This window comes from Benincasa hispida, chromosome 11 (assembly GCF_027475165.1).
Source record: "Benincasa hispida cultivar pf3 chromosome 11, pf3_genome.v1.1, whole genome shotgun sequence".
Classification (NCBI taxonomy): Eukaryota; Viridiplantae; Streptophyta; class Magnoliopsida; order Cucurbitales; family Cucurbitaceae; genus Benincasa; species Benincasa hispida.
In genome coordinates this window covers 69,610,105-69,681,526 of record NC_143488.1, presented here as the reverse complement: position 1 = coordinate 69,681,526, position 71,422 = coordinate 69,610,105, and the positions used below count along the sequence as shown (strand labels likewise).

General features: G+C 34.0%; 5 protein-coding genes across 16 annotated transcripts; 2 read left to right on the top strand and 3 right to left on the bottom strand.

Annotated features, from left to right (window-relative positions):
- Positions 1-21,970: 21,970 nt before the first annotated feature.
- Positions 21,971-35,015, top strand: PRT6 (proteolysis 6). Of its 6 annotated transcripts, none has more exons than XR_016524726.1 (19): positions 21,971-22,524; positions 22,804-23,916; positions 24,254-25,476; positions 25,567-25,707; positions 26,653-26,896; positions 26,980-27,702; positions 28,040-28,234; positions 28,367-29,028; positions 29,915-29,966; positions 30,643-31,276; positions 31,634-31,839; positions 31,921-31,956; positions 32,057-32,447; positions 32,575-32,679; positions 32,815-32,881; positions 32,986-33,063; positions 33,254-33,322; positions 33,743-33,835; positions 34,419-35,015. XR_016524726.1 is itself a non-coding variant. In XM_039047855.2 (18 exons), the coding sequence occupies exons 1-17, from the start codon at positions 22,456-22,458 to the stop codon at positions 33,815-33,817; spliced, it is 6,183 nt and encodes a 2,060-aa protein (XP_038903783.1). In that variant the 5' UTR covers positions 21,971-22,455; the 3' UTR covers positions 33,818-33,835; positions 34,527-35,015. The 6 variants fall into 6 exon arrangements, 2 of the variants coding, with proteins under 2 accessions (XP_038903783.1, XP_038903782.1); XR_016524725.1 differs by having other exon boundaries at positions 33,743-33,969; XR_005485499.2 differs by having other exon boundaries at positions 31,921-32,447; positions 33,743-33,969; positions 34,527-35,015.
- Positions 35,016-35,713: 698 nt separating this feature from the next.
- Positions 35,714-41,306, bottom strand: LOC120091756 (transcription factor MYB3R-3-like). 6 transcript variants are annotated; one of them, XR_016524874.1, is made up of 10 exons: positions 41,095-41,302; positions 40,551-40,764; positions 40,328-40,379; positions 40,076-40,133; positions 39,427-39,521; positions 39,237-39,340; positions 38,837-38,965; positions 37,016-38,123; positions 36,498-36,583; positions 35,714-36,027 (listed from the first exon to the last, which is right to left on the bottom strand). XR_016524874.1 is itself a non-coding variant. In XM_039049875.2 (9 exons), exons 2-8 carry the CDS (start codon positions 40,694-40,696, stop codon positions 37,058-37,060), a joined length of 1,650 nt encoding a protein of 549 aa, XP_038905803.1. In that variant the 5' UTR covers positions 40,697-40,729; positions 41,095-41,306; the 3' UTR covers positions 36,307-36,583; positions 37,016-37,057. The 6 variants fall into 6 exon arrangements, 3 of the variants coding, with proteins under 3 accessions (XP_038905803.1, XP_038905804.1, XP_038905805.1); XR_016524873.1 differs by having other exon boundaries at positions 40,551-40,729; positions 41,095-41,261; XR_016524875.1 differs by having other exon boundaries at positions 40,551-40,696; positions 41,095-41,260.
- Positions 41,307-43,009: 1,703 nt separating this feature from the next.
- On the bottom strand, positions 43,010-45,257 carry LOC120089697 (mitochondrial import inner membrane translocase subunit Tim9). The gene is made up of 2 exons (XM_039047062.2): positions 45,019-45,257; positions 43,010-43,482 (listed from the first exon to the last, which is right to left on the bottom strand). The coding sequence occupies exons 1-2, from the start codon at positions 45,111-45,113 to the stop codon at positions 43,296-43,298; spliced, it is 282 nt and encodes a 93-aa protein (XP_038902990.1). The 5' UTR covers positions 45,114-45,257; the 3' UTR covers positions 43,010-43,295.
- A 7,366-nt stretch (positions 45,258-52,623) lies between these two features.
- On the top strand, positions 52,624-56,940 carry LOC120090254 (ATP binding microtubule motor family protein). Of its 2 annotated transcripts, XM_039047813.2 has the most exons (12): positions 52,624-52,970; positions 53,069-53,237; positions 53,377-53,770; positions 53,935-54,140; positions 54,218-54,531; positions 54,626-54,699; positions 54,805-55,013; positions 55,241-55,287; positions 55,432-55,453; positions 55,559-55,621; positions 56,469-56,507; positions 56,606-56,940. In XM_039047813.2, the coding sequence occupies exons 1-12, from the start codon at positions 52,714-52,716 to the stop codon at positions 56,702-56,704; spliced, it is 1,893 nt and encodes a 630-aa protein (XP_038903741.1). In that variant the 5' UTR covers positions 52,624-52,713; the 3' UTR covers positions 56,705-56,940. The 2 variants fall into 2 exon arrangements, with proteins under 2 accessions (XP_038903741.1, XP_038903742.1); XM_039047814.2 differs by lacking the exons at positions 55,432-55,453; positions 55,559-55,621; positions 56,469-56,507; positions 56,606-56,940 and having other exon boundaries at positions 52,630-52,970; positions 55,170-55,287.
- A 2,553-nt stretch (positions 56,941-59,493) lies between these two features.
- Positions 59,494-60,595, bottom strand: LOC120091944 (metallothionein-like protein type 2). Its single transcript, XM_039050116.2, has 3 exons — positions 60,454-60,595; positions 60,035-60,118; positions 59,494-59,942 (listed from the first exon to the last, which is right to left on the bottom strand). The coding sequence occupies exons 1-3, from the start codon at positions 60,516-60,518 to the stop codon at positions 59,858-59,860; spliced, it is 234 nt and encodes a 77-aa protein (XP_038906044.1). The 5' UTR covers positions 60,519-60,595; the 3' UTR covers positions 59,494-59,857.
- Between the last annotated feature and the right edge of the window lie 10,827 nt (positions 60,596-71,422).

Below are 71,422 nucleotides of genomic sequence, written 5' to 3'. Positions count from 1 at the left end.
GGATTTGAGAAAAGATCGATTATGCGGTAGATACACTGAGTATGCGAAGGAACGGGTTGAGAAGGTCTTTAGCTAGCGTTTCGTGGGAATGCGTCAAACTATGTGATCATGCTACACTCATGCGACGGCAAATCATTTTCCAATGCAAATGCGGTGCTCCTAGTTCTAGGACGTACGTGTTGAATGCAATAATGTTCATAGAGCTTATTCCTAAGTCTCTACTCTTTTCCTATGCGAAGATGCAAGATGTACACAAAGACAAGGTGACCACACACAATCATATCCTATCTCTAGGATGCATGCGATGCGTTAATAGCAAACAACGCTTATTCCTAAGCTCCTATATTTTGATTATGAGTTCTAATCTGACTCTCCCGAGCCTAGATTCTAACCTGACTTTTCCAAGCCTAGATTCTGCTCTTAGACTACCCTCTCGAGTATCTCTAATGGACGAATGATACATAATACAAGATAATCGCATAAAGTGAAGATCCCCAATTATGCTAGCTAAGTGCTTCTCGACCCATTCGACAAATTTAGCTACTCATGCGTAATAAACAGAGAGTGAACAGATATAAAGAAGTAAATTCCATTTCTATACATAAGTTTAAGTACAAAATGACAATGGAAGATAAGGATAGAGAGCCTGGTAGCAATCCCTTGCTTCCCAAGGCTTTTACACTATCAACTTTATTTTGTTCAAAAGATATTCCTGCTTCCATAGAAGCTGACCCTCTCTCTGATCTCGACGCTTACAGCACTCTTCCAAGTTCACCGGAACGATCTTTCGGCACAATCCCGCTTCTCTCGCTTCCACCTTAAATAAAAGAAAAACTAAGACAAGGTTATTCTATCTAAAGGAAAATTCTCTAACTATCTGAACTCCTTAACTGTTGGTTGCCCTTGATATTTATAGAGCTTCGGGGTGAAAGGCGTCTTCTCTCTTATGATTGCACTGATGGGATGGCATTAATTCTCTGTCTGATGCGCCGAATATTTGTCACCGAAATGTTGATTGTTCTTGCTATAATAGTTCGTTAGCGGTTTGTCAACTTAATTCGGACTTGATCGTCATCAGCTTTATGTCCCATCGTGATTTATTATGTTTTTCACCCAGATGTGCCCACCAAGTTGTGGCGGCTCTATCCACTCCTTCCCCGATGCAGAGGCAAATAGATAAATTCCTCGCTTAAGGGCTGATTCCGGGTCTTGAATATAGTGGCCACACCCTCTTCTGGCCTGAGAGGGACTTAGTCATAGTTGGACTATGACTTTTTGTTCATTAGAGGAATCAGTGGTACTTAAAGAGTTAGATGTAACTATAGGGCAAAACGGTATTTTGGCCAAGTTGTACTTACGAAAAATTTCTGAAGGTCATCGCGTTGTTGATTGATTATATCCAATAGACACAGAAATTTATCTGTAGTACGAAAAGTACAACTATTGGTCTTTAGTGGAGTGATCGGCAGTTAATGAATGTTGGGTAATTTAATTAAAGAGTTTAATTAATTATCCGAGTACCACTGGAGCTTCAATCTACAGGTCCATAAGGTCCACTCTGTAGCTCAACAGGGATTTATTTGAGAATTAATTTTGGATTAATTTGAAGTGTTCAATTTAATTGAGGGAATTAATTATATATGATATAATTAATTAAATTGGTTATATATATGACATAATTAATATAATATATTTGATACATTATAATTTAAGGTAATATGAGAGGAATTTGAATATGATTCAAATATCAATTATATGAATGAGATTCATGTAATTAAATATAAATACGATTTATATTGAGAGGAATTAAATATTTGGATATAATCCAAATATCAATTATATGGATGAGATTTATATAAGTCAATTTAATATAAATGTGATTTATATTAAATGTCATGGTTGAGAGAATATAAAATCTATAGTTTATGTTATATTTGATGCAATATAAACTATAGGCTATATGTTATATTTGATATAACATATAGTGTATATATATAATAAAGTAGTTATTTTATATATATATTATTAATATTAATTTAATTGAAATTAATTAAAGGGAAGGAGTTACAACTCCCTTCCTTTATTCTCTCAATGTTTTTAGGTAGGTTGTGATAAAAGTTGGTTGGAGATTTTTCATCTTCTTTCTCAATTGGCTCTGAGAGAAGAGTTCTCTGCAAGAAAAAGTTTACAGAGAAGAAAAGTTCTTCTCTTCCCTCTCCTCCTCTCCATCTCTTTCCCTCTTCCAAGGATTCAAGAAAAGCCCACAATTCTTGTTTGAATCCTTTATCCCAAGAGAATACAGAGGGTTCTCAAATGGTGGTGTTCGTTCTTAAAGAAGAAGATCTGTATGGAGAATGAGTTTTGTTCATGGCTCGTACGAAGGAGTCCTTGAAGAAAGGGTTCTTCAAAGGTAAAGGTTTCTAAAACCTTAGGTATTTTATTTAAAGCATGCTATAATTTTAGGAAAATGCATATCTTGTTGTTATACTGTAAAAATTATATTCAATAAAAATGGAATTTTGGAAGATATTTGCTTCCGCTCAAATTATCTTTTTCTAATATTTCCTTCAATGTGGTTATCATATATATATTAAATTTTATTACATCAATTTTGAATTTAATTAAGGAGGGAGTTATAACTCTCTTCCCTTGTTTCTCTCTTATCATGGACATGAGAGATTGGCAAGTTACGATGATGATCGTCTTCTTCCTCCCAAAAGACACAAAGTATTAGAAAGGTTTTGGCTCTCCCAAGAATGATCTCTAGAATAATTTTCTCTCAAAATCCTTTCTCTCCTTCACTACTAAATTAATACACATAGCCCACAAACTCCTGTGATTTTTAGCCCAAAAGAGAATACAGAAGGTGAAGAAAATCTAAACATAGATATCCAATGAGCGGAAGCGGATCGTTCCAAATTCCATTTAGAATGAACAGAAATACATTACAGTCTACAAGAAACAGATTATGCATAAACAGTAAATTACAAGCATGCTTCTTAAAAGATGAACAAGGGATAGAGTATGCATATCTTTGAAGAACCTTTCTTCAAGTATCCCTCGATCAATGTCCAATGCGTCCAAAGAACCACTTGAATGCAATGAACAGAACTTGATCTCAACGAACGCCTGAATGAACCTCGATACTAATCGAGTCCAACTCGATCCTTGAACGGAACTAGAACACCACTACAATGGTTACCTTGGTATTCTCAGTGTGAGAATCCAGGAGTTGTGGGCTCTGAGTGAATTTGGATAAAGGAATGAAGGAGGAAGACGATCGAGTAAGTGGGAGATGTATGAAGTCTATTGTATAGACTTTATCACTCGATCGTTTAGTAAACAGAAGCCTATTGTATAGACTTTGCTACTTGATCGTTTAACAACGAGTAAACAAATAACTACCGTATAATCAACTCAATCGTGTAGACCTTGAGACACTATCGTTTAGTAAAACGCTTTTACACGATAGTTTTCATTTTTGTCAAATGACACAAAATGAATCATCAATAATGAATCAACCCTTGATTTTGGAAAACGATTTTCCTTTTATCTCACAAGTACCATAACTTCTAATAACCTCTTACTCGATTCGGTTATAGAGAAAAAGAATAATTAATTATCATATAATTAATATGTTATAAATAAATATAATAACCAATTTATCATATTATATTTATAACCTATAGTTTTAATATTTCATCATATGAAACATATAAACCATAGTTCTTTTTCTATGTTATGGTATTTAATATAAATCAAATTTATATGAATTCCTCCAATTAATGTATCCAATACATCATATCAATTATATCACATATAAAACTTCCTCTTGTTAATTTGAGCACTTCAAATTAACCCAAAATCTTATTCTCAACTTGAACCCACTGAGCTACCAAGGGGACCTTATGGATCTCTAGCTTGAAGCTCCAACAGTACGTGAATAACTAACTAAACTCTTTAATCAGAGATCCACCATCCGTTAACTATTGGTCGCTCCACTAAAGACTGACAACTGCACTCCTTGCACTACAGATATATTTCTGTGTCCATTGGATATAACTAGTCAACAGTGCGATGACCCTTCACAAATCGCTCGTAAGTACAGCTGGGCCAATTTACCGTTTTGTCCCTGTAATTACATCTAACTCCTTAAGTACCACTGATTCCTCTAATGAAAAATAAGTCATAGTCCTACTATGACTGAGTCTTCTTTTTCATAGAGAAGGTATGGCCACTATGTTCAAGACCCGAAATCGGCCCTTAAGAGAACAATCTATCTACTTATCCCTGCTTCTGGGAAGGAGTGAATTCCGTTTTGTGTAGCTGAGTTCCCAGCTCCCCAATCAGACGAATCCCCAAAATGGTAGTCTTATTGAGTTGGCAATCTGGCTGCTCTCACCCATACAAATCAAAGGACCGCCCTCATGAGCAGGAGTTCCCAACTCACTCGAGATTAAGACCATGTCACCTATGGTCATCCTAGTGAGATGTAAGTCTCAATTATCAATGGCGTTATATAAAGAGTCTAATCATCTCGTGGGTCTGGTCTTATACAAACTCTTTGTATAGGATACCCCCGCCCACATGTCTCCACATGAATAGTCAAGATCAGACCGTTTATAGCACTTTACAACACTTATAACGTCTACAAAGCGGGTCGTATCCGTAGTGTCATCAGGATAAGATATCCCTCCTTTATCCATCTACTGCATACCATTTAGGTTATTACTTAAGGCATGATCCACTTATATATCTCCACATACATGCTTAAGTTATATGAAATAACTATGGATCTTAGTTTATTAGATTTGAGTAAATGCTTATAAAATAAAATTTATTTTATAAATAAAAATATGATTACAAAATGTTTACAAACTACGAGACTACCAAGAGAATTAGGACACCAATCCCAACAGAAGGCTCTTTTGTAGTGATGTCCATATTAGATATTACTGTTTTCTTGTTCGTTGAGATCAAGTTTTAAGAGAAGAATTCCTGATCATTGGAGAGGATTTCATGAAGGCTTTGTGACTTCAAGAGTCGGTAATCTAAATCCTATTTTCTCTTCTTTTTTTTTTTTTTTTTTTTTGGTTAAGCATGCTGTAATTTTTGTCAGAATTCATATCTTTTGTTTCTGAATTTTAATTCCCTGTGAAATTGTAAATTAGGATTGATCCTTGCTTCTGCATCAAATCTCACAGTCCTTCAATTGATATCAGAGTGGCGTTTTTTGTTCATAGTTTTAAATTTCTAGAATTATTTTTCAGCTTGTGGTAGGTACTGTATTTTTTTATGCGTTTCATGTTGATGAATGTTGATTTTGCAATTGTGGATGTTTCATGATTGGTCTTTAGATTTACTGCTTTCTTTACAAATTGGTTTGTAAGGACTCGGTGTTTTGGGCATACTTATGCAATCAAGTCTGTATATTCATAGTCCGGGTCGATTTTGATTTTTTCCGACCAAGTTCTGGAGAAAACAAGATCCGAATTGGAGCAAAATTGGAAAAGATCGCCATTGTATAGTAGGTGACTGTACAATAGTGTTACAATGTTGTGCTCAAAGAGACGAACAGAAGAATTTTTCCATAGCGTTGCAACGTTCCGAGAATGTGGTCACCTTGCTTTCATGCATTTTGCATCATTTCATAGGACAAGAGTAAAGACTTAGGAATAAGCTCTATGGACACTTTGCATTCAACACATGCATCCTAGAATTAGGAGCATCGCATTTCCATTGGAAAATGACTTACCGTTTATGGTTGTAACATGATTGCATAGTCTGACGCTGACTAAGGTTCACTTGCGGTCACTCTTAAGGGTTGCAATAAAAACATCTTCGCATTTTATCCATTTTCCCATTCATTTATTTCATGTCAAGGTTTGTCGCATCTCTACCTTTCATGCATATTCTCATTGCGTTGTCTGTTAGAAAGGAGTAGGAGTGGGATTAACTTAGCAACATCCCTTTTATTCTTTTATTCAACCACCGCATGCACAATCACCGCAAACATATAGTTACAAGTCCCTGTGTTCGACCTCAGATTACCTGAGAAACTTGCGTTCATGTTATACTTGGCGTGAACGCAAGAAAACTTGTGGCAGGACGCATGGTCATCGCATACATTCGTTAACGCAATTTTCATTCTAATGCATGACTATCAACGCATATTTTAGGAACATGCATCGCATAATTCGACCACGGGATTTGGTTGTCGAGTAAAATTGACTTCCAATTTCCGCACATCAAGTTTTTTTTTTTCAAATGATCACAATATAATGAATGCAATTCTCCGAGACCGCTGCCACCCCCAAACTTAGAGGTTGGCAGCGTTCTCACTGCAAAGCTAAAAACAAAATTACAAGAATGCGATAATAAATGTTTGAACACAGGTTTGCACAAAATAAAACTTAAGACTTTAAAAATTTGAAGAAGCTAATAAAAGTAAAGAATGCCTTGCATTGATTAGTTAGAAAATGTGGTGAACTATACGTACCATTATAGAAACATCGCAAAACAACACAATCGGGAAAAAGAGAATTTCAAAAGGATAAGATATACAAGATAACAAGAAAAGACCTTAGGCGGAACAACGCATGCGCTCATGCGTTGGAATCCACGTGATTGAAGCCTTGCGTTGAAGGATGAAATGAATTCTTCCGTTGAACTACGAACCGAGGAGACTTATTGTTGCACCTACAAGAGCAAACGTACCTAAAACCAAGGAAGCAGCCATATATCCAAAATAAAATAAAAATAACCTATACTAAGAAAACAAAGTAAAGATAGGGTAGAAGACGTCCCTGGAAAAAAATAGGCGTGTTGTCACCGCAAGGAGTCTTCCATGCAGGAGATGGCTCTCAACTGCTTGGGTCAAGTTTCCTTGACCATTGGAACTTTCGGAAATTGTTGGGTGCATGTTGGCCACCATGAGCTTAGAACTGCCTTTGGCTCTTTTGCAACTAATTGCCCTCCTACCTTGGGGTCAATACTGACTTTCAGCACATTGCCCACACTTCAATATTGTTTACAACCTGGTCGCACAAGCTGCAATACACTCAAGATAAAAAGTTTGCTCACAGAGACACAAAACTTAACAAATATTTAGTTGCCAAATCCCCGGCAACGACACCAAAAAATTTATGTGCGGAAATTGGAAGTCAATTTTACTCGACAACTACCGTGGTCGCATTATGCGATGCATGTTCCTAAGATATGCGTTGATAGTCATGCGTCAATGGTCATGCGTTGGAATGAAAATTGCGTTAACGAATGTATGTGATGACCATGCATCCTGCCACACGTTTTCTTACGTTCATGCCAAGTATAACATGAATGCAAGTTTCTCAGGTAATCTGAGGTCGAACACAGGGACTTGTAACTATATGTTTGTAATGATTGTGCATGCAGCGGTTGAATAAAAGAATAAAGGGGATGTTGCTAAGTTAATCCTACTCCTACTCCTATCTAACAGACAACACAATGAGAATATGCATGAAAGATAGAGATGCGACAAACCTTAACATGAAATAAATGAAATGGAAAATGTATAAAATGCGAAGATGTTTTCATTGCAACCCTTAAGAGTGACCACAAGGGAACCTTAGTCAGCGCCAGACTATGCGATCATGTTACAACCATACACGGAAAGTCATTTTCCAATGGAAATGCGATGCTCCTAATTCTAGGATGCATGTGTTGAACGCAAAGTGTCCATAGAGCTTATTCCTAAGTCTCTACTCTTGTCCTATGCGATGATGCAAAATGCATGAAAGCAAGGTAACCACATTCAATCCTATCCTATCTCAAGGATGCATGTGATGCGTTAATAACAAATACTGCTCATTCCTAAGCGCCTATCTCTGGTATTATGTGTTCTATTCATGCTCTCCCAAGCCTAGATTCTGACCTGACCTTCCCAAGCCTAGATCCTGTTCTTAGACTACCCTCCCGAGTATCCCTAATGGACGAATGAAGCATACATAATACAAGACAATCGCATAAACTTTGCTGACCTATGGTTGTTACTATCCCTAGTGAACAACGCATACCTTGCTTAATGCATTCAACCACTTACCCTCTCGGGCAGTTGATTATTGCTGACTTCACTCATAGACAAGCAATGTGTTAGCCCATAGACAGGCGTTGCAGTAGCTTCACACTAAGAAAATAAGATTACTCACATACTTGAACAACACACACCTCTCAGTGGGTTGCTACATGCTTCATATCCCTAATCCACATGACTAAGTATGCAATACCCAAGCAATCTCACTAAGTGTTGCAATCAAAGTAAAGATGCTAAGCAAGAAGATAGAGATGGAGTCGAAGGAATAGAGAAATGCATTGAAAACACATTGTTTTAATTTCTTAATTCAAAATATCATACAATACAATATAGAAAAAGAAAGGAAAAGAAATGATCGGCTGGAAGTAAAACTTTGCTTCCAGCGATATGCGTCAAGGCTGCCGGTAGTGCCATGGATGGATGGAGGAGCTGACTCTATCGAGATCTAGCTCCGATCAAAGGCTCCGGTCGTCACTCGAAATGGATAAAGAAGGTGAAGAACTCTCAGCGTCTTCTCACGCAGTTTTTCTGGATCACAAGGATCCGCCATAGGCGAACCTCAGGCGAAAACCTTGGATAAAATGAATTTGAGCTCATCGGCTTCTATTTATAGAGTTTGGCCGCCGACAGCATTAATTAGACTACTCTGAGTCTGATGCTCAACACGTTCGTCTGTTCTGAACCTTGCCACTAATGGCGTGGTAGGTTAAATGTTAGCATCAGCTTCGGATTTTCTCGAGGTAGCTGCATTGATGCGTTCATTCCACCAACCTTGCGTTGATCCCATTAGAATGCATTGTCGCGTAGCCGTAATCATTTAATAGTCGTATTCGCTTAACACCGCAACTCTACATGATGACCAAAATCGCTTGACGAGCGCAACTCCCATGCGATGGACGCATACGGCTGATTACGCAACATCCATGAGTTGATCGATGTGTTTTCCTTTTGATGGAGTGTTTCTCCGCATGCGGTTGTCTATGCGATGGTCCGATTTTCGCGTTTGCGTTCATTTCCTACATTGGCTACAAAAATAGAACATTGAACACATAATTAACGCAAAGTAATGCTGAGATTCATCATGTTGATCAACGCAAACTCCTTTTCTCATGAATTCCTAGCACAATCGACACATTTCTGCCTAACAACCTTCATAATTCTAAGTAAAATGACTAAGATGACATGCATTTCTGCATGTCATCAGTATGCCATATAGAAAATCTCACCTTAGGTTATGCATTTTTTCATGCACCATAAATATTATAACTATTTCAATATAATTGCATAATTTATTTTATAGCATGTGCATGGATCATATAATATAAATGTTACAATATATAGTGCATGCATTAATGACATCATCATGCATCGTTATATGATAATTATTATAATATATAGTATGCATGTTTTGATGAATATCATTATCAATTTCTTTACTTTATTATATAAATGTTATGTATGTTGAATAATGAAATGGAAATTGCATGAAGCATGTCATTACTTTAAGTAATTTTATAATTGTTATAACTTTTCCTAAGTATGATTTCAAACGCAATGTATGGGATTAATTTATTTCATTTGTTTTATAATTGTTATAATTAAATGAAACTAGAAATTAAAATCAATAATAAATAATTGCATGCAAATTTAGGTTAAAATCATTTATTTTAAATAGTTTAAAATATGATTCATATAGACCTAAGTTCACAATATTTCTAATATGATTAGAAATTAGTTTAATCTTTTTAATAAGTTTGATAGGATTAAAATGATTTTAATAAAATATTAAAGTTGTAGCAAATGTGTCTCTAAGGGACCTTTGTCTAAGGCTAGTTCTGTCTAGGCTGTGGTATTTAATCTGACGAAAACGGAACACTCCTATCTGGGAACTGACCGGAAAGGTGAATTAGATAGATTTGCTACAAGCATGCAATTATTTATTAAAGTTTATTAAAATATTTAATGAACATTAATCAAAATTGTTTAACTATCCAAAGCAGATGTTATTATTGGGCAGACTTAAATAATCACTTAGTGAAAATCAGTAGCCGTATTTTTCCTAAGTTAAATTATCCCTAGGTAAAACACTCAGTGAGAGGAAAATGGAGTATATGATACTTCATTGTTCTTTTCACATTTCTCCCTCATATTTTACATTGTGAGACCTATACTCTCAAGGCACCTTTGTTTGTGTCTCCCTATAGGTTGTGTTTGTATAGGTCAATACCAAGGTGAATGGAGAGAGTCCTATGGTCTCTCTCATTAATTTGTAGTAAATTTTCATACTTGGCCTCCAGGCACCTCTGATTGTGCCCTCCTACAGATGGCATTTGCATGACTCTTTACTCAAACTCCAGAAATGGATAGGGTTGCTTTAGTTTTTGCCCCAATATATTTTTCCCTGCAGTTGACTCATTGGGATAGAACTCTCGAATCTAAAATGAGGGGTTACACTTATAAGAAAATGTTAAGCTAGTTAACAATTTTTTGATCGAACAATGGTGACTAATATTTACAGGAACAAAGAGTTGTTCTGTATATTGGTTGAGATTGTCTCATTTCAGTGAAGGGGTACCTGATTACCCTACGGTGGCTTTTGCCCTACCTCACTGTAACATCATTGCAAAATAGATTTCATATAGGGTGCATGAAATTATTTTTCTAAATTTAATTCATTTTTAAAAAATGGTTAGTGCATGGATTACTAATATAAATAAATTATATGTTTTAGCAATATTATATATATGACTTCTGCGACTCTAAAGATGCTCAACGCTGAAAAATTAACTGGTGACAATTACATCCCATGGAAAAACACAATCAATATAGTTCTGATCATCGATAACTTACGATTTGTCCTGTTGGAGGAATGCCCTCCAGCCCAGCTCAAAATGCCACTTGAAACGTTGGGAGGCATATGAGCGTTGGGTACGGGAAAATGAAAAGGTCTGAGCGTATATATTGACAAGCCTTTCTGAAGTCTTGGCCAAGAAGCATGAGTCCATGCTCACTGCCCATGGGATCATGAGATCTTCAATACCTGTATGCAAAAAGGGGCCTTTGTTCGAGAACAAGTTCTGAATATGATGGTCCACTTCAATGTGGCTGAGATGAACGCTTTGTCATTGATGAGGCCAGTCAGGTTAGCCTCATTCTAGAAAATTTACCTGAAAGTTTCCTACAATTCCATAGTAATGCTGTTATGAATAGGATTGACTACAACTTGGTCACCTTACTCAACGAGCTATAGACTTTCCAATCCTTGATGAAAGTCACGGAACAAAAGGGTGAGGTAAATGTTGCCTCGTCCTCCAAAAAGTTCTACAAAGCTTTGACCTCTGGAACTAAGTTTGTACCTTCCTCTTCTGGCACTAAAAAATGGAAGAAGAAGAAAGGTGGAAAGGAGAAAGCTAATATACCAGTTGCTGCCTAAAAGGACAAGAAGGCTGAGGCTGTAAAGGGAATGTGTTTCCATTGCAACCAGGAGGGATATTAGAGAAGGAATTGTCCCAAGTACTTGGCAGAAAATAAGAAGGCCAAGCAAGGTAAATGCGATTTACTTGTATCGGAGACTTGTTTAGTGGAGAATGATAATTCGACCTAGATAATAAATTTATGGCCACTAACCATATTTTTTTTTCATATTAGGAAATTGGTTCCTGGCAGCAGCTGACACCTAGTGAGATGACGATGCGTCGATGCATGTAGGAATTGGACACGTTGTCTCTGTGAGGGCAGTGGGAGGACTCCGGTTTACTCTACAGAAAATATATATTTGGTTAGAAAATGTATATATAGTTCCTGATCTAAAGAGGAACTTAATTTCTATAAAGTGTCTTCATGAACAAAAATATACTTTATCTTTTAATATAAATAAAGTGTTTATTTACAAAAATGGTATTAAAATTTGTTCTGTTAAACTGAAGGATAAACGATATGTGCTAAGACTATTAGCAACTAAAGCTCTCTTAAAGACAGAATAAAATTGCGGTAACTCAGAATAAAAGACAGAAAATTTCTCCTAAAGAAAATGCCCATCTTTGGCACTTAATATTAGGACACATAAATCTCAATTGGATTGAGAGACTGGTTAAGAATAGACTTCTAATCAAGTTAGAAGAAAATTCTTTACATGTATGTGAGTCATGCTTTATAGGTAAAATGACTAAAAGATCTTTTACTAGAAAAGGTCACAGGGCCAAAAAACCCTTAGAGCTTGTACATTCAGACCTTTGTGGTCCAATGAATGTTAAGACAAGAGAAGGGTTTGAATATTTAATCACTTTTATTGATGAATATTCTAGATATGGGTATGTTTATTTAATGCAACATAAGTCTGAAGCCCTTGAAAAGTTCAAGGAGTACAAGGTTATGCCGTAGTCGCAGAAGTTGGATCAACATCATGAAATTCCAAGGCTATTTGATAGAGCATGGAATTGTATCCCAATTATCAGCACCCGGTATACCTCAACAGAATGGTGTATAAAAAAAGAGAAATCGAACCCTGTTGGAGGAATTAATGTTATCCAAACTGATTCTCAACATGAATCCATTGAGCTACCAAGGAGACCTTATGAACCTGTAGCTTGAAGCTCCAACGTTACGTGAATAACTAACTAAACTCTTTAATCACAATATCCACTATCTGTTAACTGTCGAGCACTCCACTAAAGATCGACAATTGCACTTTTCGCGCTACAGATATATTTCTATGTCCATTGGATATAACCAATCAACAATACGATGACCCTTCATAAATTACTCGTAAATACAGTTAGACCAATTTACCGTTTTTCCTCTGTAATCACATCTAACTCCTTAAGTACCACTGATTCCTCCAATGAACAATACATCATAGTCCTACTATGAGTAAACACTTCTCGGGCAAAGAGAAGGTGTGACCCCACAATGTACAAACCCTGGAATCAGCCTTTAAAGGAGCAATTTATCTACTTACCCCTACGTCAGGGAAGGAGTGAATTTCGTCTTGTATAGCTGAGTTCCCATCTCCTAATTAAACGAATCCCCAAAGTGGTAGGTTTGAGACGGCGATCTGGCCACTCGTATGCAAATCAAAGGATCGCCCTCATAGGAAGGAGTTCCCAACTCACTTAGGATTAAGGTCATATTACCTATGGTCATTCTAGTGAAATGAAAGTCTTTGTCATGTACGATGTTATATAACAAGGCTAAACATTTTGTGGTCCTATTTTATACAAACTCCTTTGTATAGAGCATCCCTGCTCGCATGTCTAATACATGAATGGTCAGGATCAAACCATTTGTAGCACTTTACAACACTTGTAATATCTACAAAGCAGGCCACACTCGTAGCGTCACCAGGATAAGGTTTCCCTCTTTTATCTATATACTACAGACCATTTAGGTTAACACTTAAAGCATGATCCACTTGTATGTCTCCATGTACATCCTTAAGTTACAACGATAACCAGGGATCTTAGTTTATTTGTTTGTGGTTAATGCAACTAAAATATCTCATATTTCATAGACCGTAGTGAATAAAATATCTCATATTATTACTTCACAAATAGTTTGTTCATATAAGTGTTTACAAACTACAGGACTCTACGAGATTTAGGGCATTAACCCCAACAGTTGAAGAGCCCAATACCTCAACAAGAGTGTTGAAGTTGGTTCATCTAGTAAGTTACATCGACCTCAAACGTTGAGGGAGGCTCGATGTAGTGGGAGGGTTGCGAACCCGCCTATTCGTATTATGGGTTTAATGGAAACCCTAGCTGTCATAGTTGATGGTAATGTTGAGGATCCACTGTCTTACAAGAAAGCAATGAAGGATGTTGACAAAAATGAGTGGATCAAAGCTATGAATCTCGAAATGGAGTCTATGTACTTCAATTCAATTTGGGATCTTGTAGATCAACTTGATGGGGTTACATCTATAGGTTGAAAATGGATTTACAAGAGAAAAGGAGGTACTGATAGAAAGATGCAAACCTTCAAGAATAGACTTATGGCAAAGGGTTATACCCAAGTCGAGGGAGTCAACTATGGGAAAACTTTATCACCTATTGCCATGTTGAAGTCTATCTAGATACTTCTGTCCATCGCCTCATATTATGACTATGAGATTTGATAAATGAACGTCAAGACTGCTTTTCTAAATGGCAATCTTGAGGAGATCATATATATGAAACAGCCTGAGGGATTTATAACCCAAGGTTAAAAGCAAAAGGTTTCCAAGCTTAATCGGTCCATTTATGAATTGAAGCAAGCTTCTCGATCTTGGAATACAATATTTGATATTGCGATCAATTCTTATTGCTTTGATCAGAATGTCGATGAGCCTTGTGTTTACATGAGAATCATCAACGATTCAGTAGCTTTTCTTGTGTTGTATGTGAACGATATCCTACTCATTGAGAATGATGTAGGTCTACTGACTGAAATTAAAAATTGGCTAGCATCCAAATGAAAGAATTGGGAGAAGCACAGTTTGTTCTGGGCGTTTAGATCTTTAGATATCGAAAGAACAAAACGCTGGCCTTATCTCAGGCATCATATATTGAGAAGATGTTTGTCAAGTTTTTTATGCATAACTCCAAGAGAGGTTTGCTCTTTTTCAGACATGGAGTTATTTTGTCTAAGGAACAGTGTCCTAAGACACCTCAAAAGGTTGAGGAAATGAGATGGGTCCCTTATGCATCGGTTGTTGGTTGCCTGATGTATGCAATGTTATATACTAAACCTGACATCTACTATGTAATGGGGATAGTAAGTAGATATCAATCTAATCTAAGATTTGATCACTGGACCATCGTTAAGAACATCCTGAAGTATCTTCGGAGAACGAGAGACTACATGCTCGTGTATGGTTCAAAGTATTTGATCCTTACAGGATACACAGATTTTAATTTCCAAATTGATAAGAATTCAAGGAAATATACTTGTGAAGCTTCCAAGGAAATCAAGGAAATCTACATGCTCGTGTAAGGTGAGTATGTAGCAGCTTGTGAAGCTTCCAAGGAAGCTAAGGAAACTGTGTGGCTCAGGAAATTTCTGACTGATCTGGAAGTGATTTCAGACATGTCAAAGTTCATCACCTTTTATTGTGATAATAGTGGTGTCGTGGTCAATTTCCAAGAGCCTAGGAGTCACAAACATGGGAAGCATATAGAGCGAAAGTATCATCTCCTTCGAGAGATTGTGCATCGAGGGAACGTGATCGTCACGCAAATAGCTTCAGCGCACAGCGTTGCTGATCCATTTACGAAGGCCTTCATGGCTAAGGTATTTGAGGGTCACCTGCAGAGTATGAGTCTACTGGACATGCCACATCTAGTCTAGGGCAAGTGGAAGATTTTGTACTGGGTGCATATCATACACTAGTTCTTGTTTTGTGTACTTTTGTAATAGTATAATCTAGTATATTTTGTTTCTACTTTAATCGTATTGATCTATCCTATGGTCTAACTACACTTCTTTTTCTTCCATGTAGGGCCCAAACTAATCGAACATACCTTTAGTAACTAGTTTGAGATTTATAAATTTTACATTTGGAATGATCTTTGTCATAGTCTATTGTTTGTTGCTTGAATTGGTGAACATTTGTAATGTATTATGGTTTTGTTTTCACTTGTATATTGACATTGTTTGGGACTATTTAGTTATGGATTTTGATTTATTATAAATAGTTTGAGGTTTATTTTAATTTTCAATCTCTAAATTTCAATTTAGAATTCTATTTATAATTTTAGTTTGGTTCATTCCATATTTATTTTATTTTATCTGACAACTTTTTGCTAAATTAAAAAGTACATTTCAAATCTGTATAGAATAAAAAATTTATTTATATAAAAAATAGCTATAGATACATGAAATTAATCTTCATTAAAATATTTGTAAATATAAAAAAAACATGAATGAATGGAGACCAATTCTGACAATTCTGAAGGAAAGTTACATGTATTCTAATATGGCATAAATTCCATGGTAAAGAAAGTATAAGCATAGGAATAAGCATTAGGGGTGTACATCGGTTAGTCCCAAAATCGGCACCAAAATTCGACCAAAAAAGTGTGAAATTCAATCGACCATCGGTCCGGTTGGTCGGTTTGGCCTTTTTTTTTTTTTTTTTTAACAAAGCCAAAGGTGAATGAAAAGAAAAGATGAATGATGAAGTGTTATCATTAGGTTAATATAATCTCCAACTTTTAAAATTTTAAATCAATCATTTTCTTATGAAAAACTAAATCAATCATGTAGTAGATTTTGAAAATTAGGCAACATAAAAAAATAATAATAAATCAATATTAAAATAGTAGGTTTGAGCTTGAGTTGATGGTAGTGAGTATGCTTTTATATTTATTTAAAAAAAATGTCTAATATATATATATGTCGGTTGGTCAGACGATTTTCTTTTTTCTTTTTTGTTAGGAAAACCGACAACCGACCGACCTTAATTCAATCTGTTTTGATCGGTCCAAGGTGCTTTTATGTACATCCCTGATAAGCATAGTAGTACCTTTTCAATATCATAAGCATAGGAATAAAATTTAAAAATTCTTAAAATTGCTTTTTAACAGGGCTTGAAATTGCTTTTAACCGGAATCAAAGTTTCAAATTTTCCATCATTATTTTCTAATATGAGAAAAAAAGTTTTCAACAATCAATTTTTTTTTTTTTTTTGGTGTGAGATACAAGGGACTTTCTAGAATTTATTTTGGCTAGTTATAAATTTTCGTATATATTAAATTTTCATTCTATAACTTTTTCCAAAATTTTATCCCTCAAATTTTGACTAAAACCACATTGTGTGGCAAACCGAGAAATATGAAATCATTGACTAAAACCACATTGTGTGGCAACCACTGATATGTAGTCAACGCATATGGGCAGACTCGTTGTGTGGCAAACTGAGATATATGAGTTGGAATTTGGACATCGAAAGGAGATAATTTAGGCCATATTTGGTATTGAATGGCTGACTTAGGATGATAGATGCGACCTAATTGATATAATTGGCACAGACATACAAAAGACGGACCTCTTCCTCACTGTACTGGAAGAGAAACGGCTACGGTACTACACACGCCTACTTGTTTGGACCCACTAGATTGACCGACTAATATTTCAACCCAAAAACATATATTTTGTCGATTTGTTTTTTGGAACGGCCATATGTTCAGTCATTTGGTATAATTTTTGTGATGTTCAGAAGAATGTAACTGTACTACACTATCACATTCTCATCATCATTAAAGTAATTATTCTATGTACAATTTCAGTTAGACATATACGATCCATATTATATAAACATAAACTAAGTTATCCAGTTATTCAATGTTTATGTTTATAACATGTCAATTTTTTATAATAATGTTAAGTTAGCAAGATTCAATATATGTACATACAATAAACCAATTCATAAGTAATTGAGTTGCAATTTGACATGTTTTTTATGGTAACCGATTGAAGAGAATTAGAGTTTTTACAATTTTTCTTAAAAGAATGTCGAAAAAAATCTGTTATGTTTTACAAATTTAAAAAAATAGAGTTTTTCCAGTTTATGTCATAAAAGGGTTGATAAAATAGGTATATAGTTGAAAATTAATCAACAATGTCAAAGAGAAAAAAACAAAAAACAATCTCATTTACAAAAATTGCATTAGATACCCTAATTCAACTTTACATCTAAATACAGACTTTCAAATTCAATGTACACCAAACATAGATAATAATTACCAATTCAACTCACTTTGCACAACAAACACATACAATTTAAGATTATATTATTTTTCTTCAATAAAATCATAAAACCATATGTTTTTTAGTGTACATTTTTTCAAGTTCAGTAATCATAACTGTAAGAGGTTTTGTTTTTCTGAAATTTTTTAAGCATCGTATGCTTAATGCCATTCTTTTTAAATAGGCGTCTTCATCTTCAGGGGGAGACGCTAAAAAAAAAAGAAAAATAAAAGGAAAAATTGGTTTAAAATCGAATCAACGGTTCACAAATCGAAATCGAGGTATACCATTTTTTCACGGTTCTTCCCTCTTATAAATCGAGTACCTTGATTTGATCTATAGTTTTGTCCAAAATTCGATCGAGTCAAACCATGCACATTCTTGGTCATAATATGAACTACGACCACGTTTACCAATTCGTAACGAAAATTAGTGCAATCGTAATGAAATTTCATTAATATCTATTGTAACAGACCACAATCACAAATGTAATTAGATTTATTATGATGGCGTTTACTTAAAATTATGAATTTTGTCAAATTTACTGCTATCGCTATCTTACAATTGAATTGAACACACTTCGCTTATCAATCATTTTGTGTTTTTCTATTACAAATTTGGAAGTGGGCTCACAGATGCAGAACACAAGTAAATAATCAAATGAGGTCCACTTTTCAAATTATCATTGATTTATTAACGTGACCTAAGTGTAATGACATTTTCCAAATGTAGGTCATAGTTATATTCATGTTTGAGATTAAATTACACATTTGGTCTCACTAAATTACAAAAATTAGAATTTAGTATTTATGATTTGGTAAAACCCTTATAAATAGTCTCTACGATATGAATTATTTTGTTGGATCTTATGAAACCAGACAAACTAAAATTTGATTATAAACAACTGGGACGGAATTCTAGTTTTATCTCTAAAGCATAAGAACTAAATTTATAATTTAACTTTTCGAGTATAAGTAATTTATTAAATAAAATATTTAAAGCAATTCAAGAGCATCCACCAAGATGATAGCGAGTAGGGTCGGTTGGTTTTCGATTTTATATATATAATTAATTCGATTCGATTCGATTTTAAATAGCATAAACGGTTCAGTTTTATAATATACGTAATAATGATTTGGTTCAATTTAGATTTATATTTTGTGTGTATGTGTTATATAAATAGTTGGATCTTCAATTGGTTTCGTCGGTTTTGATGAACACCCTACTAGCGAGAGTCAAAAGTCGTAAAATTCATTCGTATTAACGTGGGAATAAAAATATTCTATTATCAAAATCTTGAACTTTTTATCTACGCTACAATATATAATTGTTTTTAAAGAAATTATTTAAAGAAATTTCAGAATTTGACTGCTAAGATATAATGAGATACATTATAGGAAATTTCATTCGTATTAATGTGAACAAATTAATAGTCATGGTCTTAAGGAATTAAAATATTCTCATAATCTTGAACTTTTACTTCTCTTTAGTAATTAAATTCGATCATATCATAAAGCCATTTATCTCTCAAATTAAAATAAGTCCTTTTTAATATCATGAGTGTGACATGAAGATTTAAATCTCCAATTTCAAGAGAAAGAGTATACATCAACTCTTCTTGAGCTATATTCATTTTAACAATTAAAAATAGTTATATTTCAAATCATCTTATGTTACACCGTATTAGTACATATGTTTGAGAGTGATTTTGAAACATTTAAAGTTATTTTGGTTATGTTTTTAATCACTCTAAAATACACTTTTAATCTCTCAAAATTAATTTAATATTAATTTTTATATTTTTAAATATACTTTTCACGGTGTTAAAATTGGTTTGAAATTATTAAAGACATATTTTAAAATAATTTCAAAAATGAAAAAAATGATCTTACCATTCTAGAATTACTCTCAAACATATCCTTAAAATATTTTAAATAGCTAAATTAAGCATACCTTAGTGGTAATTAGTATATACCCATTCCTTGAAGCTAAAGGTTTAAATTTTCATACCTATAAATGTCCAAAATATGATAATAATAATAATAAATTATAAAAAAAAGGATTATAATAATAAAAGTTTGAATAAGCCCATAAAATATCAATGTGTATGAACACCAATAATTAACTAACTTTCCAACCACTTTCATGATGTAATATAAAATTTGTTGGGGGTGGTTTGTCATATTGCATAGCATTCAATTACCTATTTTTGAAATAGATAATGTTTTCAACTTCTCATGCTATTGGATGCATAATTTATTCCGTGCCTAATATTTTTTATAATAACATATTTAAATATTACTAATACTAAACACAAAATATCACGCTAAAGACAATAGTTCTAATGTCCTATCTAAGAAAATGTATAATGTATATGAAACCATATTGTTGACTACACATTTAATACTTTTTTTCTAATAAATTTATTGAGTAAATTTTAATCGGTTATGAAAATAAACTTATTAGCAATTGTTATGTATATGAAGATTATCCTTATAAAATTTCTTATACATAATATTTTGTTCTTTTTGTTGCGTATAAAAATTTTGTCAGGATGATTTTCATATATAATCGATTATCTTAACTACTACTTGTCACCTAAAATAAATAAACTTTAATTTAGTTTTTAAGTGATTAAGATATTGACAACTATTGTAATGTTAGATGTTCACTCTAGTTTTCCATGTTATTGAATTATTAATAATAATAATAATAATAACAATAATAGAGCAAAACCAAATTATTATTAATTTGCGTTCATATTCTCCTAACAATTAGTTTGCATCTAGAGTTTCAATTGGTCAAAAGTTGACAATTCTATCGTCAAAACATCCAAACAAATTAAGAAAGTAGAAGTACATTATAAAAAACTACATTGAAAGAAATAGTTTTCGTGAAACAAATTTGGTTAAGTTACAAGTTGACAAGCAAATTAAAAAGAAAAAGGAAAATTGAGGCGGGTAACGTGCTAACCTTTCTACATTATTATTACGATTATTTATATTGTTTTTCCTTTTAGGGACATTCCATTACAAAGTTACAAGTACAAAGGGGTGAAATTATTAGCAAGGAAGAGTTTATGTTAATGTTATTAGCTTTACGAGCTTGTATCATATTTGTTTTGATGATAATAAATATTCATGTTATATTGGGACAATGTTCTTTATATATGTCTCATATCATTATAAATAGTTATCATCCTTTTGTATATCCATAATCACCTATTTATCTAGCAAATGTTGGACTTTAAAATTGATCATATTCCTAACAATCATCCCCTCGAACAGAGGGACCGCTGAACCTCCTCTCGAGTAGTCATCTATATCTATCTAACTTTTATTTAGGCAAACTCATTTTCTTTGGAGCACACCGTTAATCCAATAAAGCTCAACCACGAATCTCCACAATTGACCATAACTTTCGTGGCTCACCACTTACTGTTTGACACTCGATAATTTTATTGACATAACTACATAGGGATACGACTCTGATACCACTTGTTATGGACAAATGAGTAATTAGATATCTCATAATGACAAAACTTGTAATTTATTCAAATTATTATTAATATTTAAGATGAATTGAGATACATGAAAAGTGACTCATACAACAAAGAAAAACATTGTCACTTCGATGGTAGTTCATTCTAATTCTTGACAAGTAAACAAAGCAATCGACTTGAGCATAGTTTTAACACATGCTTCTTTCCCCAAGGGCAGATCTAAAATCTCCATGTCAATAGTTATAGTAATGAAAAAAAAGAGAAAAGAAAAAATAAAGGAAGGTTACAAAAATCACTATGACCAACACGAGCATAACTCGGTTAGCATAAAATTTACATTATCGACTAAAAAATGAGGACTTTAAATATCACACCCGACGTATGGTTGAATTAAAAAAAAAGCATACTACTCATTACTTTCACTTTATTTAAATTTCAACGTTATTACCAACATGATCATAGCTCAACTAATATGAACATTTATTATTAATCATCAAGTCTAAGTTCATCTCAAAAGATAAAAGTAAAAATAAAAATAAAATCAACATGGTTTAATATTGTAAGGAGAGAGATAGAAAGAATGAGGTGGGCCAGGCAGGCGAACATGAGAAATGGGCCTGGGCTGTTGCAGACAAGAGTCATTTTATTACAATTCACCGACTCAAAGCATTGCGTGAGACAAAATATGAACTTTATAAAATTAAAATGAAAAAAAAGAAAAAAAGGAATAATAGTTACGCAACCGAAGAAGATACGATCAGGATCAACTACTTCCCTTCGAAGGGTTTTTGCATTTTCTTTTGTAATTTCAACGACTTTGGACGCAATTTTCCTACTTATACTTACCTTCCCCGATGAACTTTTATGTGGATGACGTTCATTTCTCTTTACGCTGATCGTGGTTCTGAAATTTGGTGAATAGACCCAACTTTTGGGAGGCCGGAGGGGCAAAGAGGACAATCTCAGTGTTGAAATTCACCGTTCCAGGAGGATTGAATGATCGAGACGGCACGAATTGGAGGATTCAATCTTAGGGTTTCGGATTTCTTGTGGAGTAGTTGTTGGCTGGAGTTGAAACCTGGGGAGTGCAACCTCTCGGCTACGGCGCTGTTTCTGTTGCGCTGACTGGCTGGTGCCATATTGGCGCTCCCGGAGAATGGACGATATGGATATTGGTTCCCCTTCTGAATCTGCGCCACTTAAGCCGCGTGATCGAATTCTGCGGGTAATGCGAGATTTTCTTTTCGCGTTTCTTATTTTTACATTGCATTTCAAATTTAGTGTTGATTTAGATGGGGTTGTTCGTTTTTAATCCCTTGTACTTTGCTGCCATCCTGCTACCAATCGTGTATGTTGTTGTCTTACTTTATAAACGCGTTTATCCTTTTCTGTTTTTGGATTTTTGGTTCCATTTCTACTTGGAATTGAGATCGTGTAGTGCCTTGATCAAATGATGGTTATCATCAATTCACTTGTTTATAATTCTGATTCTATTGTTTGTCAGCGGCTTGCTGTACTTGGAGTTCCTGATGAGCTATTGGATCAACTTTTTCGTGGTTTAGTTTCTTTTGTCAAGGACAACAAGTTTCTTATACCGCAGCTGGTAACTGCAATTTTGCCTGCCGATGTCGAAGTGGTAGAAGTTATACGTGATGCTAAAGCAGGGTCCAAAAAGTCTCTGACAGGCCCAACCATGAAAGCTCAATTCCGTGAAAGCATGATGTGGTTACAGTGGTTGATGTTTGAAGGCGAACCAGCATATGCTCTGAAGAATCTGTCAAAAATGAGTGTTGGCCAGCGTGGTGTATGTGGCGCTGTTTGGGGACATAACGATATAGCTTATAGGTGCCGAACTTGTGAACACGATCCAACTTGTGCAATTTGCGTCCCTTGCTTTCAGAGTGGAAACCACCAGGACCACGATTACTCCATAATTTATACTGGAGGTGGTTGCTGCGATTGTGGTGATGCGACGGCGTGGAAGCGGGAGGGGTTTTGCTCAAAGCATAAAGGTGCAGAACAGATACAACCACTTCCAGAAGAACTTGTTAAATCTGTAGGGCCTATACTTGATGCACTCTTCACTTCTTGGAAAAACAAACTCTTATCTGCAGAAGATATTAGCGTGGAAGACCCTAAATTGAGTGACCGTGTTACAGAGCATAAAAAGGTTGCAAACGAGTTAACATTTGCTGTGGTTGAGATGCTTTTAGATTTCTGCAAGTACAGTGAAAGCTTACTCAGCTTTGTTTCAAAAAGGGTGATTTCTTCAGCTGGCTTATTGGATATTTTGGTGAGGTTAGAGAGGCTGTTAACTGATAGCGTAGTGAAGAAAGTCCATGAGTTACTTCTTAAGTTGCTGGGAGAACCTATATTTAAATATGAATTTGCAAAAGTTTTTTTGAATTATTATCCTACTGTTATCAACGAAGCGATAGAAGACAGTAGTGACCATGTGCTTAAAAAGTATCCACTATTGCCAACTTTCTCAGTGCAAATATTCACTGTTCCAACACTTACTCCTCGTTTGGTAGTGGAAATGAACTTATTGTCCATCCTCTTGGGATGTTTAGAAGATATTTTCATTTCTTGCGTAAGCGAAGATGGTCGCTTGCAGGTAAAGCATCCTTATTTTCAGCTCTGAGCACTCAGTCAATTGTTATGTTGTTCGACTCCACATTCATATGATTTTTTTTTTGTAGAGGATAGATGTGTAATCTTCACTTATGTAGACACAGGCAATTAAATACTATGACCTTTGTAATGTTATGATGACATTGAAAAATATCCTCCCCCTTAAAGACTTTATATGTTAACAACAACAATAATAATAGTAATAATAATTTTCAATTAGTAGTCTTTTTGGTATAGTTCTGTTTTTTGCTGTCTTATGATTTTTCTTTTCTCTTTTCCTTTCTTATCCAGAAAAATGATTTTTCGTTTCCCATATATAGGTTGTAAAGTGGAGTAATTTGTATGAAACCACCATCCGTGTAGTTGAAGATGTTAGATTTGTCATGAGCCATGCTGTAGTGCCCAGATATGTAATCTATGAGCAGCAGGATATCCTAAGAACTTGGTTGAGACTGCTGACTTTTGTGCAAGGAATGGATCCCCAGAAGAGAGAAACAGGCCTCCACATAGAAGAAGAAAATGAAAATGTTCATTTGCCTTTTGGTTTAGATCATTCCGTTGCTAACATTCATTCCTTATTGGTGAAGGAAGCATTTTCTGCTGCTAGTAGTAGTTGTGAAGATGCAGCTGATGCAATGTATTTCCAAACGTACAAGCAGAACGTAGATGATATAGATAGTGTTAGACATGCTAAAGTAGGACGTCTATCACAGGAAAGTGCTGCGTGTAATGTATTGGGAAAGAATAGTACATCCACATCTGCATCAAGAGTTGATGAAGTTTGTTCAGATGCAATTTCATCAACTATTATGTGGCTGACTTACGAGTGCTTGAAGATTATTGATAGTTGGTTGGGAACTGAAAATGTATCTGGAAGCATTCCAAACATGCTTGATGAGAGCATTAGTCTGACACCTAGTTGCAAATTTTATTCATCAAGAAAAATGTCTGCCCTGGAATCGAAGAAAATTCCATACAAGATGGAAAAGGGTAAATTTGTTTTTGAGAAGCTTCCTAGAAGAAGCAAATACCATAATAGGCAATATTCCTCACGTATGTACGGTGGCCTTCAAATGAGTATTGACAATGAGCATGGTATAGGTCTTGGAGAAGACCACCAGTTGATGGATGTGACCAATGATACAGTGACTGATGAAGATTATGCCATGGAGATTGATGCTCTCCATTTTCTAAGCTTATCTGCTTGGCCAAACATTGTTTATGATGTTAGTTCACAGGACATATCTATTCACATTCCATTACATCGGCTGCTTTCCTTGCTTTTACAGAAGGCATTGGGAAGCTGTTTTAATGAATCTGTGCTGCCAAGTGCAACAGGTGCTAGTTCCTCAAATTTGTCATCTGAATATGTGGACTTCTTTAAAAGTATTCTTACAGACTGTCATCCATACGGTTTTTCTTCATTTGTTATGGAGCATCCTCTACGCATTAAAGTTTTTTGTGCTGAGGTTAATGCTGGAATGTGGCGGAGGAACGGAGATGCTGCCCTATTGTCATGTGAGTTGTATCGATCAATCCGGTGGTAAGTTAACTTTTGGGGAACAAAGCACTTATGTTCTATCTTCTCATTTTCGCACGTAAGGAAACTTGCTTTTTGATGGCTTTGTAACAGGTCAGAACAATGTCTGGAGCTTGATCTCTTTCTGTTGCAGTGTTGTGCGGCAATGGCTCCACCTGATCTTTATGTCAGTAGAATTATAGAACGTTTCCGGCTATCAGACTATCTTTCCCTAAATGTTGAACGCCCTAGTGAGTATGTACTCATCTATTACTTCGACTTGGAACATATTGTTCTTCTAAATTCGGGTGCAACTTAGACCCTTGTTTAATCACCAGCTAGGAACCATTCATTTTAATATCTATCCATCTATATTTTGTAAAGAAACCTAAAGTTTCATTGGATCATCAAGTTACAATAATACAGGAATTAGAATGAAACCTTAGTATCTTCTTCAAGGATACAAAAATAGAGACCCTCCTTTACCAAATTTCCGCACAACCTACACTAACACTCCACGTATATCATTTATTTGGATTCAATTTTATGAGCTTGGTATTTTGGATTGAAGTCCTTTCTTGTAGTTGAGGTCTCCCTGGATGGGCTTGGTTTTTTGTATGGCCTTGGACATTCTTTCAGTTTTCTCAATAAAAGCTAGGTTTTGTATTAAAATAATAATAATAACACTCCCTTTATATTAAGCTGACGTTGATACATTCCTTCAAGTATAGAGATGTTGAGGATACTCCTTGTAAGGTTATAATACATTTCACAATAATAACTTATCATAGAAGTTCAATTAACATTTATCACCCTTTTTTGGTATTTAAACTAGTCCTTATAAAAAGTTGGTTTTTAAATCCATGGGATATTTATCATTGGCTGAACACTGCTCTCTTGCTTCTGTAGCATTGTACTAAAGTGTGGCAATTGTATGCGATTGAAGGGACAAGTTCTATAGACGTGATAGTTATTTGAGACACCACAACACATCACGGAAGTGTTGAGAAAAAGATGGGGCAATTTTTACTATTTCTCAAATTATGTGGGTGTTGATAATTATACTTGAAATGAATATATAAAATGGTTGGGAGCGAAATAGCAATCACGTTTAACTATATATACTTTATTATTATCCCTTTCAGTAAAAAATGATGTTCTTAAAATTTTCACTTTAAGTATAAAATAACTGTTCTTCAGGTACGAGCCTATTTTAGTGCAAGAGATGCTCACATTAATCATACAAGTAGTCAATGAAAGGAGATTTTGTGGACTTACAATAGCCGAAAGCTTGAAAAGAGAGTTGATTTACAAGTTGGCAATTGGAGATGCTACTCATAGTCAATTGGTAAAAGCACTCCCTCGTGATCTTTGCAAGTGTCATCAGCTGCAGGAAATTTTAGATACAATTGCTGTCTATTCCAATCCCTCTGGATTTAATCAGGTTATGCCCTTCGCCAGTTTGGGATTTCTGTTGCATACATATTTTTGTTCATTATTATTTCTTAAGATATAAATTCATTTCAGGGGATGTATTCTTTGCATTGGAAGTATTGGAAAGAATTGGATCTGTACCACCCTCGTTGGAGTTTACGAGATCTGCAGGTTGCTGAAGAACGATATTTGAGGTCATGTGGTGTCTCTGCTTTGACCTCACAGCTACCTAAATGGACAAATATCTATCCTCCTTTTAGGGGATTGGCAAGAATAGCTACTTGTAAAACAGTCCTTCAGTTCATTCGTGCTGTGCTGTTTTATTCTGTTTTTGCTGAGATATCAACTAAATCGCGGGCCCCAGATAGTGTCCTGTTAAGTGCTCTGCACTTGCTAGCGTTGGCATTGGACATTTGCCTTCAGCAAAAGGAATCAAGTGATCAATCATTTTATGCTCAAGATTCTATTCCTTTGCTTCTTTTTGCTGCCGAAGAAATTGATGAGGGTTTAGCATATGGTTTCGGCAGACAAAGCTTGTTATCTCTTCTTGTTTTATTAATGAAAATGCACAGGAAGGAAGGACGAGAGAACTTGTTGGAGGCTGGAAGTTGCAACCTATCCTCTCTGGTTGAAAGCTTGTTGAAGAAATTTTCAGAGATTGATTCTCATTGCATGGGCAAAGTCCAGCAACTTGCTCCTGAAATCCTTGGTTACTTGTCTCAATCTGTGCCTACTAGTAATACTAATAGACCGAGTGGAACTTCTGATAGTGAGAAGCGGAAGGCAAAGGCTCGAGAGAGACAAGCTGCTATATTGGTAAGATGTCTTTTCGTTTTTTTAGTAAGTACCTTTCTTTTTTTTTTTAAAAAAAAAGGATCTTACTATTTTCTTCCAAGGAAAAATATTGCTTGCCATTTGATAGATAAATAATTCTCTTGTATTTGCAAGGCCTTCTTTTCGTTCTGGTCTTGTAAAGGTTAAGTTGAAGTTAAAGTTCCTTCGTAGATTATAAATTCATTGGCCTTTTATGGTATAACCCTGTCTACGTTGGTAAACCCTAAACCCGGGCTGTGCTTACACTTGGGGATGATGTTTATTCTACTTTTGCTACTAAATGTACTTTGTTTGGAACTTCTTGTGTGGTTGTCTCCAGGAAAAAATGAGAGCCGAGCAATCAAAATTTTTGGCCAGTGTCGATGCCTCTGTGAATGATGATGATGATAGAGAAATTGGGCAAGAATCTGAGAATCCCAATGTTAGTGACATTGCCGAACAGTCTGAAACTGTTTGCTCACTTTGCCATGATTCTAGTTCCAGTGTTCCCATATCTTTTCTGATTCTTTTGCAGGTATGCAATTTGCTGTTCTTATATTCTATTAACTTTATCTTATTTCCCCATTTCAGTTTCTTTTTTATAATTTGATTCATCCTTTACAGATTTCTATTACTGATCTTAAAATTTATATCTTTCTCAAACAAGAAATCAAAGCTCGTGAGTTTAATTGATCGAGGTCCCGTGTCATGGGATCAACCTTACTGGAGAGATGAACATGCCTCAACGGTGTCAAAAAGGGACCTTGATCAATCAGGACTAAGCCCCTCCTCTGCAGGTTCAGGAGTGATTTCATCGCCGCAGTTAGCAGAGCTCATTCAGAATGCAGTAAAAGAATATTCCAATCATGGACTACCTGGGGAAGTTGGCGCTTTCCTGGAATTTGTCAAGTCTCATTTTCCTCCCTTACGAGACATTCAAGTGCCTGGTACATCAAATGTTAGAGGAGAAAAGATAATATTCAGCTTTGATAAGCTGGAAGAGGATATTTATTTATCTGTTCGAAAAGAAATGCATGATACTCTGCATTCTAAATTCAACGAGGATGATAAAGCTTCTGAAGTTGCAAGTGGAGAAGATTCCAAGTCTGTGCTGCATGTAAAATATATAGCTGCTCTATCAAGAGAGCTGGCAGAAAATCATTCAACTTCTGAAAGCTCTCATAACATTCACACGCCAGTAGAATCTTTGCAGCCTACCACATTTAATGAAATTGGTCCTACAGATTGTGATGGAATTTATCTTTCTTCTTGTGGGCATGCTGTGCATCAAGGATGTCTTGATCGATACTTATCTTCATTGAAGGAAAGGTATCCTTCTCAAAATCTGTCCATTTTTGCTCAAAACATATGGGTTTTATATATGTATATATATAATATTGATTTTATCTTTTGTTGCAGTTTATAGATTTAGAAAATCACTTTATTTATGTGTGACCAGCCTCAATATTATACAGTCTGATGTTTCTTAATTATTTGTTTACTCTATCCCAGGATTTTATGCTTTGGAACTTTTAACAATTTGTAAATCTGAGTTTTGTGGCATTATAGAGAGCAGAGGGGAAAAGGCAGGAAAAACTAGTTGTAGGAAAAGGGAACTTGTTGTGGCAGTTTGTGAATTCCTTTCTGTGGGAAGATGAAAGTGATGGCCATATTTGGCTCTTCAATGGATTGAGGATTGAAGTATCCCTGAAGTAGACCGTGGGGAGTTTGTTAGCACGTCTGTTAGAGCCAAGCTATTAATAGTAAATGTTGGCTGTCTCTGTTTCCTTTTCTTTTATCATATATTTTCAATAGACCTGTAGTTCTAGGGCTTGGGATTGAACTTGCTGGGTGTTATTGTTCTCATTTTGATATTGTAATCGTGATACCGGAACTTTTTGTGAATCAAATCGAATGTATGGAAACATCCTTGTTTACTAGTACTCCAGAGTTTCTAAGGTGAGGCTTGAAGGAGGACTTTGTCGTTCCCTTCCACTGATATATAGTTAGAAATAGGACATTGTAATGACCTTACTTGAACAGGATCCATTAGATTGGACTACTATATCCTTGAGTTCTTAGAAATAAGACATCGTTAGCTGTATGTGGAAGTGCAAGATGAACCTATTTTCTTAGACTGCTTGTTGGTACTTTTGCTTATTTCTGTTCCAATATATTTTAATGCCAAACATATGTTCTCTCATTGTACTTTCAGGTTTGCTCGAAGAATAGTATTTGAAGGAGGGCATATTGTTGATCCTGAGCAGGTATATGCACCTCTCATTTAGTTCTTCATTCTGCATTTTCTACGAATAAAGAGCCAGAAAATTTTAATTAACATAATCATAGTATCAATCATCTTAATCGAAAGCTCAATATCCCAGCTTAATCCAAAACTTAATGCTTTAATTACCTGATCAGAGTATCATCTCAATCCAAACCCAGAAATTTTACATCCAGAAATTAATATCACGTCTTTTGTCTAGTTTTTCAGTCTCTATTCTAAAATATTATCTCTTGACCTTATGTATATGACAAGATCTAGATGTTTCATGATAGCAGGCATCTACGTGGTTCTTGTTAAATTGAGTTATGTTTCTCTTCAAATAGTAATCTTCATAAGTCTTTATTATAATGCAGATGTAGTGGTTAGAATTGTAGGTTTTTCAGAGATGAAGGGGATGCTTAATAAGCATCAAGCAACTTCAAACCTTTGGTTTCTGACCAGTTGTCAGGTCTCATATACTTGGACTAAGATATAATCTATTTGATGTTTGGATTAACCTAGCCTGGTGCTAATCAACCCTACTTCTGTTCACACTTTCTTTTTGCTTGACCATGTATTAAAATAATACTTTATTTTTAATTTAGGAATAAGATGACGATGTGGTTTGTGGTTTTATACATATTCATATATATATATATATGGGTTTTATGTAACAGGGAGAATTCTTGTGCCCGGTGTGCAGACGTCTTGCAAATTCCACTTTGCCTGCATTTCCTAGGGAACTTCAAAAGATTTGGAACCCGGCGACGAGTTCAGTTGGTAGTTCATCACATGTTTCAGGTCATCTTAACAAATCAAGTGAAAAAGTGAATCCACTTTATATTCAGCAAGCAGTGGCTCTCCTGCAATATGCAGCTAATGCTGTTGGGAAGAATAAAGTTCTTAAAGATATTTCTGTACATAGACATAGGAAAGTGAGTCGCAATCTCGAAGCTGTGTCCCTTGTTCTGTCTAAGTTGTATTTTTCTGGGAAACAGGATAAGTTAATAAGCTCCTCCAGGGTTAATCCATCGATTCTTATGTGGGACACTCTCAAGTATTCCCTCATATCAATGGAAATTGCTGCTCGTAGTAAGACTGATATGAATCCCAATATTGGCATTAATACATTGTATAAGGAGCTAAAAATTTCTGGTGGTTTTGTATTGTCTTTATTGCTAAAAGTGATACAAAGCGTTAAGTGTGAGGATTCTCTCCTTTTGCTTCAAAGATTTTGTGGTATTCAAAGGTTTGCAGATTCCATCTGCTCTGGAACGTCCAATGAAAATGCTAGTGACTCATGTGGACGAGGTACAACTCTGGGGCCTAGAAGCATCTCTATCTTTTTGGGTTATTTTTGGTGCTCCCATCAATTTAATTTGTTTTGCTGTCTTTCACTCCATTCATTGGAGTGTGCATCTTAGGGACTGAGCTGAATGGATACTTAGAATCTTGTTGAATGTGTTTCTAAATGTCCATTCATTTTCTGTTTAGGGAAAGTCCTATATGAATTAATGTTGAGGATATTAGATATGATGGCTCATTACTCGTGCACATGAACTTTCAATTAATGCTAAGATATATTCCCATCTGGAATACTTTGTAGGAGTTTTTCTACATATATCTTCAACTGTTCCATTTATAGTTTGCTGATTGATGCTACTGCAGGTATCCTCCACATCTTGACCAGCCTTCATGTGGAATTGCCACAATTTGATATCCAGTTCTTGAGCCGAGGATCCGATCCTGTTCTTGCTCATGACCCATTCGCATCATTGATGTGGGTTATGTTTTGCCTTCCTTTCCCCTTTTTATCATGCAGGGAATCCCTGCTTTCCCTTGTGCATATCTTCTACCTAGTTTCTGTGGCCCAGGTATGTTTGAGGGATTTAAAGTTCCAATGTTGAGTATGTTTTGCCTAATCTAGATTTGTAATTTTTAAGTATTTATTACAGGCTATAATCACATCTTTCATCAAGTCTCAATGCAAGGTAGATGGGTTGGGTTCTAGTGATTGCTTGATCGCTGATATTTGCAAAATTATGGGAGAATCTGAATGTGCTCGACTGTATTTTGTTTCAAATTACACAGAGCCGTCTTGTAATGTTAAGGATATGATACGTAGCTTGACTTTCCCTTATCTTCGGAGATGTGCACTACTTCTAAAACTACTAAGTTCTTCTGCACGAGTGCCAATTTTTTATGGAGAGACTGCTTTGGAAACATATCTTGCGGGTAACAATATAATTGACAACATCACAGTGGAACTCAACGAAATTGAGAAGCTTGAGAAAATGTTCGAGATTCCTCCATTGGATACTGTTCTTAAGGATGGAACCTCGCGGTTATTTGTTTCGAAATGGTTTTGTCATTTTGATAAAGAATTTGAATTTCAGAGGTCTAAAATTATAAAGCACTGCACACCTGCCGTTCCTTTTCAATTAATTCGTTTACCTCATGTCTACCACGATCTATTGCAGAGGTATGTTCAACTTCTATTCAATTTCTTTCTTACCTTTTCTTTTGTTTGTGTGTGTGTGTGTGGTGGTGGGGGGGGGGGGGGGGGGGTTATCTTGAAGTGTGACTAATCAAATTTTCTGCTTCAACAGATACATAAAAAAGCGATGCCCTGACTGCAAACATGTTATTGATGATCCTGCATTATGTCTGCTATGTGGTAGACTGTGCACACCAAGCTGGAAATCATGTTGCAGGTCTTTTTTCCTTCTAAAAATAATTGTACTTTCAAAATCGACTTAGATGGGATGTGGTCTAATATCATCAAATGTTTTATTTGTGCTTTACTGTTAACTACAAAGTTTTGAAAAGTTAATTATGTTTGTCTCCAGGGAAAGTGGATGCCAAGCTCATGCAAATGTGTGCGCTGCTGGCACTGGTGTATTTTTGCTGATTAGGGTGCGTCGAAATGTCCTTTATATTGTATTTAGGGATCTTTCTGTGGTACATATTTTTTGCCTGACATGGGATCAACTAAATAAGATTCCTCTTTATTTTGACAGAGGACAACAATTCTACTGCAGAGATCTGCACGTCAGGCTCCTTGGCCATCTCCTTATTTGGATGCTTTTGGTGAGGAGGTAAATTGTCATCATCATTAACCTGTTTTTTACTTGATTATATGATTGCTTTATGGTTCAAGGCAGTGTTGCAAATTATGATGTGATGTTCATGAAATCTTTCCTTTATTATTTCCAATCAAGTATTCTATGGCATTCTGTTTGGTTATTCAGATTCTGCTGTAATCTCTAGTTTCCTTCCTTGCTGCAGGATACTGAAATGCGTCGGGGAAAACCATTGTATTTGAATGAAGAGCGTTATGCTGCCCTATCATATATGGTGAAGAAAACAAACTCTTTTATGTTTTATTCCCCCACAATAACGTTTTTTCCCTTCCTCTTTTTAAGTGACCAAGTTTTAACCTTTTACGACATAGCCATCTATGTATGTTAGCGACCAGTTCTGCGGCATTTCCATTGGTTTTATGTTTCTTGGTTCTCATTACTAGTTTACTGTTTTTAATGGAGATAGAAGAACAAAAACATTTCTTACTATTTTTACATCATACTTCACCTTTTCATTTGATAGTGTTCCCTTGACTTCTCAAACAACTTAGTGAACTTGTGAAGGCAGAGAATTTCTGTATTTAATTAAAATTAGAATAGAAACCATAAAAATTTGAGTATTGAATAAAAATGCTTGAATATTTTTATTTGATCTTTCATCGTAGATTAAGAGTGTTTTTTCCCCCCTTCTTAGGTTGCTTGTCATGGCCTTGATCGAAGTTCAAAGGTTCTAGGCCAGACTACAATTGGGTCTATCTTCATGATTTAATCTGGAGTATATTTTGAGGTGATTCCTTTGGCCATTCACGGTTCAGATTTTGCACTTACCTGTTATAGTTCGTGCTTGAGTTCCTCGTCCTAGTTTGGCTAATAGAAAAGTATTCTACACCGTGAAGGCATTGATAGGGATGTCGGATACAGGTATGATGAACATGGAGAAACCCCCTATTTACCTCTGATGTAGAATAAATGTCTTTGAATAGAATTTTACTTTAATTTTTATTTTGAAAAAAAATGACACACAACACACACATATATATATATGTTTTTTTGTTATCATCAAGACATATAAAAATTCCATCTCCACATACTTCTGTCTATGTGTCACGGGGCTTAAGGGTCTGACACTACGCCTATCCTCTTTGTCACGGTTTTTGTATCAAATCTTGTGAGGATTGTAAATGAGGGATTAATGAGCTTTTTAAGTTCATGCGAGATGCCTTTTGACATTCCAATGTAAATTCTCTGCTACTATGTTTACTGTGTTGCTATCCTGCTGCTCTTTCATCACTTCCGACCTGGCTTCTCTTTCATTTGCGAGATGTTGCTTCTTAAGCAGTATTATTCTGGACATGTTTTCATGTTTGTAGGTTGTGCAGTAGTTATTGGTTTTCAAGAATCCATACTCCTACAGAAAGAGTTCTCGTCCACAAATCTTTTCAGAGGTGAAAAAATGACCCTTTTATTTTCACATATAGGAGCCAAGAAGATCCAGAGTGACTCAGAGGATGTCAAAAAATGCATACTATCACCTTTCCTTGAGCTGTGTGTTGGAAGTAGTGCGCTTGTACATAGGGATTAGGGAGGTCGAAGCATTGTTTTGAAGTTGCCTTAAATTTCTGGATTAGGATCGTTGGCATCTTTCCATTCAGAGGGTGGAGATGGGAATGGTGGTCATTTTGTACTTGGTTAAATCTGGCAGAATCAATTTGGAATCAGTTTGTGGAATTATAATGGAAGGATTAAGATCTCCAGAAAGAGAGACTGAGTTCTGCCCTTTTTTTTTCTTTTTTCTTTTTTCTTTTTATATGTAGTTTAATGTTTAAACAATTGTTAGAAGAAATCGGCACAATGAAGCTTCTAAAAGTACATAGGGGAAAGTAGAAGTGAAATTAATTGTGCATTTCTAGTCTACTCAATTTTTTATTTGTTAAATCTTTAATGTAAAATATCAACATTCGCTTGTATTTTTCTTGTCTTTTTATTCGAACTCGATCATACATCTCCAACTTTCTCCTTTTCACCCGGTCTTCAAGTTTTCATTTTTCATTTTTCTTTTTTTAAATAACCTCGATTCAAGGGTTTTTTCCCCTTTTTTCAAAGAATAGGAAAGAGTGGAGATTCGTTTTTTCAACATTTTAGTCGATAATATAATGTTTTAATTAATTGAGATATGTTTAATTGGATGCACGTTGTGCGTAGAAAATAAGGATCCTTTTTACATTAAGAAAAAATGAGTAATTTATAAATATAGTATAATTTTATAGTTTATCACTGATAGATCGTGATGAACATCTATTAATATGACGAATGTATTACAGTTTATCACTAATAAGAACAGTCATATTGATGTTACTAATAGATAGTCATATTTTGTTATACTTAAAAATATTTTTAGTAGTTTTAATATTTAAAATAATTACCTGAAAATTGTTTAAACATAATAATAATAATATTCTGCATGTTAGCAGATCGAGCAGGCTAAGGTTTCGGAGTCTCAATATATGTTACTAATATCGGTCAAAAGGTACTCTTTCAAAGAAGGGAAAAAATATAAATATAGTCAAAAGTGTAATAGGTAGGTTATTATTTATTCTGTTTTTGGATAAAAAAAAAAAAAGAAATTCGTATCAACTACAAAGGGGAGAGGATTTTGTGTGACATGTTACACAAAGACATAAAAGACATTTTTAGAAACCTCTAAAGCAAATAAATGGGCTATTAAGCAATGTGAAATTATATTCATCGTTTCGTTATCAATATGAACCCACCCCCACCCATTTTACCCACTTGGTTTACAAATATAGAGAGAAGCAATGAAGAACAATAAGGGTATTCAAGTATTTTTGCACAAAGAATCAGTACTCTTGTCTTTGAAGCGTGGGAGAGCATTATGATACTCATCCAAATATTGAATCAGCTCGTCTCTCACCGAGATAAACAGCTCTTTTTATTGGATTCACGCCAAAATCAACCTCGCTGGAAAAAAAAGTGCCACGCTAATGTTACACTCTATTTTCTAAATTTAATATTCAAGATTGTTAATTAGAAAGTTTGCTATAACTAAATTATCTTGATTCATATATATAATAATACTAATACTACCACTACTAATAATAATATTTTTCTTCACTATAAAGGATAGACACTTTTTTAAGTCATAAGACTCGTAACATGATAGCAATGCCTCAAAGATTCTAACACGTACAGTGCTTCAGAACTGAAGAAAATTTTCTTCATTGAAAGTGAAATGTTACATGTTAGAAAAATCAAACTTTATTCCATAAATATCAGAATTCTAACCATTCAAATCTCGTCAGTGTATAATGAAACATGTTTTTGTAGATACTAAAAACAGAAAAAAGTTAGACCTATCTGCAATTGTAAAACAAATAAGTTTAGAAAAATATATGTACGAAGGATCTAAGCGAATCGTCGATTTTTTATACCAGTTGATGCAACCAAGAAACACAAGATTATGGACAGCATTTTTCTCAATATAAACTTGCCGGAGTGGGGGATTCCATCGCCCAGGCTGTCAAAGATGGAACTTTATCAGTAAGTATACAGAAAGCATCTCTAATAAGTTTAGAACTTTATCTCATGCTATTTACAAGCAGAATGAGTATTTAAAGATCCTTAAAAATCAGATGAAATGCTTTGTTCTAGTAAAAAATCTCATAATAAACCAGTAATACCATACTGTGGTGTCAATTAACTAGAATTAGCATCTAAACGTTATAAAAAATCCCTTGCCTTATTCCGAAGGTATCACACACAAAAAGAGTCGACTAGAAATTTTTACATTCGCAAAACAGAAGAATAATGACTTATCATATCAAGTATCTCCCTATTAAATTAACCAAAAAAAAAAAAAAAGAAAAAAAAAAGATGCCCATTATTAATATCCGTATTTCAATGGAAAATGAGTATATGACTAAAAGAAGTAAGAGTTTCAATAACTTACAGTTCAGATTTTGCCATCTTATTGTGTTTGTTAAAGAATCCTTTATCTGGAGGGAATCCCATTTGGTTCGACTGACTTGATAGTATGGTTGTTCTTCTCCTTGTCAAATGCAAACTCAAGTTGCTTTTCCACAGATTTTGAGATAGCTGTTCGCTTGGATGTTAGCCGGTATGGAGGAGATGCATTGAAAGCCTTACTGTTTGACCTGCTCGGGCTATGATCATTACTTGGACTGTCGCATAAGCTTCCATTTGGTGAACCCAACCTGCTGTCACTATTATTAAGTGTTTCATCGGGACCAGATTCTTGGGAGATGTCCTTGACTGCTGCTATCTCCTTGTCTTGCATCTCTTGAGGAGGGAGACGAGCTTGAGTTTCCGTCTTTCTCTTACGTAATATTGAAGGAGTGCTGGGGAAACTTCTAGCCGCAATTCTCAATATTGACTCTGGACTGTGTATACTCAAGTCTCTAGTCTTCACACAAGGAGGAGTGAAGATACCAATAGGCGAAGTGATCGAACTATTATTTGTCTCGTGCATGTACATGCTTAAAAGTTCTGAATCTACTGGAATACTACTTTCTAATTGGGGTGGTTCATAGTACAATGAACCATATTTAGGAGATTCAAATCTTGAAGGGGTTCCTATAGTTTTATCTTCATCTAATTTGCCAATCACATTCTCAGCTTCACCATGAGTTGTAGTCCCATTCTTTCGTGCTGACCCAGATTTCCTGCATCTTGGATCCATGATATTTGAAGGTACTGACCAGCGTTTGACATGTCCAGAATCAGCAGACTCATTTAAAACCCCACTTGTTGAAGCAACCATATCTTCATCAGGAGGTGCTGATGACTCAATCTGATCCTTACAGCTTTCGTCCACTTTGTACAAGTCTGTGTTACCTGATGATGTTTGGGCAGTTGAGTCTGACCCCTTACTTGAGTAAGGAGGAAACCTTTTGGTAGGTAGAGTCTTAGTGGTTGAGTCTCTAGCACCATTCTGGGAACTATTTTTTGCAACTGGTGGAAGCTTCCCAGTTGCCAAATAGAAATCTAGCTTTTTCTTCAAGGAACTATTCCAATGATTTTTTATCGCATTGTCGGTCCTGAATACAGTAGGAATATGATGTCGATTTAACCAAGTCAAGCAGACAAAAATTCAAAAGCAAAGACATTTCTCATTTCTATTTCTTATGCGTGATAAATAATATTCATATTTGTGCTTGTTATGTCATGATATATAACACATCTTTCCACATTTTTCTACCATTCAGTCAGCATAATAAAAATTCTTTAAATAAGAGACAACATAACCATTATAGAGTTGCTTCTAAATTACTACCAAGAAGAATGTGAAGATCGTGATATAGCCCTATAGCCTAAAGGATTAAAGGAGAGAAATCTCCAAGAATAAAATTCAAAATCTTTATTATGAATCAAAAGTTACCAATACAAGAAAAAAAATTCTCTATTCATAGAGAATTAGGGAGAAAAAAGAAAAAAAAAAAAAGAAAAAGAAAAACTAATCATAATCTTAATTAACCAAGGAAACTAAAACTAATCCTAATCCTAATCCTAATCAATCAAGGAAACTAATCCTAATCCTGATCAAACAAGGATTTGACTAAGATATCTTCATTTACCCTAATCCTATAGACCCTTTATAAACTTAATTAGATGAGACTGGACAGGCAGCTGAACAGACGGTCTACATGTACTTGTTTGACCTGTTGCTATGGGCATTTCTATCTCCGTTCATCTCTTTTCCCCCTTTTCATATTTTCATCAAGGTTAAGTTTACAAAAATAAGAATGAGTACCTTCCAGGTAAAACCCTGGCTATTTCAGCCCATTTGTTCCCATGTAACCGATGTGCATTCATCAGAGCCAATTCCTCTTCTAATGTCCAAGCATCCTTCTTTATATCTGGATTCAAATGATTGTGCCACCTGAAAATAATAGATTATTACTTTACAACAGATACATAAATCCACGTCCCTTCAATATTCAGAAAGAGCAAAATATGAAGATAATAATGATAAAAGCTCAGTAATCACGACCTATAAATAGCTCTATTTATCCTTTAGCTAAGAAGACAAGGAAGCACACAATCACTCAAAAGGGAACACGGTCAATTTTTCATAAACTTGCAAATTGTATTTACAATTTAAAATCAAGACTTCAGCTCACTGTTAATCATAACAGTTTTAGGGGAGATACCTCTCTCGGCATTGTTTCCCTATGCGACCAGGTAAAGATTTTGCTATCAAAGACCATTTGGTAGGCCCATACTTCGATACCAGTTCAATAATTTTATCATCTTCCTATAAGAAAGAAGAACAAAATGATAAATTTTCACTATACATGCAAGAGCAGAAAGCATCCAAGAAAGAAGACATCAAGTAAAAACCTCCTGAGTCCATGGTCCTTTAACAAGATCCGGATTGAGAACCTTCTGCCATCTATGCAGACACTGAACTTCTGATCTATCATGGAAGTACTCAGCTGCACGCAAATTTTATCTAATGAGGTCAATCAACCAACCCAAGTTGCATATAAAACCCCGACCATATTGATAATTGATACATTTAAAATCATGGTCAGGCAACCCACTCATCATAGGTAAAATCTATAGTGATACTAAAAACATTCTGAAAGTTGAATAAGCAATATATATATATATAAACAAAGTAATTATCAGTTCAATTAAGACAAGTGACCATCTATTTGTCTGTTGAAAACTTTCAGCTAAAACTTATAAAATTCAAACATGCAAAATGCAAGCATAGTACAACTGGAAACACTGATGAGATCATCATCCAAAATATAAAGTTTGTAATGCATTCCCTACAGAGCTGAGATTTATGTAAAAATATTTAACAATAGTTTTTCTATTAGTTAAATGAACGTGTATAATGCTTCAAGCCTACCTTAACAGTAGAAAACATCTCAATTCCTCATATAAATAAAGATATCAACTAACGCCAAAGGTTAGAATTCTAAAATCATTTTTTTAATTAAAAAAAATGAATTCCCTTGTAACAAGAATAGAGAGAAACCTATTTTCTTCCAATTCTTCCCTTTAAAAGCTGCAACGGCATTTCTCAATGTCTCATCCTGAAAAAGAAGTCACCATCACTAATCAAGACAAGTGCTCTATTATATAAATGTTCTTATAAGTTAAGATTCTTTAAATCCAATCTGCTTTATCTGACGCAAAATAGAGTTTTTTCTAAGCCTACATGCCAATACCGTAATAACTAAGAACTTTACAACACAATAAACTATAAGAGGGGATAATCAATGCTTACCTCTTGAGGAGTCCAGCCACCCTTAGCTCGACGAATGGGGCCGCTGGTCCTCCTGCCAAGTCAAATTATACATGAAGCATAAACATCTGAGATCTTTGAACTGACCATAAGCAGTGTAGAATCATCTCATTTTTCAATTATTTTGGTAGCTAATAGTATAATGCAAAAGTTGCTTTATAAATAGAATATCTAGAAAAAAATGACAAAAACTTTGTGAAATTACCGATGAGAAGGAGATGTTGATGCTGGACTACACATCCCAGGAGACTTGGCAGTTGCGCTGCCACTACCTTCAGAGACAGAGGAACTCGTAGCAGCCGTAGATTGTTTATTTTCGAGACAACACTCTTCTTGTTTTACCTCTTCCATCTACTCATAGAACCATCTCCAAAATTCAAAATCCTAATAACAGAATAAATTTCAACTCCAATTGTAACCTAAAATCAAAACAGCAAATCATTAAAGCAACAATCCGAAAAACCCCAACTGCTATCAAGTTCTCGAAAACCCACCACCTAAACCACGGAAAAACGAAAACCAACAAAAGAACTCAGATCTTGAAACCCGCAATCAGATCGAAAACGCAGGAGGAAATCACAATTGTAGGGTTTTAGAGACGAAAAGGGGGGGAAACTAAAACAATCTTAGCCCAATCAGAGCAAGGTTGAGACGAATACGAAACAACAGATGATCAAACAGTCGACAAAATTGAAGGAAAATCAAGTGAATTAGAAAACAATCAAACATCTGAGAGCAAAGAATGATACCTCTGCTACGAAGGAAGTGGCGGGAATCAAAGTGGAGCTGAAAGAAGCGATGAAATTAGTTCAACACCGAAGGAACCACCGCTCCTTCAGAAACAAAGAGTTTTCTTTTGGTTTCGAAAATCGTCGCCCGTTGAAACAAAAAGTGGAGGCGAAACAAAGAGAGAGTAAAAAAAAAAATGAAAATGAAATATATAAATAATAAATAAATACCAAAATTATAAAATTCCCATATTTTGTAATTATTTGTACATAACGAATATATATCACCACCGACGTCTCCGTTAATTACCGTTATTGAAGGCTATAGAGTTTACGATTTTTTTAAAAAAAAATAAAATAAAATAAAATAAAATAAAAAGTGAAACACTGAAACCTAAGAGCTAACGGTCAATTAACGATTATGATATAAAGGCGTTAAGATAACGAGGTTCAAACCTCAAACGGCACTTGAGATTTCGAGCGTTAAAGATCGAAATATTTTTGGGGATTGGATTCGCGGGTAGATGATTCGCGGGCAATTGTGGACCGTCCGATTGACAAAATAAGTTACCAGGATTTGAACGATTTTTTTTCCTTTTCTTAAGGATGGTTTAACGGATTCTTGTAGAGAGATACGTGCGTAAATTAAATAACAAATATTGAAATTAATCTTATCTAATTTGGAAAAATGGCTCTTTATTTATATTTAGGAAAAACATCAATTTATATCCATCAACTTTGGCGTTGTATCAATTTAAAACTCAAACTTATAATTATATTAATTTAAACCATGAACTTTTAGAGTTATATTAATTTAAACACCAAACTTTCATAAGTATCAATTTAAACTCCTAACTTTTATAATTGTATCAATTTAAACCTTAATACAATTATGAAAGTTTAGAACTTAAATTTATATATTTATGAAAGTCTAGGGTTTAAATTGATATGCTTATGAAAGTTCAAATTTTAAATTGATACACCTTTAAAGTTTAAATTGATAAAATTGAATATAAATTGATATTTGTCATAAAAAAATTTGTGCGACATATAATTGTTTTAATTAAAATTTTAAATTATTATAAGAAAACGTGTGTAAACTTCTTCTAGCATAATCTAAACAATTCAAAACTTCATGGTTATTTTGTATACTAACCTTTCTTTAAAGAAAAAAAATATTACGAGTGCAAGTTTAGTTTGTGGTTCAAGATAAATTTTATACGTCAAATTTATCTTCTCACGTTTCCATAAATCTTTTACAAAATTTTAAAAACTATAATGCATGTTTCACGCTTTTATTTTATTTTTTTTCTTTTCTTTCTTATCAAACTAATTCAATCACTGATATTAGTATTTTGTACCTAGTATCAACCTCGGTAACTTACATAGACACTAAATAAAATAACAAATTACATTCTAATATTAATAGAATATTTCAATTCAATTGTAGAGCATTATTCCCTCATATTTCAATTCAGTACTCATCCTAAGTAGATCCTTATCCTTTAGTGGGTTTAGGCATCTTTCACCTCTTAGCAAATCAGAAAATAACGAACCAATCTGGCTAAGATCGATCCCTCCCTTGAAGAAGATGGTGGGATTGAATCGGTGTTTATGACGTTTGGCTCAGTTTAGGGGCGGAATCAAACCGCTAAAATACCAATGGGAAAAAAAAAACCGAGCCGGCCGATTTTCAGGGGAAAACCTCGTCGACCAACCTGCCAAACCGGGTTGTTCACTCGGTTTGGCTTCGGTTAGCCGCGTAGATACATGGGTCGCCAATCGGGACGCAGGCAGGTCAAGATCTCCAATCATTTCTATCAAATTGGTTATGAGGATGAAGAAAAGGGAATATTTCCAACAAGAAGCATAAAAGTTCAGCTAAACCAGCTTCGTTTATACGGCTAAAGCTTGAGTAAATATGTTATCGTCCTGATGGATATGAAACCTCAATCATTTATTGAAAGTCTGCTACCAAAACCTCAATTCATAAGTCAAATCAAATTACAACTTAATCTCAGTTGCAACACATATAATGAAAAAACATGCTATAAATTCAGATGTGAAAGAACGGAAGGTTTCAAGAATACGGAAGAAACATGCTATAATTCTAGAGGTGAAAGTCCTGAAGGTCTCAAGAATGTAGAAGAAACCTACTAAACATCCAGAAGTGAAAGAACTGAAGGTCCCATGAATATGTCTGGGTGTCCTCTGATGCAACATTAATCTGAGGTAGCGGCTCCTTGGTTGAGCTCAGCAAATCTCATTCCAACGCGCATTGAATGCTTCAAGAACTTCTCGGCACACCTACGTACGCATGTTTCCTCTTGCTTGGTTAAGGATTTTCGCTGAAAGTTATCTATACAATCTGTGAAGCATCTCTCGACCAATGAGTTGTACATTCTCAGACTGCAAGTTATTAAAAGGCGAACAGTTATGACTCTTAATGTGTTCTTATATTATTGTGATGAAAACTTTATTCTGTCACATGCAGTAGTTTACAGCATTGGACCAGATTAGAAGAGTTGTACAAAGAACAAAAATCACGCATTGGATACTAAAGGAGCAGAAGAGCTGCAAGTGCTGTATAATAGTCTTCTGAAGTCCTCCTTTCAATATATAGGCTGCATCTTACTTCAACTTTGAAAGATACATTCACCCCTGATAAAATTAAGATCACTCCCAAGAACACCGTCAGTCCCCTGTTTGAAGTATATTCATGTTGAGGATCCCAAAAAGATGGGAGACATCACAATCTTTAAAATATACATGGGCTACTCCACCCATAGTCAATTGGTTTTGAAATGAAACCGATATGGTATGGAAGCTCATGAAGCCCAAATAAGTGTTCAGTAAAAAAAAATCCGACCAATTAATAGTGTACCAAAAAAAGCACTATCTTGAGGAAGCATATTGAAGATTTCATGATGGAAAAATGGGAGACCTTATAGTCTTTTAAAGATACATGACTACTCGTATTGTCAATTGATTTTAAGATTGAACACCATGTTTATCTAATAATTAGGAGGAAAATAGTAGTTCCGATGAGATATTCTATGATCAACAATGAAATGAAATTTCAGAACATTGAAACTTGTCAAAAACAGGCGAATTCCTTAAGGGGCAGCCCTCTGTTGGTTGACTTGGGGTGCTAGGAGGTACGAACCCTGAGTTCCTATGGCCAGGGTGCATGGTCGCCAAATAGACTACCGATGCAGGAGCCGAAACCACGATTGTTTAAAAAAGTATAGTGATACTATCATAAGGCGGCTTTTCTCAGAAGTACATACATATATATATCCATGAGCGTTTAGATCACCCCATGTTCACCTTGAGAATACTATTTTCAAAAGACAACTTCTTGACCCTAGCTATATCTGGTTGTTAAGATAACTCATAGAATATATGAATACCTTAATGACCACCGTAATTTGAACCCATTCCCTGATTGACCAGTAAGTTCCAGAGTGGTTATCTATAAAGTGGTGGTCTAAAACTTCAGCAAAATTTGAATCAACGTATACCCAAAAAAAACAGGGAAAAAAAAAAGAAAGAAAAAACACAGCAGGATACAATAAACAAGCTCCCAAATTGACCTGTATCTAGAAAACTTCCAATCCTTCCACTATTCATTCAAAGATGTCCAAACGCATTCCAAAGATCTCAGACAAAATTGGAAAAAAAAAATAGAGAAAAACAATCATACAAATGAAAGAAAAACAAACAAAGCCTAACGAATCAGACAAGCGAATTGATCAGGTAAATATCAATTTTCGCGCAACTCCCAGCTAATGATATTGAAATCAATCATAGGAGACAAATTCCAGTTACAAGTTTCTACCATGCCATAAGATTTAAAGATAGAAAAAACATACATAACAAGAGAACGATTCAATGAATTAGTTCCTGTTCAAAACTCGAATATTTTAGATAAGTAAATTGAACCTGTCTCGGATCTGGAGCTGGTCGATCATGGTGGCCATTTTGATCTTGTCTTCTTCAGGAAGACCATCCAAATCAGCAAGCATGTTCTTGTCCATCTTCGATTCCAACGAAAGTAAAGGGTTTAGGGTTTAACTTCTCTGGTTTCGTTTCTTGTATCGCCGCTCTTAGCTAAATTGGAATAGTAGGTTGGAGAAAGCGAAGTAGTGGTTTTGTTGCTAAATGGTCCTTCAATGTTCGAATAATTCGAATCTTGTCTCCCACTTCAACCCCTGTATATAAATAAATTTGACAAGTGATTGATCTAAGCTCCATCATCATGTACCCTCTAAACTTCGATTCGGTACATATAAATAGGTTGATTTGATTAATCTCTCTCTTTCTTTCTTTTTTTTTTTTTTTTTTTTTTTTTTGGTAATATAACTTTTGGTCTCGATATTTAGAGTTTGTATCTATTTGATTGTTGAGGCTTTAAAAAGTATATTTTAATCTTTGAAATTTGAAAATTGATTCTAAACGATCTTGAGTACGAAAAGTTGATGTCACTAATTGATGTGACAAAATTAGAGATGAGAAGCTTTACTTAATTATATTATTTTTTTGATAGATTATGTGGCATTTTTTTAATTAAATTGAAAAACTATATTAAAATGAAAAACAATAGAATTTTTTTGGTCAATTTTCAAAAATTTTCTTACTAATGTGTTGGTCATGCCAACACTCCATTTCTCCTTGTAGATTTTAGCGTTCTCATATGCTTGTAGTCTCCACTCATCCAACTTGCATAAGTGCAACTTCCTTGCTTTCCCTAATTCTTCATATTAAAGTTGAGTTTCTTGGTGGCCCAAAATGTCTTGTGTTTAAGTTCTAGAGGCAAGTGGCAAGCATTACCAAATACAAGCACATATGTAGACATTCTAATAGGCGTTTTATACACCATTTGGTAAGCCCATAGCGCCTCGTCCAACTTTTGTTCCCAATCCTTCCGTGTTGAATTAACAACCTTTTTAAGTATGGATTTAATCTCCCTGTTGGACACATCAGCTTTTCCATTGGTCTGAGGGTGGTAGGTTGTCGCAATTGTAATGGACGTTGTATTTTATCAAAAGCTTGCTGACAACGCGATCGATGAAATGTGTGCCCTCGTCGCTTATAATGGCACACGATGTGCCAAAGCGAGTGAAAATATTCTTCTGCAGGAACTTCGAGACTGTTGTCGCATCATTTGTAGCACATGAAATTGCTTCAACCCACTTTGAAACATAATCAACAGCTACTAAAATGTAGTTGTGTGGCCGTTGGAAGGCGGGAATGGGCCCATGAAGTTAATTTCCCATACATATAATTTAGATGTTCCTCTTCATTTTTCTTAGGTGAATTCTCTAATGAAAGCTCAAGGTGTTGTGCTAGAGGTATTGCCACAACTTTAACCTCTTGTATATTAATTCTTTTAAGAATCTTGCTAGTTATATTAAAGAACATTTTTCTCTATTTTTAGAGATTTCAACTCCTAAAATCTTCTTGGACTCACCAAGATCTTTCATATCAAGTTCTTCCTTTAGAGAAGTTTTAACTTTTTTGAGTACTTCATTAGATTGACTTGCAATTAGCATATCATCCACATATAACAATAGATAAATAATAGTGGTATATGAGGTTGAATTAATATAAGCACAATTGTCATAAGAACTTCTTTTAAAGTTTATTTTAAATATAAAATCATCAAACCTTTTATACCAACATCGTGGATACTGTTTGAATCCATCAATGGACTTTTTAAGTAGACACACATGATCTTCTTTGCCTTTTTCTTCATAACCTTGTGGTTGTTTCATGTATATTACTTCTTTTAAATCTCCATGTAAGAATGTTGTTTTTACATTTAATTGGTCTAAATGTAAATCATACAACTAGTGAAAGTAACATTCTTATAGTAGTAGTAGTTTGTTTCACAACATGAGAGAAAATTTCAATGTAATTTATTCCTTCCTTTTGTATGAAACCTTTAGCCACTAACTAGCCTTAAATCTAGGTCGTTAAATACTCGAGATTTCATCTTTTAGTTTATAAACCCATTTACAAGATATTGGTTTAGCTCCTTTAGGTAGATAAACTAATTCTCATATTTTATTTACTTCTAAAGATGTCTTTCATCATTCATTGCATTTATCTATGCTTTTTCATCTTTACAACTCACTACATCATTAAAAGTAAGAGATTCTTGTTCACTTAGTTTAGTCATAGCATTTAGAGCTACACTTACATAATCTGCTTCACAGTATCTAGTTGGAGATATGATTACTCTTCTTTGCCTATCTATAGCTAAACTATAGTTTGTGAGGTATTCTTCTTTCTTAATTCAAAATCTTCTATGTTAATAGGTTCTTGTGCACCTATTTCTTCACTAGATACAGGAATATCTATATTTAGTTCTGTAGTTCTATTAGAATTAGAAGGCTGCTCCACCTCAAAATTTATTATTTATGGATTGAAGCCTTCTTCTTCAGAACTTTTGCTCATTATGAACATTTCTTCATCTCTAAACAGAACACATCTACTGATTATACTCTTTTTCTCAATTGGATGCCACATTTTCAAGCCCTTTACTCCTTCTGTAAATCCAATAAACATAATTCAATGGCTTTAGGTAAACTTCCCTTGATTTTGATGTACATACCCTACACAACCAAAAATTCTAAGATTCTCTGGTTTAGGAGGGTATTTAGTCCATCTCTCCTCAAGTCTTATGAAATTTTTGGAGTGATGTGGACATCTATTTAATCTATAGATAGTGTATGCTACTGTTTCTACCCAATATTTTTTTGGTATTATTCAAGACATTTGGCATCTAACCCTATCCATAATGGTCCTATTTAGCCTTTTAGATACTCTGTTTTGTTGCAGTGTGTGCCTAACAGTCCTAAGTCTAACTATACCATTTTGTTTACATAAGTTATTGAATTCCTCATTATAAACTCAAGCTCATTGTTTGTTATAAGATATTTTATTCGTCTTAAGTTTGATTTTCACCTAAAATCTTCCATTCTTTGAACTTATTAAAAACTTGTTCTTTTGTTTTTAGAAAGGAAACCTAACTTTTTCTTGAAAATTCATCAATAAAAGATAGAAAATACCTAGATCCATTAAGTGAAGGTGTTTGAGTAGGACCCCATAGGCCTAAATGAACATAGTCTAGGATCTCCTTTGTATTATATTCTGCCTTTGAAATTCTTACCTTGTAGCTTTTCCAATGATATAATGTTTGCATCTCAATTTTTTTTGATGAACTAGCTGGAAGTAATCCTTGGTTTGACAATATCTTCAAACCTTTACTACTAATATGTGATAAATGTTTGTACCATAGGTCAGCCTCTAACAATTTATCACTTGAAACAATTAAAGCATATTGAGTTTTTGGAACATCTTTACTCGAATAGAGTCCATTGGTCTTCCCTCCAACTAAAATTACTTTTGAGTCCTTTTTAACCTTAAATCTTCCTTCATGTCCATAGTATTCACATCCAATTGAATCCAACATCCCTGAAGAGATTAAATTCCTCTTTAGTATTGGCACATACCTAACATTTCTTAACAAAGTTACAGAACCGTCCTTGAATTGTAAGGAAACCAATCCTACTCCAATGATTTTGCAAGAGTTATCATTTCCCATATAAACCAAACCTCCATCTGTGTCTTTATAGGTTGTAAACTAATTCTTTGAGGGTGTCATGTAGAAGATACATCCAAAATCTAGTACCCACTTGTGTGTTTCATTAACATCTTCCTTGTTTGCACTGAACTGAGATATTGTGAGGGCATCAGAAAACAAAAGACTCTCCTCTGCCACAGATGCTTCAGCTTTAGGTTCCTCTACTTGTTTTTTCTTTTATTCCTTCGATTTTGTTTCTTCTTCGAGAAGAAATAATCTTGCCTTAGATGCCCAATTTTGTGATAAAAGTTGCATTTCAATTTGCTTTTGTCATTTTGGTTTTTATTTTCTTTCTTGGATTTACCTTTAGAGAACAATCCTTTCCCATTACTTTGTTCCTTCTTTAAGATAAAATTTCAAGTTATTTAGTCTTAATGCCTGAAATAACAATGTCTGTTGTGATCCTTTCTCTATCATATTTCAGGACTGTTTTTACCTCTTTGTAAGCATATGGGAGAGAGTTTATAAGAATGAAGGACTCACTCGCTTCACCAATTTTATCCCCTAAGTTCTTGAATTCAGCATAGAGTCTTTTAAATTTACTTAAATTATCTGTTAAAGGCTTATTTGGATCCATTCTGTAGGTTTACCTCTCTCGTACATATGTTGATTTGGAAGGTCCTTTGATAGGTACAATTCATCAAGTTTTTGCCACATCAGATATGTCGTTTCTTAATCTATAACCTCTCTAAACACATTATCACTTAGATTCAGGACTATTGCTCCATAGGCAACATTTTCCATCACTTCTTTTTCTTCAGCATGTTGGATTTTATGTCCTAAAACTCATGGTTCGTAAACAATAAACTTATGCTGATAAATTCAATAAAGTTGTTATTGAAGTTTGATTCAATAAAGTTGTATTGAATATATGAATTGCTTATTTCGTTTTAGAAATAAATCCAATAAACTAAAAGATCCACGACTATTACATGGGTGCTTGAACTTTATGTGAAGACATAAGAGTGGATCATGTTCGAGTAAATAGTCTAAATGATCTATAGTATTTGAATAAGGTTGGGTGTCTTATCCTGATAACACTATAAGATGCGGCCCACTCTATAATTATTACAAGGAGTTGTAAAGTGCTATAGATGAAGTGATCCTGATTCGTACATGTAGTGACATAAGAAGTGAGGGCGTCCTATGCAATGAGTTTGCGCAAGATTGGACCGAGAAATAAGTCACTCTTACTTTATAACGCTATTTACTGTTTAAGACTGACTATTTTAAAATGATGACCTAGGTAACTTGACCTTAATCTTGAGCTAACTATGAACTCCTGTTTATTCGGGATTATCCTTAGATTTTCATAGGTGAGGGTTGGATCAACAATGTTGGCTCAATAAGCCTCCCATTTCAGGGGTAAGACCAGATAAATAATTGGGGACAAAGGATGCAAGATGAAACTCACTCCTACCTACTTTTAGGGATAGTAGAGAGGTTTTTCCCTTAAGTGCTGACTCCGAGTCTTGAACAAGGGGCCCCACCCTTTCATTGGCTCGAGAGGGACTCGATTTAATGATCAGATCATAAACCAATTGTTCATTAGAGGATCAATAGAACTTAAGGAATAAGAAGTAATCTTGGGGGTAAAACAACCTTTTGACCCAGTCATTATTACAAACAACCTGTGAAGGGTTAACTTACTAATCATGGTTATATCAAGTGAACACAGTATATCTACTGTGAAGAGAGTGCAATTACGGGCTTTAGTGGAGTGACCCGGTAGTTAACGAATGGGGTTAATTTGATGTAAAGAGTTTAGCCAATTAATCTCGGATCATTGGAGTCCATGATCTATAGGTCCGTTACGCCCCCTTACTAGCTCCTTAGAATATTGTGAGAAGTTAATCTGAATCGTTCAAATACGAATTAAGGGAATTAGTAATTATATGTGATATAATTACACGTTTAATTTTGGAATTAAACGAAATTGGAGAATTGGTTAATATTTAAATATGATTTAAATATTAAATCCATGAATAGGGATTCATGGTGGTGGAATTAGTGTTGAATTAATTTAATATTTGATATTAAATTAATTAGAATTAATTAAATTGTTTAATTAATTATTATTAATTTTATTAGAAAAAAAATAATTTTGTATTAATTTTTGTAAAATTAATAAAATTTAGTTCTAATTTTAAGATTAAAAACTGAAATTGAAATTTAATTTTGTAAATAGTTTCAAAATAAATGAAAAATGAAGAAAATGAGAAAATCTCAAAGTTAGATTTTTCCACTTCTCTAGAAGCTCATTCATGGTTCCACTAATTTTACAACTTAAATTCTCAAACTTGAGCTGAAATTCATGTAGGACATTGATTTGCATGAAAGTCATGCAATATAACAATGAGATCTGAGTGAAAATTAGGAGGCAATCGGTTGCAATTTGCTGAGAAAAGTGGTTGAAGAAGTATTCTTCACACTGGTGAAAAACCAGTTCTTCACTTCCAATTTCCCTAATTCAAATTTGTTTTGAGTCCCACAACTCAATTTAATACTACAAGAGAATAGTATGGAAGACCTTGTAGTGGTTCACAACCAAAGGAAAAGGAGATTGCAGCTAAAGATTGAGATTCAAGAGGTACTTCAAAGGTTAGCGTTGAAACTCTCTTTTTAGTTTATGTGCACGATGAATTTGAAGCAAAAATTACTGAATTAGAATGCTTAATGATCCCATTTTTCTTCCGTTGTTTGTTTCTATATTCCAACACAGAAGTCATTGTAGTTGGAAGTTTTGTAGGATCCATAAGAGTTTTAATGGTTTTCTGACCAAGAATAGCTCTTATTTTAGTCTTCCATAATGCAAAAGCTCCATTTCTATTGAATTTTTCTATATCATAGCGTGCAACTGCCATTTTATTGATCGAGAAAGTAAGTCTCGAAGCTTTCTTGAACTTTAAAAACTCTAATACCAATTTGTGGAGGTTACACGTGGAGACACTCAGACACAACTGCCATTACTCTTTCTTTACAGACCCAAGTTCAGACATACAAAGAAACGAAATTCGAAAGAATAAAATGGCGATCTTGTGTTCTTGTTGAAGATGGAATCACAGAACTGAAGAAGAAGGAGAAGAAGAAGGGAAGAAACAGAGAGTTTTTAAAGTGGTTCGATCACAACAATCTGCATCCACTGTGTTGGGAGCAGAGTTTTATTCAAGAGATTATAATAAAAGAATTTACAAATTCGAGAGAGAGAGAGTTTTTCCTTCAAATTACCTTTTCATTGTCAAAACATCCATTGCATGTGAAAAGTTTCATATATATAACCCATTTTTAAACTTGTGTCATATCGAGTAGTTGACTTTCACATGCAACAATTCGATAATTGGAACCTGTAGTTCTTTGGTCAAATATAATTGTAGTTAAGCTATATTCACTATTGTCTTTCATTTTAAAGTCCAATATTCTCATACACATTAAAATATTGAATGAATATGTAAAAGACTGTAGTGAAAGGGTTAATGTTGAATTAAATAAACATCACGGATTTGTAAATCACTTTAGAGTGTATTTTTTGAAGTAATTCAAAATTAATTTTAAGTATGACATTAGTATATACTTCTAAATAAATGATTAAAGATTCAAATTACATCAACAAACAATACCAAATGCATAAACACTTGCTTACTAGTAAACTTGGTATAGTGGATTGATTTATATCAAATTTAAAGTATAACAAAATTACTATTGATATACATGCTCAGTAATAAAGAAAAATGGAAATTAGATTAAATATTTTATTATATTTGCAAATTTAAGAATTTGTTTTAGGCCATCGAGCTCTACAGGCCCAACTCACCAGGGCCATGAAGCCAGGCCCAGGATAATTCAAACGAAGGTTTGAAATCAGTTTCAAATAAAGAAAAGTTGTTTATTTTTTTAAAAAAGGGGGAAACTAAAAAAAAAAAAAAATTCAAATTAAGAAGCGGAAATCTGCCACCAACGGTCTTCATTTTCAAAATCGCCCTTCACTTTGCATGATTTCTCGCCACTGCTTACGCGAATCATCTTCCATTTCAATGGCTGCCGAAATTTTTGAACTTCACACACCTGCTAGATCCACAAACCACTGTGCAATCTCCAAGGTCAGAGTGGTTGCTAGGGTTCGTCCATTTCTCCCTCAAGAAGTTTCAGTCAAAAGTTCTAGGGTTCCAATTTCATGCATTTCTGTCGTGGATCAAGGTCGCATCTCTCAGGAGGAGGTCACCGTTCATCTCAAAGATCCGGAAACCAGGTACTTAGTTTTTGTAAATTTCTCTGTAGCCTATTTATCTGCCGTAGAAGAATCTTCCGATTCGATTTGATTATTGTTGGTGGATTTTCCGAGTGTAGTCGAAACGAGTGCTATCAATTGGACTCATTTTTTGGCCAAGAAGATCATACGGTGAGGCAGATATTCGATAAAGAAGTTAATCCATTGATTCCTGGACTCTTCCATGGATGCAACGCTACTGTGTTTGCTTATGGGGCTACTGGCAGTGGAAAGACCTACACAATGCAGGTGCAATTAGCTTAAAATCAACAGAAGAATTTGGCTTTTCATTCACGAAAACTTGAAGTTTCCTGAATTTGATATAAAACAATCAAACAATACAAATGATTAGCACTCTGAACTGTGTCGAATTTGGTTGAGGATGCAGGGTACTGAAGAGGAACCAGGTTTAATGCCGCTAGCCATGCTTAGAATTTTATCACTTTGTGATGAAACTGGGTGTAGAGCAGAGATGTCATACTATGAAGTGTACTTGGAAAGATGTCATGATCTTCTGGAACCCAAAGCTAAAGAAATTGTAATTATGGATGATAAAGAAGGCCAAATTCATCTTAGGGGATTGTCTAAGATTGGTGTAAATTCCATGTCTGAATTCCGGGAGACATTGGCTCTTGGAGTTCAGAGGCGGAAAGTTGCTGATACTGATCTTAATGAAGTCTCGAGTAGAAGTCATGGGGTTCTTGTAATTACAGTTTCATCACCCGTGTGTGGTGATTCTGGGGCTTCTGTTACAGGGAAGCTCAATCTCATAGATTTGGCAGGTATGTTCCTTAAGCATAATGGAAACCTAGCCCTAACCATCGAATGAATTTTGAATTTTATTTGATACAAATAATATTTATGCACCCCTCAAGAATTCATGTTTTCTGAATAGTTGTTATTATTGCTAATTGGGTTAATATCTGTCCATAACCATCCATGGCAGGTAATGAAGATAACAGGAGGACTGGCAATGAAGGGATTCGCCTTCAAGAGAGTGCAAAAATCAACCAGTCTTTGTTTGCGCTTTCAAATGTGATATATGCATTAAACAAGAACCTTGCCCGAGTACCTTACAGAGAAAGCAAATTGACTCGCATATTGCAGGATTCTCTTGGTGGAACAAGCCGTGCTTTGATGATAGCTTGCCTGGTAAAATTGATGCAGGTTAATTGTCTATTGTAATCTAAAACCACACTTGCTCAAATTGCCTTCTTATTTGAAAACAGAATCCTGGAGCATATCAGGAGTCTGTCCATACAGTCAGCTTAGCAGCTCGATCGCGTCAAATTTCAAATTTTGTTTTGCCGGTCCATAAACAGGGAACTCCACAAGCTAAAGTTGACATGGAATCGAAGCTACAAGCTTGGCTTGAATCAAAAGGCAAGACCAAGAGTGCACAAAGAATTAGAGGGATTGGTTCTCCATTTTCTAGTAAAACACCTTGTTCTACTGCTTCGAAATTGAGAAAACCTCTCTTCAGCAGTTCTGCCAAAGTTAAGAAAACTGCCAACCAGAGTGCTTGTAAACAAGAAAAAGAAAGGTCTGGCAATCATATTGTTTGATTTATCAACTTTTAATAGCCTCTACTAACTTCTTTTTTTTTTTCCCTATAATTTTGCATTGATGATCTTCAGGACTGTAACTGTTGCTTTCGGAAACTTGGTTGAAAATGAAGATGTAGTTAATTCTATCACAACCAAAGATCACGGTATTTTTTTTTTTTTTTTATCACAGCTGCCTTAACTTGTTCGCTCAAGGAATTTGTTCATTTTTGCCACCTTGTGTTTGGATATGATTGAATCTTCATTTTCAGATGCAGTAGTCAAGGTGAAATTTAATAGTCCAAGAAAGGCTCTGTCACCACTCTACAACAATGGAATCCAAATGCCTATGCTGGAACTTTCGTTTACTGACCAATTATTAACTGCAAGTACTCCAAAAACACCGTTCCCTGCAAATGAGGAGCTTGAATCTTTTGGGACCCCATTAGATAAGTTTGGTGCTCAAGTATCAATCCTGAAGGTACTCAACAAGCCTACTTAATAGTTCATTATCTACTTCTTCATGCAATATGGATTCCAGTAACTCTGGTTTTTCTTGTTATCTTAATAGTTCATTATCTACTTCTTCATGCAATATGGATTCCAGTAACTCTGGTTTTTCTTGTTATCTTAATAGTTCATTATCTACTTCTTCATGCAATACGGATTCCAGTAACTCTGGTTTTTCTTGTTATCTTAATCAATCAGAGTTGCGTTGCACAAAAATATGTGGATTTCTTGAATACAGCAAGCAGGTAGGTCCATAATCATATACAATATTTAGCATCTCATGTACAAATCCACAAGAATACGTGGGTTTATTGTTCCATTCCCCAACTTTTCAATTTGAACGAGTGAAAAGTTCAATTAATTATTAACTGGCGTTCTTTGTTTTGCAGAGAGGAACTAGTAGAATTGAAGGTAATATTTTTGAGACTCAAGACCACAACTGGGATTTTTTATTTAAGAAAAAAGTTAATCTTTTCCCTTACATGTTCTGATTCTCATTTCCCTTTCAATCCCCAGGGCATTGGAGTGAAAATGGCAGAGTACATTCTCGATCTCAGAGAAACTAGTCCATTGAAATCGGTAAGACAAAAGCTTGAAACTTTTTACGGAATTATGTATGAAGAAGACATTCTCTGGCAGTTTTTAGCTCTCGCATCCTAGATAGACAAATTTGTGAATTATACTTATGCCCCGTTTGATAACCATTTTTTTTTTTTTTGCTTTTTGAAAATTATGCTTATTTCCTCTCTATTTCTTACCATGATTTGCATTTTTTAAAGTTCAATAATTGAATTCTTAACTAAATTCTAAAAATAAAAGCAAATTTTTAAAAGTTATTTTTTTAGTTTTTAAAATTTAGCTTGGTTTTAAACCATTTGTAAAAAGTAGATAATAAAGAAAAAAAATTTAAACTTTTTTACCAAATGGGACCTTAACTATTAGATTATTTAATAAGACCGCTACAATAGGTTACCTCGTAATAATTGTTGGATGTTGATTCTCACCCCTAGATCTAAATTTGAGATACCTTTCTCTCATATATCAATCATAGCCTCATCAAATAATTTCTCTTAGTGAACAACATGGTTCCCAAAATCTGTCTATTTAATAATTTCTCAAATAACTTTATTTTATCCCTTCTCTCTCATAGTCCAATCGTGCTCTCAAGAACTTCATTTTGGTGTCTAAGAATGTGCAAGAGCTTTCATCTTCCTTTATCTTTGACAAATACAGTTCAATCCTACACACATACTTTTGTTCGCTTTTGATAGTCACTTAACATGTATAAAACATCACATGTTGTAAAGTTGATGCAAAAATGAAATACAAGTCAAGAAAACAACAGTACCCAACTTTTTTTCATGAATATTTTCTATTTGGGTGTCAAAATGATGAATTTTTCTTCCCTTTGTCTGTGTTTATATAGCTCACTGACTTGAAGAAACTAGGACTCTCATCCAAGCAGGTAATGTTTCAGCAAACATAATAACTACCATTTTTTCTTTTTCACTTTAGGAAAAACCAATCCCCTGAAAGTAAGGATTTGTTTTTTGTGTTCTGCAGATTCACAATTTATTCAGCAAAGCTGCAAGGGGGATATTTGATAGAATAGAAGATTTGGGGGCTCCCCCTTGCCCAGAAGCTTCATTATCCAACCAATAATGAAGGATGATGTAATAATGTATTGGGAAAAGTGCCATAGCAACATCCTCCAAGTTGCTGTATGTTAAATTATTGTACCGAGTAGAGAAAACTGTCTGATTTAGGATTTTGCCTGGTCGGCGTGATGGGCTTCCTTGCTGTTCTATAGCTCTATCTGTATCATTTTTTTAACTAAAATATCCATTTGTAACTTTAAACTTGTGGCTAATGTAATCTAAATATGATTAATTAGAAAATTGCACAGAAAATCCATTTTAAAAGCCCAAAATGGTAAAAGGATCCAGATTTTAGAAGAAAATGTCAAATGCCTCTTTGTTTATGTCATGATCTTGTGAATTTCCAATAATTATCCTTTCTTGATTTTTTTTTTCTTTCTTTCTCCTTTAGCTCCTTTGTTTTTTTTTTCTTTTTTCTTTTTCCTCGTCCTTTGTCCCCCTCTATGCGTCATCTCTTCTTCTCTGATCTCGTTTCTCTACATATTTTCTTCTTCTTTTTTGGCACGACGAGTTCACACGGATGATGCCAACCCACGTCAGTCTCGCTCTAACCGGTCTCCCTCTAACCGGCATTGGTTTTTGGTGAGAGGGAGACCGGTTAGAGCGAGACTGACAAGAACGAAACAGACGAGAGCGAGATCAGGGAGAGCAAAACAGGTGAGAGGGGGAAGAAGACGATTCACTGTTCAAGTGCTATATTTTGGTAGTTTCACTTGAATTTAACGTCAAGAAATATCAATTCGATATTTTTTTTCTAAAAAATTAGGTCATTTGACATTTTCGACCCAATTTTGGATCACTTGTACAAATTTCCCATAATTAATTCATGTAATTGTCGATGTTTCTATGGTTTATGTGAAACCATTCTTTGAATGTTTTGTATTAGAAATACTTTCATTATTAGCAATGGAAATTGGGAAGTAAGATTTAAAAAAAAAAAAATAAAAAATTGACGAGTTTAATTTTTGGTCCATATTTCTAAATTTTACAATTTTATCTTTTGAGATTTTAATTTAGTCTCCAAATAAAAAAAAAATACACTTCTAAACTTTATTTGTTCACTAATTAATAACTATCAAGAAACTTAATTAATTCTTTTAATTCTTTTTAGATTAATTAATAACATTAATAAGAAAGTGAGTATTTGATTACAAATAAATTAGACCTGACATAGAATGTTTTTTTTCTATTTTTTCCCCTTTTTATTTGTTTAACAAATGTGGGTACAAGAATATTAACTTATAAAATTTTATATTTTTAAAGTATATCACAAGAGAGTGTGAATTTTTAAAGCACTTTTTAATACAACAGCTAGATTGAATTTTAACAAGTATATAAATTGGCAACGAATTTGACATTTCTTGGCTATGTTTTGAAGTCAAAATTAATTTTCACACAGATTCCTCACGATTATTTTTTCTTGGAAAAAGATTGGTCAATAAAATCAAGATTATTTTCTGGGTACGGGGATCAGAAAACCAAACACTAGAAAATATTTTATATTATTTCTATTCATTACTTGCCACAATAGCAACATTTAATGCAAAATTTATAAATTAATTAATTAATAAACTATTTAATAACGTGTCAATAATAAGGTGGTACTCGGTTATGCTAGATTTTTTCATAGAACAACGTTTTAGGATGGGTGATAGTAAAAATATAATATTCGCTGTATTTTTATTAAATAAAAGATAATTTTATTTTCTAATTAAAAACCATTCGACACGTGTGGTGTGCCTTTCGAAGATAATTATAGACAGTCCCTTTTAAAAAGGAAAAAAAAAAAAAAAAGAAGAAAGAAGAAAGAAGAAAAGTAAAAAAATCGAATACTTTTGAAAAAGAATTTATAAGGCCCGATGGAGAAATAATTTGCATTACTTTGAACTTTAAATTAATTTTATGCTAGAAGTAACATTAATCAATTAATTTGGTACTGTTTCGAACAAAGGAATGGATTTACGATATGGAAGTAGTGACAAAAGCAAAGTAGTGACAAAAGCAAAGTGAGTTTTTTTCTTTTCTTTGGAGTACACACAAAGTAAGTCTTTAGTTAAATACAGATGAAGATTTGATGAAGATTTGAATGAAAAGTGAATTTTTGAAAGCATATTGAATATAATTGAAACGGAGAGTGAAAATCTACAACGTCATTCACAAACCACCAAATAATAATTCAAATAATTTGTCGTGAAAGAATTTTTATTTAATTTTTTTAAAAAATATATTTAAAATTCATAAATTCATCAAATATAAAATAATCAAATTTTAAACCGAGAGAAATATATATAATACACCTTATTTATTATATATAAAATTTGAATTGGATTACATGAACCCAAATTTTTACTCGTTTGAACAACCTAGAAAAATGGAGTGTTTCAAATACCAATTAAAGTTGTTACTTTCCCTATCTGTAAACTCACCCACCCACTGTTGTAGCGATAAGTTCTACCAAAATGAAGAAACCACTTAAAAATCTTCAATAAATGAACAACGACGTGCTAACCAAATCCTTACCTTAAAGGCAAGAGGACGAAAAAGAGCCAGGGAAAAAATGATCAATTTTCAAATCTATTAGCCATTAGAAAGTTTGGCCATCACAGGAAAAATTTACAAGAACACGCAAATATGCATTTAATTTTGGATGTATACATATCGATTTAGAACGAATGGCACTTAACTATTCAATCGTCCCCACCACCGAAACTGTAAGAACTTTTACAAATCGAATATTATAATTGAAGATATTGTTTGGAATCGAGACTTGGAGATATTTATCAAGTCAAGATCTTAGAGAAGATTCAAACTCTGTTCTTCATTTCCAACCATAGATATGGATAACAACAGAAACTCTGTTACCTCTCATAAATTAGCACGTACCGTTTTTAATTTCTTACAGAAGAAAACACTAGACAGACATGGATAAACACAGGAATCTTGAGCTAAGAAGATCACTGACTGAATCATAACAACAGCATATAAGTTTTTCCACAACTCCATGACAGCTATTATTCAAAAGGAACACTACAATCGACACTTAAAAGACGCAACGACAGAACGCAAACACTTGGAGGTTTGATAATTGTTATTAAAAAGGATGCATACTATTTGTACTCAGACAATCTCCACTTGAGAAGATTCGACCTGCTGCTTCTCATTTACAGTTGCATGGATCACAGGTGCAGTTGTCACCGCACTTGCAGCCGTTCTCTGCTCCCATCTCTGCTACCTCGAAGGACCTGATATAGAAAACGCCTATACCGTTAAATGAAATCATGACTGAATACCTAAATTTCTCTTGAAAAAATTAGGCGTAATTGCAGAAACTTACATCTTCTGAGGAGCGAAACCGACTACGAAGGTCTCGATGGTAGCGGTGGTCTCTGAGAAGCTCATGTCAGGGAACATCTTGCATCTGCATAACAAAAGATCAAAACGTCATAATCATCGCGATTATCCTCGGGAAAATTAATATCGTAGTCATTTTCAGAAATTTCAGAAGGAAATCCGCCTTGATAGTGCGATCTTTCTCATCTCCATTACTCGATGGAGATGATCAGCGAATGATCAGATCGCCATCATCCATCGATCGAAGCACAAAGATACAAAGAAGATTAAGAAATCGAAAGCGATATATCAGAAAACTGAAGATCAGATCCTCAAGAGAATATTTTCCACAGAATCAAATGAACAAAAAGCAATTTCACGCCATCAAATACAAAGGAGAAAATTAGCGAGAGATTAACTCACCCTCCACAGCCACTTCCGCACTTGCAGCCAGAGCCGCATCCACAGTTTCCACCACAGCAAGACATTCTCGACGATGAACAACGAAGAACGAAGAGATTGGTAGTTTGTTTGTGTAATCAAAATATAACTTATCGCGATTGAACGAGTTTAAAGAGAGAAATGACGAGTTCCATATATAGAGACGGGGATGGGGAGAAGGAATCTATCCACCGTCCACGTGTCGAAATCGTAGCGGAAGGAAATTTTCGCGTATAGTCCCGAAGCTGCGGCTTTTCTCTTCCACGTATCTCTCGTGTTAATCACTCGTATGGTTTTCAGTTGTATGGGTTTTTTTTTTTTGAGGGGTCAGTAATAGACGATCAAACAACGTCCATGCATAAATCAACGGTTCACAATTGATCTTATTAAAGATAAATCAACGGTTGACATTGAACTTAAAGATTCTCTCGGGATGTAGGAACCACCCAACTTTAAATCAAAGGTCTAAATTTAGTTTAGTTGCAAAAAATAATTTGCATGAACATTTCTTTCTATTTTCTTTTATAAAAATCATTATATTATTATTATTAGTTAACTAATTTCAACGAAAACTACCTTCAACAAACTAGATTTAAAATTTATTAAAAGTATAAGAAATTATATTAAAATTTGTTAAAAGTTTAAAGAAATTTAGACCATCAAAAATATATAAATTGTTGAATGGGAAGTTTTTGTTCAATCACAATCAATTCGTGATTTCTCAAATTAAGCATCACAAAATATTGAATTTGACCTAATTACAAATCGACATGTTAAGACATGAAATTGGTGTATCATAACCATTAGATTGAATAAGTCTAACTATGCCCAATTGAATCATAATATTTGGGCCTAATTTCAATGAATTAAAAAAGGATGGTGGATGTTTCAGGATCGAGTAACTTTTCTCTATAAAATTTCAAACTTGAATCAAATCATGTTTAATATTATTATTCGTATTGTTGGTATGAAAGTGTTGGTCATTAATGATTAGGTATATTTTGCGTCTAAGTTAAATTTAGCTCAAAATGAGTATATACATTCAAGAGAAGTAAAAGGACTCTTTGGGGTGATGAGATGATATAGGATGTAGAGAGTTCTGATAAAGTATAAACGATCAAGTATGATCGAACATCTTCAAGCATTGAGATGATATACGATACAAGGAAGGAAAATGACGGTGAGATACAAAACAAGTTCTGAAAATGAGTTCACAAACAATTAAAATCTATGAGATAGGATAATGAGTCTCCAAATACTGATGATATAGGATGTAGGGATATATCATCTCATGTTGAACTCCAAACAGCCCAAAATGAAGAATGGGAAGAAGAAGAAGGAAGTAAGAGAGAGGGAGTGAAATACCACATAAACTCAATAAATAAAACTGCTTTACTAACTTTCTTTTTTTTAAAAAAAAAAAAAAAACACAAAATATAGTAATTACTCACTAGTGAGCCTGTTAATTGAAACCATTTTTTTTATAAGGGTGAAATCGCTATTGAAACATGGTGATCAAATTATCAGGAATCAAATCGAGGACAACAATGCATTTTTTTTCTTTATGATTTCTTTCGATCATTTTTCTCATAATTTATTTATTTATTTATTAACCATTTGTTAATTTTTTTAATAACGATAGTTGAAAAACAATATCAATAAAATAAGTCAAATAAATTATTCTCATTACTCAAAATAAAAAAAAAAAATTGCAAAATATGGAAAATGATGTTGTATTTAATTAAAAGTACATGTTTGAGATTTTAGCTTCGTTATGTTTTGTTTTTTTCAAGAAAAAAAAAACGAAACAAACAAAACTAATAATGAACAAGTCCAAACTACAGTTTTCTTTGGCTATCTGGGAAAGAGAGGATAAGATAAATATCATCCAACAATACATGTTTACATGTTCAACACAAATAAACTTGTTTTTTTCTAAAAAACAAACAAACAAAACAAAACAAAATACGAAATTAGATCAAAAGAAGAATCGACTACAATAGTTATTGATTGCATACGACATCCAAGATGATACTCTCCCAACCATACTTATGAATGAACAAAACCTATTGGACAGGTCGCTAAGTCGTGGGCCACACTATTACATGTTTTCGAAGACAAATAAAAACCTCTAATGCTTTCCCTCCCATGCTGTCACACAGATCGTCCACAAAGATGAGTTTCATTATCAAGACGGTTTAACATTCTCATTAGTTTTCGTAGGATTTGGAAATTAGTTTATGCCCATATATCAATACTGCTCAAATCCATCAAATTTTCGAACACAACAACATCAATGTTCAGCTTTAAAGTAGCAGATGACGATAAAATCCACTTATCTTGAATATCTTTAGTCTTATCCAAAATGGAGTCACCCTCCTCGAAAATCAATATTGAATTATTAAATAATTGATGTTGATAAGAAAGTTCGATTTCCCTCACTTGAATTTGTAATTTGAGAAAAAAGTGACCCGAAATGAAGTGATCTACTAAAGAGCAAGATTATACAATGATGTGGTACTTGCCACAAGCACTATTAGTTGTTTCGGTAATAGAGAGAGCAAGCTTAATAAACTTGTGTGGAGTATCATATTATATATAATATGATGTTAAACTTAGGATTTTCCACGTAGTTTTAAGTACTCGACTTAGAAGACTAGATCGATACACATGGAACTAGTTAGGCAAGCTTGACAGGTCGAACAAACCTTTTGGGTTCGATGGTCCAATCTCGCCTTGAGCTGTGACCCCATAAATAGCAGGTCCTATCATATAGGCAGTCATATTACCCTCAACCTTGACTTCCAATTGGTTTTTTTGGCCAGATGGCCAATCGCCTTGTCCCTTCTTCAACACATGTTTTGGGTCCTAATGGAATTAGAGATGTCCCATTTTTCTATAGGGACGGGGCCCCGCCCTGAACGGAGTGGGGATTCCACAATTGAATGAGGGAGGGAGTGGGGAAAAAGTTCCTTTGAGCTAAACGATGATAGGGACGGGGAATGCATTCCCCATCCCCATCCCCGCTCCTGCCCCCACTTTGGTTAGCTTCTATTTATTTATTTAGTATAATTATTTAATGTTCTGTTGTTATTATTATTATATAAACATTACATTTAAATTTCAAGTTTGATTGTTTATTGGTTAAGATAATAAATATGTTTGAATTGAATATTTACATTTAGATTATCTAATAGTTTGATTTATATCTATTTCTTTCTACTAAAAAAATTTAGTTTTTTTAGGTCAAAATTTGAATAATTTATATTTAAATTCAAATTATCACGTGAAACTAACCATAATAAACAATTTAGTGATAGAGTTAATTATTTAATTAAAATTTACTCACATTAATGATTTAAATTAATTGATTTTTTTTAATAAAAATACTAACGGTGAATCCCACCCCGATCTCTATGAGAAATTTCCAAAAAATGGGGAATGAAATGGGGAATGGTGATGGGAACGGAAAATGACATCCTCGACCCCATCTCGCGAATGGACATCTCCAAATAGAATTAGATTATCTTTTCCCAATTTTATCCTTGACGTTTTATTCCTTTTCAAATTTTTCTTGTAGGTCCAAAATGACCGTTCTTAGGGCCAAAATCAACCCCTTCAACAAAATAACTATTTTTCATCATGAAATGCATTAGCTTCTTCTTTACCGCAGAGATTCGTTTTCAAAATAAAGTATCTCCTTCAAAAGCTACATTAAAATCTAAATAAATGTGTCGGAACTATATTCTGTTTTCTTGAATAACATCAAGAAATATAGTATTTTTCCAAAAACAAATCTAAAAATCAGACATGTAGTACAAATGTGTCCATTATGTTGTAGTACATTTGAGCATCATAGTATAGTAAATGTAGTACACTGATGAGTCCAGTAAATCCACTACTTATTCTCAATATCTTTTTGCAATTATTTCTATCACAGTGGTCATATAAAATATCATCATCTCAATTTCATTATAACAAGGGAAAAAAAAAGGGTCCAACAACACTTGAAGATGAGGACTCAAATGTTTGACTCTTTTTTTATCTTTTTTTTTTTTCCTTCGAATAATAGTCTAACCTCTTAATTTAATGTATATGTTTTCACCTATACTCTTATAAATAACTAATCTTTACCTAAAATCAACCTACTTTGCTCAGTTTCGATATAATTTTCAATTGGTATATTTTTATTATATATTTTATGAATATTTGAGATATCATTGCTGTTCATTAAATTTTAATATTAATGTCGAATCTTTTCCAATAACAATTATTATTGACGAATGTTTTAATTAAGTTAAAATATTATTTATTCGACCAAATAATATAATAATATATTAAATATTGCTAAATTTGTTTTATGACTACATCAAAGTTCTCTTACATTTAATTAAATAATTATTTAAGTTTTATTTTTATATACAAAATTGATAAATCAAATACATAATGTAATTTTAAATACTAATTATTTTGCATAGGTAAAGGCATACATTTAAAATCTAGACATTTAAATCTTAGATATTTAAAGGTTGTTTGGACTCCGACTAAAAGTTTGAAATATAATAGTCTACTAGGGTTGGTAACTGGGATGGAGCAGGGCGAAGGAAGGTTCCCCATCTCCTTCCCCTACGAATTTACTCCATCCATGCCCTGACCCCGCTATTTGAAGGTGGGGACGGAGTTGGGGATTCCCATTAGGGAAATGAGTCCCTTTCTCCTATTAATCCCCGTGAGGATTTCCATTTAAATTGTTATACCTTTTTCTTTTAAATCTCATGTATTTCATTGTTTTAAAATCATCAAAAGTAAACATAATTTAATAGACACAAATTCATGAAATAAAATAAATAAATTTTACAAATTCCCAAGCTCACAAAATTCATGAGTTAAATTCTTCAAATTCTACAAATTTACAAGCTCACAAATCTATAAGTCAAATTTTACAAATGCTACACATTCACAAATCTATAAATCAAACTCAACAAGTTTACATATTAAATAAAGTTTGAATAAAAGTTTGATGTAAAATAAATTCAAATGTCTTATACAACAACCAATATAAGTTTTGGGCTTTAGTTTTAGGTCAAATAAGTATAAAATAAAAGTGGATCAAATAAATATTGGATAAAATAGATATGGGTTGAGCTAAATATATATATAATATTATAATTAAAAAAATATAAATTTTGAGGCAAGGTCGGGGTCGGAGCAAGGATCCCCTCCTCATCACCGACCGGGGACTCGAAAAGAGTCTCAGTTTCACTCCTATCCCCAGTCAAACCGAAGATTCTCAGACTCGATCGGATCGATGCTTCGCGGGGACCCGTCCCATGAATTTTTTTGTCGTCTTTATAGTCCACTCCATATATGAGCCACCAAATATAATAATAGTGTGGTCAACTAGTATTAGCTACACTTAAGTATAATAAATACTATTTCCAAATTTTCAATATTATTTGTTACAGTATTTACTATTTACCATTTATCGTCTATTTTTTTTTTATAATATTTACAATTTTTTATACAAACAAAAAAATTTATACCTTTAATACAAACTATTATAATCTTAATTAAAATAATCTACACCTTAAATATTAACTATTATAATCTCCCAACTTTAATAATTATTGACTATAATAATCCATTCAATATCTACCCGGATCGGTTCATACTCACAGAAGAACATATGTGATCGAAACAGGCACTATAAATTATAACGTGGAGGTGAAATACAGAGTTTGGAAGTGGCTATGTTTAGGCAAAAGGGTGGCACATGGGTCATTCATAGTGCGTGGGACCCACAAAATTCACCTCGCCTTTTTTTTTTTCCAACGGAGGGCATTTATCAAACGAAAATGGAACATAAAAATGGGCCCCACATTATCAATCATAGTGTAAACTAATGGGGCCCACGCGGAATTTTGTCCATCTGCGGTGGACGTCCAAAGTCCGATGGCGTGGCCCAAAAAGTTGCTCTGTAGCTATCTGTTTCTCTTCGCTCTCCAGGAATCTACTTTTTCCCTCTCTAAAAAACCTAAAATATTTGTATCCATTTAATCGGTCTAGACTCTACATTCATCAACTTTCAATTTTATTTATAATTGGCTTAATTACAAAATTATATAAATTATTAATCTTAATATGCAATTTTATATATAGTAGACTGATGCTTTCTTTAATTTTAATTTGAAAGCTGCCGAATCAACTCGACACAAATCTTAAAAGTTCAACGCCTTAATTCGTAATTTAAAAAATGTAATATATTTCGAAGTTCAATTTCTATAAATGTTTAAGGGTCTAGTTTTTATAAATATCTGGAAGTCCAATTTTTATAATTACATAAGTTTAAGGGTCGAGTTTTAACACTTATATAAATATGATATTTCAATTTTGACAATTACACCATATTTTAGGAATGTAGTATTTACAATTTACCAATAAAATTTTGATAATTGATCTATCAAATAGAAAATTGAACTTTATATCAATTGAAGACATAATATTTCAATGTTTAGTACATACATGAACTGAAAAAAAAACTGTTGAATAAGTCAAGGACATGTATAAAATTGAGAATTTTAGACATTTGTTGGACACAACATTGAAAATTTAAGAATTTATCATCCCTTTAAAATTTTATGAACTTAATGACATAACACTTTATGTTTAAGAATATAGAGTATGCCAACAGGACAAGAAGTTAAGTTGTGAAGTCCAAGAAGTTGTGAATTCCTAGACCCACAACATAAGTTGTTAATAAGACATAAAATTTATATTTTTAGTCGTGAGCCCACAAAGTCCTCGATCTAAATTACTCTCCCAACTGTAATTCGAAGTCCTTGGTCAAATACACCATTAAATTAAAGAGACATACATTTTTAAAAGTTTACAAACTAAATAAATACATAGTGAAAGACTAAACCTATAATTTAAACTTAAAACATTTAGGCCCGTTTGATAATCATTTCGTTTTTTTAATTTTTAAAAAATTAAACATATTTCCTTCTCATTTCTTACAAAGATTGATATATTTCTTTAAGTACAATGGTTGAGTTCTTAGCCCAATTCCAAAAACAAAAATAAAATTTTAAAAGCTACTTTTTAGTTTTTAAAATTTGACTTAATTATTTAAACTATTAATAAAAAGTAAATAACAAATAAAAAAATTTGGAGGTAGAAGTAGGATTTTTTTTTAATTAAAATAATGTTATTTTAATATATATTGACAAAAGTATGGTAGGATTGAAAGTATTGTCAAAAATAGGTTTTTAAATCGTGTATCCGGTACACGATTAGCCCTAAATCATGTATCTGGTACACGATTAGCCCTAAATCGTGTACCCGATATACGATTAACCCTAAATCGTATACCCGGTACACGATTTTCTATTGATCTGGCACGCGCAGTCTGTCGTGGCAGTCCTGCAGCATTGACTGAGGTAATCGTGTACCCGATACACGATTACCTTAAGTCGTGTATCGGGTACACAACTCCCTTCTCCATTAAACCACCGCGAGCCTTTCTTCTTCCTCCATTCGAAAACCTTCTGCCTCCTCTTTTCTTTCGTCTTCCCCGTCCAAAAATCTCCTCCGTTCGTCCATCCGAACAAATTATCCGAAAATCTCCTGCCTTAAGTCATGTGCCTCCATTTAACCGTCCATCCAACCATTCGCCCGAAAGCTTCTCCTCTCTTTGATTGTGGTAAAAAAAGTTCCCTACGTTGTTTATATTATGGTACTTAAATTGTTTGCATTTGGGTTGAACTTAATGTGTCGTTTATGGATCCATGATTTATTTGTTGGGTTAAATCTAGAAATATATATATATATATGTTTGTCTATTTGTTAGGTTGATTTTGTCCAATGTAGTCTATGAACTTAGAAATTAGATTTTGATTGGGCTACTTTTCTGATTTTGTCTAATATAGTTTATGAACTTAATGTGTAGTTCTAATGTAGTTTATGAACTTAAATTAGATTATGTTTATGAACTTAAAAATGAAGATTGGTTCATATATATATTATTTTGTTTGCAGTTGAAAAAATCATAATAAATATGTCGATGCGTCTTGAAGATTTAGTTATTCTTGAACCTGGAAATGATGGAGATAATGACATTGATGTTGAAGTTGATGAATTATTTAGAAACGACGGTAGTGGAGAACATGATCTCGAGTTGGTACCGTCGGATATGTTCACCCAAATAGATTGGGAAATTACAAATTCAACGTGTGAACTAGGGTCTACTTTGGAGGAAAGGAATATAGGTGTAGATAACTGTAGTTAATATAGAAAGGGATGTTTAATACCAAAGAAGATTTGCAACTTGCTGTAAAAAAATATTGTGTGACAGAACACTACGAAATTATTGTAGTGGAATCAAATCAAGATCTTTGGTATGTCAGATGTAAATCATGGAGTGATGGTTATGCTTGGAGGTTATGGGCATGTCGGCGTAAAACTCATGGGATGTTCGAAATCACCAAACTTCAAAGGGAACACTCATGTTTGTTTTCAGAATTGACACAGGATCATTCATAACTTGATTCAAATTTTATGAATATTAAAATAAAAAATTTGGTCAGAGCTGATCCTGGGGTACCTGTGGCCCTACTCCAAGAACAATTAAAAAACAATATGGCTATAATGTTAATTATAGACGAGTGTGGCAAGCCAAGAGAAAAGCGTTGATTGTTGTATTTGGTGATTGAGAGAAATCATATTCAGAGCTTTCATATTGGTTGAGTGCTCGTGTTTAGTACGTTATAGGAACATGAACAAATTGGTTTTTCCTTCCCTCTGATGTGCCAGGTACGACTATTTTTGGTTGAGTTTTTTGGTCCTTTGGTCCTGCAAGAGAAGGGTTCAAACATTGTAGGCCATTAATCCAGATCGATGGAACTCATCTCTTAAGGGAAAATTATTGACTGCCTTATCTATTGATGCAAACGAACATATATTTCCCCTTGCTTTTGCTATTGTTGAAGGTGAAAATTCGTCCAGTTGGTCATGGTTTTTGTGGGCATTGCGTGAATATGTTACCCAAAGAGAGGGTATTTGCTTGATTTCCGATAGACATAAGGGCATTCTTGCTGCAATTAATAATAAGGAAATTGGTTGGAGCGAACCTAGAGTGCACCATCGATATTGTCTTCGCCATATTGCCAGTAATTTCAATACGAAATACAAATCAAAGCAACTAAAAAATTTGGTGTTTAAGGCAGGAAATCAACACCAAAGGCGCAAGTTCATTCGGTGCATGAAAGAATTGAAACAATTGCACCCTAAATGTCTTGAATATTTTTCAGACATTGACTTGGAAAAATGGACTCAATCACACGACGGTGGGTACCACTATGGGTGAATGACAAGCAATATAGCTGAGTTCATGAATGGTGTTTTCAAAGGTGTTAGAATGTTACCAATTACTTCTTTGGTTAGGCTAACATTCTATCGCACAATATTGTATTTTGAACGTCGGAGACAAGAAATCAGTGAAGCACTCGGTCGTGGGGACATGTATACAGAATATGCCCTAAAAGATTTAAGAGGTGGGAAAAACGAGCATCTACGTATACGATGACATCTATTGACAGGGAAAGTCAAACTTTTGAAGTACAAATTGGCATAAGTATGATTTCTCCCTATAAAGGACAACACACCCAAGTTTTGAGCTTGAAAGAAGGAACAGTTCTTGCAATAAGTGGCAGTCATTCAAGATTCCATGCTCTCATGTAATTGCAGTTTGTAATTATATGTGTATGACATACATACCACTTATTGATGAATGCTACAAATTGTCCAATTTCAAGCGATGTTATGAAGGCCGCTTCCATACAATACAACACCCAGATTATTGGCCAGAATTATCATTTACAGAAGTTCATCCAAATGTGGACTTACTAAGAGAACAGGGTCGGCCAAAAAGTACGTGCATTCATAATGAAATGGATTGAAGAGAGGCAAGCCAAAAAGTGCGAGGTACAATTTGCAAGAGAGAAGAACATAACAGACGTACTTGTCCACAACGTACATTAGGTGCTTCATCTTCAGGTCATTAGGTGTATCTTTTTTTTACTTTGTATTTTTTTTTTATGTAATTGTATATTTTATGTAATTGTATTTTTTATGTACTTATATTTTTCATGTACTTATACTTTTTATGTAATTGTTTCATTTTATGTAATTATAATTTTTATGTAATGGATTTATTTTATGTAATCGTGGACCCGTTCTTAAAGTCTTAATATTATTTTACATCTCCAATTAAAAAAAATAATTAGTCAATCTATTTTTTTAAAAAAAAGAAAAACAAATCATGGACCGGGTCCACGAGTTTCTGTCAACCAGTCAGTCGACGTGGTACTGGATTAAATCGTACTCGTGTACCCCGTATACGAGTTTGCCACACGTAAATTGTGTACCCCGTACACGATTTCACTACACTAATTTTGTAATAGTTTCAGCAAACACCTATTTTTAAAAATACTTTCAATCCTACCCTATTTTTGTCGATGTATATTAAAATAACATTATTTTAAAAAAATCTAGAAATAGTGTCTATATGCTTAGCTTTCAAACACAAAAATAAACAATCAAATGATTATAAAAAAAAAGGTTTTACCTTTTTTTTTTTTAATGTTTTTTTTTAGTAAGAAATGGGAGAACCATAGTTGTGTCAATGTGGTTGAATAATATTTATTCAAAGATTTGGTCCTCTTAGATAAAAGATTCGACAAAAAACCATCATTTAATTTGATTTCAACAAATTTCGCTGGCTATGAGGGATTTGGAATAAATTTATCCATTTTGAAGGAATTTAGATTCATTGGCCTTTTAATTTCACGTAACATGCTGTACAGATACAATATACACTTTTTATGTGAACCCTTAGCTTCCAAATAATAAAACTATCCATATGGATACAATTTCAACTTAAGAATTGAATTAG

What these genes read in the sequence shown, in the direction of transcription:
- PRT6 (XM_039047855.2), top strand. Translation starts at nt 22,456, where the DNA reads ATGGACGATATGGATATTGGTTCCCCTTCTGAATCTGCGCCACTTAAG. An exon ending in CTTTTCTGATTCTTTTGCAG is followed by an intron (nt 28,235 to 28,366) that starts GTATGCAATTTG and finishes TTCTCAAACAAG; the next exon opens with AAATCAAAGCTCGTGAGTTT. An exon ending in TACCACGATCTATTGCAGAG is followed by an intron (nt 32,448 to 32,574) that starts GTATGTTCAACT and finishes CTGCTTCAACAG; the next exon opens with ATACATAAAAAAGCGATGCC.
- LOC120091756 (XM_039049875.2), bottom strand. Translation starts at nt 40,696, where the DNA reads ATGGAAGAGGTAAAACAAGAAGAGTGTTGTCTCGAAAATAAACAATCT. An exon ending in AAGGACCATGGACTCAGGAG is followed by an intron (nt 39,341 to 39,426) that starts GTTTTTACTTGA and finishes TCTTTCTTATAG; the next exon opens with GAAGATGATAAAATTATTGA. An exon ending in GGGAAACAATGCCGAGAGAG is followed by an intron (nt 38,966 to 39,236) that starts GTATCTCCCCTA and finishes TATTATTTTCAG; the next exon opens with GTGGCACAATCATTTGAATC.
- LOC120089697 (XM_039047062.2), bottom strand. Translation starts at nt 45,113, where the DNA reads ATGGACAAGAACATGCTTGCTGATTTGGATGGTCTTCCTGAAGAAGAC. An exon ending in CAGCTCCAGATCCGAGACAG is followed by an intron (nt 43,483 to 45,018) that starts GTTCAATTTACT and finishes AATAACTTGCAG; the next exon opens with TCTGAGAATGTACAACTCAT.
- LOC120090254 (XM_039047813.2), top strand. Translation starts at nt 52,714, where the DNA reads ATGATTTCTCGCCACTGCTTACGCGAATCATCTTCCATTTCAATGGCT. An exon ending in CAATCTCATAGATTTGGCAG is followed by an intron (nt 53,771 to 53,934) that starts GTATGTTCCTTA and finishes CATCCATGGCAG; the next exon opens with GTAATGAAGATAACAGGAGG. An exon ending in AGGAACTAGTAGAATTGAAG is followed by an intron (nt 55,454 to 55,558) that starts GTAATATTTTTG and finishes TTCAATCCCCAG; the next exon opens with GGCATTGGAGTGAAAATGGC.
- LOC120091944 (XM_039050116.2), bottom strand. Translation starts at nt 60,518, where the DNA reads ATGTCTTGCTGTGGTGGAAACTGTGGATGCGGCTCTGGCTGCAAGTGC. An exon ending in TGCGGAAGTGGCTGTGGAGG is followed by an intron (nt 60,119 to 60,453) that starts GTGAGTTAATCT and finishes TTTGTTATGCAG; the next exon opens with ATGCAAGATGTTCCCTGACA. An exon ending in GGTTTCGCTCCTCAGAAGAT is followed by an intron (nt 59,943 to 60,034) that starts GTAAGTTTCTGC and finishes TTTCTATATCAG; the next exon opens with GTCCTTCGAGGTAGCAGAGA.